The sequence below is a fragment of the Phyllobates terribilis genome, unplaced genomic scaffold (genome assembly GCF_046119375.1).
Source record: "Phyllobates terribilis strain yellow unplaced genomic scaffold, ASM4611937v1 Scaffold_12__6_contigs__length_324123572, whole genome shotgun sequence".
NCBI classification, from domain to species: Eukaryota; Metazoa; Chordata; class Amphibia; order Anura; family Dendrobatidae; genus Phyllobates; species Phyllobates terribilis.
Genome location: NW_027362772.1, coordinates 24,728,289 through 24,800,377, shown reverse-complemented (window position 1 = coordinate 24,800,377; position 72,089 = coordinate 24,728,289). Strand labels below are relative to the sequence as shown.

Below are 72,089 nucleotides of genomic sequence, written 5' to 3'. Positions count from 1 at the left end.
TCCATTACGTCCCCAGGGGACAGTCCAGGTAACAATTTCTTGACCCGCTTTCCTTTCCGCCAGGATGCCCGTGAACTGCAGTAGTTGCGAGACACGACGTGCCGCTTTACGGAGACCCAAGACTGGCCATTCAGTGTGTAAGGAGTGCTTCTTCCATGCTTTCGAAGAGGAGGTCCACCACACTATCGTATCTGCTAAGCTTTTTCAGCCGGGGGAGAAGGTCGGCGTTGGTGCTTCGGGTGGGAAAGACTCCACGGTCCTCGCCCACGTGTTAAAGGTTCTGAACGGACGCTACAATTACGGCTTAGATCTCCTTCTCATCTCCGTGGACGAAGGGATCTCCGGATACAGAGACGACTCCTTGGAGACGGTGAAAAGGAACCAACTTCAGTACGAGCTGCCCTTGAAGATCGTGTCCTACCAGGATCTGTACGGATGGACCATGGACCAGATTGTCAAGCAAGTGGGGCTGAAGAACAACTGCACGTTTTGTGGGGTGTTCAGAAGGCAAGCTCTGGACCGGGGCGCCATGATACTGGGGGTCAACAAGATTTGCACAGGTTAGTAGCGTTTCAAGGTGCCACCTCATAAGCTGCCTTGCACAATGTGAAGTTTCTTATGGCGAAACCGCTGATTAGAGGGTTCACCAGGCTCGGCCCCCACATCGCTGTCATTGGTACTACAGCTCAGTCTTATACAAGTGAGCGAGACTGAGTCGCAGTACCAAGGACGGCCACGACACGATGTGCGGAGTGGCGCCCTGTGAGCCAGTAACGGGTATGAGACGGAACGCCGGTGCCCCTTCAATCAGCTGATCAGTAGAGGATCCGGGGGTCCTAGCCAGAGGGGAGGACATCCGTACAGTAATCCCAGGAAAGCCATCCAAAGGGAATGTGTCGTCAGAACTTCTTTTGCAGTGTTTTTCTCTCTAGTATCAAAGTTTTTATTGAAAATTAGAAATCTTGCAATTCTCACACCGACCACTGGGGCTTTTTTTTTTAGACTCTTAAGTTCCTGTTTCAGGAAATGCACATGAACATTAGCAGCAATGGACTGACATAGCTCATCTCTTACACCAAAGCATCTAATGAGTGTGTGCAAAGGTCATTGTGAGGGGAGGAGGAGGTGAGCTGTGACACCTATTGTGAATGGTGGATCCTGTGTTGTCAGTCATTGTACAGAAGGAGGAGGAGGTGAGCTGTGAAATCACCTATTGTGTGAGTAGAAGTGTTATCAGTCATTGCAGTCCTGACTCTGCTGATAAGGAGACTGCTGTAAATTCTTCCAGGAAGTTTAAAATAGCCCCAGTGGTCGGTGCGGAAACTGCAGATTACTGATTTTTATTAAAAATAAAGTTGATACGGAGAAAAATATTACACGTAACACAGAAATCTGACTTCTGAGTCCAATATGTCCTATTCTGATGACACTATCCCTTTAATGTCCCATGAAACAGAAATCTCTACCTGCTGCACAGTACACTGCCTCCACATGCTACACAGACTTGATTTATGTCCCTTGCCATTCTTTCTGGGAGACCACAAATGAGTATGTGTCTAGTTTGGAGAAGCTTTTTCTGCAGTACAGTGGACTGCCTCTACATGTAACACAGACTTGTTTTCTATACCCAGTGTCACTCAATATTGTTTATGGGTGACCATCATTTGTGTGTATGTATAACATTAACCAGATATATATATATATATATATATATATATATATATATATATATATATATATATATATATATATATATATATATATATATATATATATATATATATATATATATATATATATATATATATTTTACATACAGTGCCTGCAAGTAGTATTCAACCCCCTGCAGATTTAGCTGGTTGACACATGCGGAATTAACTTGGCATTGTGACATTTGTACTGTAGATCAGCCTGAAGTGGGAAATGCACTGCAGCAAATATTTTTATTTTTTTATTTTTTTTTTAAAAACGTTAAAAGTTAATTCAGAGTGTCATTTATTATTCAACCCCTTAAACCACAAGAATTCTGTTTGGTCCCCCTAAAGTATTAAGAAGTAGTTCAGGCACCAAGAATAATGAGCTTCACATGTGTGGATTAAAGATCTCTTTTGCCAACCTTTTCTGACTATTTAAGACCCTCCCCAAACTTGTGAACAGCACTCAGACATGGTCAACATGGGAAAGACAAAGGAGCATTCCAAGGCCATCAGAGACGAGATCGTGGAGGGTCACAAGGCTGGCAAGGGGTACAAAACCCTTTCCAAGGAGTTGGGCCTACCTGTCTCCACTGTTGGGAGCATCATCCGTAAGTGGAAGGCTTATGGAACTACTGTTAGCCTTCCACGGCCAGGACAGCCTTTGAAAGTGTCCTCCCGTGCCGAGGCCAGGCTTGTCCGAAGAGTCAAGGCTAACCCAAGGACAACAAGGAAGGAGCTCCGGGAAGATCTCATGGCAGTGGGGACATTGGTTTCAGACAATACCATAAGTAACGTACTCCACCGCAATGGTCTCCGTTCCAGACGAGCCCGTAAGGTACCTTTACTTTCAAAGCGTCATGTCAAGGCTCGTCTACAGTTTGCTCATGATCACTTGGAGGACTCTGAGACAGACTGGTTCAAGGTTCTATGGTCTGATGAGACCAAGATCGAGATCTTTGGTGCCAACCACACACGTGACGTTTGGAGACTGGATGGCACTGCATACGACCCCAAGAATACCATCCCTACAGTCAAGCATGGTGGTGGCAGCATCATGCTGTGGGGCTGTTTCTCAGCCAAGGGGCCTGGCCATCTGGTCCGCATCCATGGGAAGATGGATAGCACGGCCTACCTGGAGATTTTGGCCAAGAACATCCGCTCCTCCATCAAGGATCTTAAGATGGGTCGTAATTTCATCTTCCAACAAGACAACGACCCAAAGCACACAGCCAAGAAAACCAAGGCCTGGTTCAAGAGGGAAAAAGTCAAGGTGTTGGAGTGGCCTAGTCAGTCTCCTGACCTTAACCCAATTGAAAACTTGTGGAAGGAGCTCAAGAATAAAGTCCACATGAGACACCCAAAGAACCTAGATAACTTGGAGAAGATCTGCATGGAGGAGTGGGCCAAGATAACTCCACAGACCTGTGCCGGCCTGATCAGGTCTTATAAAAGACGATTATTAGCTGTAATTGCAAACAAGGGTTATTCCACAAAATATTAAACATAGGGGTTGAATAATAATTGACCCACACTTTTATGTTTAAAATTTAATAAAATTCAACTGAGCAACATAACTTTTTGGTTTGTAAGATTTATGCTTCTGTTCATAAAACCTACTCTCGTTTGCAGTTTGAAGGCTCTAACTTATTTGCATCTTATCAAACCAGCTAAATCTGCAGGGGGTTGAATACTACTTGTATGTATGTATGTATGTGTGTGTGTGTATATATATATATATATATATATATATATATATATATATATATATATATATATATATATATATATATATATATATATATATATATATATATTATATTATATTTGCTATACAGTGGACTGTCCCTTTTTATATCACAATAACCTTTTGGGTTGACTACTGTTTGAGTATTTGTGCTTGGTGATAGGAAGCTTTATCAGCTGTAAAGTGCACTGCCTCTACATGCTGCACAGACCTGTTTTATGTCCCTTAACATCCTTACTGGATAACTACAGTACAGTAGGCTGCCTCTACATACAACACAGACTTGTTTTATGTCTTTAATATCCTTTTAGGGTGCCTTGGATGTAGGATGCTCTGTCTGCTGTACAATATCATGATACACAGACTTGTTTATATCTTTTCTGAGAAACCATTTTAGTTTATATATCTGGTTACAGGAAGCTCTATCTGCTGTACAGTAGACTGACTCTACATGCCACACAACTTGTTTTATGACCCTTTTATCCTCTCGGGATGACTACTATCTTTAGAGCTATCTATAACCTATAACCTGTTTTATACTCTTATCTGCTGTACAGTAGACTGCCTCTACACAGACTTATTTCATGACCCTTCCATCTGCTCAGGGTGACCTCTGTTGTACAGTAGACTGCCTTTACACACAACACAGACTACTTTTGCGGCCCTTCTATCCACTCAGGGTGACATGTTGTACGGTAGACTGCCTCTACATACTACACAGACTTGCTTTATGACCCTTCTATCCGCTCAGGGTGACGTGCTGTACGGTACTGCCTCTACACACTGAACAGACTTGCATTTATGACCTTTTCTATCCGCTCAGGGTGACAACGACTGTACTATAGACTGCCTCTACATACTACACAGACTTGTTTAAAGGTATTTCTCACCCAAATAACAAAAATTGAGATTGCAAACCAAGTCATAGTGAGAGTAAGGGGGAGGAGATGTACAGGAGACAGGGCTTCCTGTTACCGTGCAGTACAGTGGACTGCCTCTCCAGACTACACAGACTTACAACTCCTGCCATCTTTATCACAGGTCATAATGCAGACGACATAGCAGAAACCGTCCTGATGAATTTCCTTCGAGGGGACATTGCCCGTCTCCGGCGCTGCACGGCGATCACCACGGGCAGCGAAGGCGCCATCCCGCGCTGCAAGCCTCTGAAGTACGCCTACGAGAAGGAGATCGTGCTGTACGCCTACTTCAAGAAGCTGGACTACTTCTCCACCGAATGCATCTACTCCCCCAACGCCTACCGGGGTCACGCCCGCGCCTTCCTGAAGGAGCTGGAGGCTTTACGGCCCAGCGCCATCATGGACATCATCCACTCTGGGGAAAACCTGTCGGTAAGGGAAGACGTGCGGATGCCGGTCCAGGGAACGTGCACGCGCTGCGGCTACATCTCCAGCCAGGGACTCTGCAAGGCGTGCGTCCTCCTGGAGGGGCTGAACCGGGGGCTCCCCAAACTGGGCATCGGGAAACACCACAAACTGCACCATAAACTGCTGGCGCAGGAACCACTGAGCGATGCCGAGACCCGAAAGCTGAAAGTCGTGGACTTCTGAGCACTACAGACCACCCCCCCCCCCCTCCTTATCATATTACTGTGCTGCAGTACCAGACATGACCTAGGGACAGGTGTGGCGCTCTCTTTTTTTTTTTTTTTTTTTTTTTTTTGCTGTTTTTTTTTTCTCTTAGACCGTCCCTTTAAGAAAAATCCTTCCAGCTATCACCAAAGAACTGATCAAAAATTATTACTGGGCGGATCGATCCCCCCGTAAAGATATAAATGTAGAAGTTTTTAGATAAAACTTTAAATTGTTATTTTTCGAGTTATTTTTCATGCGTGCTCCCTTTTTCTTCGAGGAAACTTGGGTGACTAAAAGGAGACCATCAACAAGCAAGTCGTAGCTGATATTAGTTATGAGTGTTCTTTAATTTTTTTTTTAGCCGTGATTTCCCAGAGTAAACTGATTTTTCTTTTCAGGATGAAATTACACCCATGGGCACTCGGAGTACTAAGTTGAGATCTGTCAGCAGCTGCTTGTTGATGGTTTCTGTCGTAAAAACATTTTTTTTTTTCCTGCATTGTATATAGTAAAACATTTATTCTAGTGCTTTAGAGGCCTTATTAAAGGGGATCTGTCCGCTAAATAAGGTGGAGGGAGGCGCTACCATCACAAACGCATCTTTTTTTTTGACTACTAAGAGAAGCGACCCGTCCCCTATAATAAGCTGCTCCTGCCTAGGAAGCGGATTTAGATGAGAGAATAGTCTTAAATGTGTTCTGTTACTTTAAGGGAACATCTTTAATTTGTATATAAAGTTTCATTTTAGATTAATCGAGCTTAAAAGAGAAAAAAAAAATTAATGTGCAGTACATATGTATAGAGACGTGTGATGCATCATTTATATGTCACGTCACAGGAGCCGACCTGCTCTGTTCACTTCTTTTACATTTTGTCAAATTCTTAACTTTTTTTTTTTTTGTTGCAATAAAAAAATAAAAATACTGCCATACCGTACACATCCTATGATAGTGCTGGAAGAAAACCGCCAGGTCTGATCACATGACTTGTCTGGAATGTGGCGGGATATAACCCCAACATGGAGAATGGGAACACCCAGATGTACAGTACATTCATTCATTTGTAGAAAGAATCACTTAGGAGCAGCAATATGAGCAGTATTATAGCAGGTACATTCTTGTACATAGGGGGCAGTATTTTAGTAGTTAGATTCTTGTACATAGGGGGCAGTATTATAATAGTTGTATTCTTGTACATGGGGGCAGTATTATAGTAGATATATTCTTGTACATGGGGGCAGTATTATAGTAGATATATTCTTGTACATGGGGGCAGTATTATAGTAGTTATATTCTTGTACATGGGGGCAGTATTATAGTAGTTATATTCTTGTACATAGGAGCAGTATTATAGCAGTTATATTCTTGTACGTAGGGGGCAGTATTATAGCAGTTATATTCTTGTACATAGGGAGCAGTATTATAGTAGTTATATTCTTGTACATAGCGGCAGTATTATAGTGGTTATATTCTTGTACATAGGGGGCAGTATTATAGTATATTTTTGTATGTACAGTGGCTTGCGAAAGAATTCACCCCTTGGCTTTTTGCCTATTTTGTTACATTACAACCTGTGTGTAAATAATTTTGTAATCCGATTGTGTGTGACTCATCAGCACTACATAGTCTAGATTGGTGAAATGAGAAAAATATAGGCATAGTTTAAATTTATGGGATCTAATAACTAAAAATTGGCATGTGCATATGTATTCACCTCTTTTACTAAGAAGCCCCTAAAAATTTCTGGTGCAAGCAGTTCCCTTCATAAGTCCCCTGCTTAGTGACAAGACGTCCCCCTGTGTGCAATCTAATGCACATGTCTGTCAGTGTATACACTTTAACCTTTTCTGAAAGGAAACATCTAACGTGAAGGAGCTGGAGCAGTTTTGTCCTGAGGAACGGGCAAAAATCCCAGTGGCAAGACGTGGAAACCTTAGGAGACTCCAAAGTGACTGCAGCTGTAATTGCTGCAAAAGGAGGCTCTACAAAGTACTGACTTTAGGGGGATGAATAGTTATGTACACTGAAGGTTTCAGTTATTTTGTCCTATTTGTTGTTTGCTTCACAACAACAACAAGAAAACCAAATCTTCACAGTTGTCAGCATGTTCTTTACCGAAATGGCTGCAAACCCTCAAAAAAAAAATAGAAATTCCACTTTGTGAGGCAGCAAAACACAAGAAATGCCAAGGGGGGTGAATGCTTCCGCAAACCACTGTAGGGGCAGTGTCCTTTTAAATGTCCGCTTAATGGATTATATAACGTGCGTCAGGGTTGGGGTCAGTTTGTTTTTTTGCGCTCTGGAGATGCACCTCTGGAACCAGGACAGCTTTCTTCGTGCTCCATAAAGCATATAACAGGATCTGCTATGCTCCGTGGAGTTTGGATACCGGCGGTGAGGGCAGCCAGAGGACTGAGATGCTTCGTTTATATTCCTCATGGTTCTCCACATCGTAAACCTTCTATTAAAGCACGTGGAGGAACACAAGTGGAGGCAGAGGAGATATTATTCCATTCTCAAGGTGGTAATGCTGCTGCATTTTAGAGTCTGTTCCACCGGCAGAATTAATGAGAACGTGTCACTTGCCATAAACATGGTGTAAAAGCCGCTGTCCTCCTGAATCCGACGACGTTTTTCTCTCATTCCTGCGCCTCTCCGTTCCTGAGATATGGCCCCATCTTCCCTGCATAGAAATATCTTTTTAGGCAACTGGGTGTGGTGCACAAGAAGACACCCAAAGAGATGAATTGACCACACCCACTTGATTAAATTCACGAGATTTATATATAGGAAAGAGCAAACCATATCTCAGGAACGGAGAGTCGCAGGAAGAAAAGAAAAACATTGCCGGATTCAGAAGAACAGCGGCTTTTACACCAGGGGAAATAAAAATACATATTTATGACAAGTGACAGGGCTGGTAGAATTTACAGATTCTAATATGCAGCTGTATCACGGCTTTACGATTGGATACTTGTGAAAAAGAATTAAAAAATGGATTGCTCGCGCTATCCACCGCTGCTCCTATCTCCATTTTGGCTGCATCAACGCAATTCCAGCGTTCGTTTCCGCTGCCGTCAGTCACTGCAACTCATGCTCCCTACATGTTAACCGAGTCACTGACTGGCTGCAGCGGTGATGGGCACTTTTGCCATGATGTCACTGCTGCAGCCAAAACGCAGGTAACGAGGAGCGTCAGTACTATCTTAGTTTAAGCACCAAAGATCTCAGCTTCCTGGATCAAATGGCGAATAGAGAAGAGCAAATTGGTTGCCTGTGGCCGGCAGACCAGGGCCCTTTGAATTGGCTATGTGCCGAAATCCTTGGGGCTTCATCTGATTTGTAGGCCTGGTGCAATGTCATTGCTACGACATGGTGCACACAAGACGTCGTGCCAAACCAGCTAATGAAAAGAAGAGCTTTTGGGTGGCAGGTAGGAGGCGGTCACGAAATGCTTACAGACCCAGGCGCTCCACTGTGGCTCACGTGCAACATGTCAGGTCCAAACGTTTTCTTAGCTCTCCACTGTGGCTCCCATTCAACATGTCAGGTCCAAAAGATGCCTAGTACTATACTGTGGCTCACGTGCACATGTTAAGTCCAAAAGTTTCTCTACCACTCCACTCTGGCTCACTTGCAACATGTCAGGTCCAAAATATGCTCTAGCGCTCCACTGTGGCTCATGTGCAACATGTCAGGTCCAAACGTTTTCTTAGCGCTCCACTGTGGCTCAGGTGCAACATCAGGTCCAAAAGATGCCCTAGCGATCCACTGTGGCTCTCGTGCAACATGTCAGGTCCAAAAGTCGTCCTAGTGCTCCACTGTGGCTCACGTGCAACATGTCAGGTCCAAAAGATGCCCTAGCGCTCCACTGTGTCTGACGTGCAACATGTCATGTCCAAAAGATGCCCTAGCGCTCCACTGTGGGTCATGTGCAACATGTCAGGTCCAAAATTTGCCCTAGCGCTGCACTGTGGCTCTCGTACAACATGTCAGGTCCAAAAGATGCCCTAGCGCTCCACTGTGGCTCACGTGCAACATGTCAGGTCCAAAGATGCCCTAGCGCTCCACTGTGGCTCACGTGCAACATGTCAAGTCCAAAAGATGCCCTAGCGCTCCACTGTGGCTCACGTGCAACATGTCAGGTCCAAAAGATGCCCTAGCGCTCCACTGTGGCTCTCGTGCAACATATCAGGTCCAAAAGTTGCGCTAGCTCTGCACTGTGGCTCACGTGCAACATGTCAGGTCCAAAAGATGCCCTAGTGCTCCACTGTGGCTCACGTGCAACATGTCATGTCCAAAAGATGCCCTAGCGCTCCACTGTGGGTCATGTGCAACATGTCAGGTCCAAAATTTGCCCTAGCGCTGCACTGTGGCTCTCGTACAACATGTCAGGTCCAAAAGATGCCCTAGCGCTCCACTGTGGCTCACGTGCAACATGTCAGGTCCAAAGATGCCCTAGCGCTCCACTGTGGCTCACGTGCAACATGTCAAGTCCAAAAGATGCCCTAGCGCTCCACTGTGGCTCACGTGCAACATGTCAGGTCCAAAAGATGCCCTAGCTCTGCACTGTGGCTCACGTGCAACATGTCAGGTCCAAAAGATGCCCTAGCGCTCCACTGTGACTGACGTGCAACATGTCAGGTCCAAAAGATGCCCTAGCGCTCCACTGTGGCTCACGTGCAAACATGTCCGGTCCAAAAGATGCACTAGCACTTCACTGTGGCTCACATGCAACATGTCAGGTCCAAAAGATGCCCTAGCACTCCACTGTGGCTCACGTGCAACTTGTCAGGTCCAAAAGATGCCCTAGCGCTCCACTGTGGCTCACGTGCAACATGTCAGGTCCAAAAGATGCCCTAGCGCTCCATTGTGGGTCAAGTGCAGCATGTCAGGTCCAAAAGATGCCCTAGCGCTCCACTGTGGCTCGCGTGCAACATGTCAGGTCCAAAGATGCCCTAGCGCTCCACTGTGGCTGACGTGCAACATGTCCGGTCCAAAAGATGCCCTAGTGCTCCACTGTGGCTCTCGTACAACATGTCAGGTCCAAAGATGCCCTAGCGCTCCACTGTGGCTCACGTGCAACATGTCAGATCCAAAAGATGCCCTAGCGCTCCACTGTGGCTCACGTGCAACATGTCAGGTCCAAAAGATGCCCTAGCGCTCCACTGTGGCTCACGTGCAACATGTCAGGTCCAAAAGATGCCCTAGCGCTCCACTGTGGCTCACGTGCAACATGTCAGGTCCAAAAGATGCCCTAGTGCTCCACTGTGGCTCTCGTGCAACATGTCAGGTCCAAAAGTTGCCCTAGCGCTGCACTGTGGGTCACGTGCAAAACGTCAGGTGCAAAAGATGCCCTAGCGCTCCACTGTGGCTCTCGTGCAACATGTCAGGTCCAAAAGTTGCCCTAGCGCTGCACTGTGGGTCACGTGCAAAATGTCAGGTGCAAAAGATGCCCTAGCGCTCCACTGGGGCTCTCGTGCAACATGTCAGGTCCAAAAGTCGTCCTAACACTCCACTGTGGGTCACGTGCAACATGTCAGGTCCAAAAGATGCCCTAGCGCTCCACTGTTGTTCACGTGCAACATGTCAGGTCCAAAAGATGCCCTAGCGCTCCACTGTGGCTCACGTGCAACATGTCAGGTCCAAAAGATGCCTTAGCACTCCACTATGGCTCACGTACAACACATAAGGTCCAAAAGTTGCCCTGGGGCCCACTGTACTTCAGCTGAATCCATCTACATATTCATATACGCCTCTTACATTTCCATAGATTTTTTCTTTCGCCCGTCCTCTGAGTCTATAAAATGCCCCGTTCCTTTGTCCAAGTGAACCCGAATTGGATGTATCACTTTTTATAATGTACTTGCAAAGTTTCTCAACTTTTATCCAAATTCAACCCATGAAGGGGTCATCTCAAAAAGTTGGTTCCTACGCCCGTATGAAGAAGTAAGCAAGTAAGGAAGAGTCATCACATCGAGGTCAATGGTGTCATTCAGTTTAAGCCCCAGTTTTCGGAAGGTACGCATGAGGGACGACCGGTCAAACACATCCGTGACCTGTGGTTGGTCGTAAGCAAAAGCATGAAGCCAGGTAAGATGGAAATGGCCAATGAAGCGGCTCCAGAAGTCACGGGGGAACCATGATAATGGCTCTAACCTTTGTAAATCCCCTGTGCATGCATTTTAGGGATTAGAAGCCACCAATGAACCGAGGCGCCGATGAGTGATCGCTGGTTACATTTGTCGTTTTTCTCCTTCGTCCCGTGTGTCGCTCAGGATCAGTGACATAGGACTCCACATCAGGGATTACCGATGGTTACACTTTCGGGAAAGTTTCCACAACTCTGTTATTTCTTCTTAGCTCTTGTGATAATCCAAAAAGTAAGATTTCAGCACATTCTTGAACTTTAAAGAATGTGGACATTTTTTTTTCTTTATCGCATGTATTTTGGGCAAAAAAAATATATCATTTTTGCAACTGGACTCCATTAAAAATATTGCACCATTTTACCGTCTCTTTTTTTCCCTGCAAATTGCAAGCATCAGAATGAGTTAACTGAGAACTAGTCAGTGAGCTCTTTCTGCAAGGGAGTTTTCTACTATGTTATTTGTCTTTTTTTCTATACTCCTTCATGACCACATCACTGTTCAGTTCAAGTTTGATGTGGACAAAGGAGGTCAGATAAAAGAACCAGCTCAACCCTGCTAAGACCGCTGTAACCTTCGGCACGCGATGTAGCACCATGTAGATCCAAAAGAGAAACTCCTCCAGCCATAATTCAAGGTAGAAAAAAAAATGAATTTACTCCAAAAAAATAAAGAAAGTGACATTCCCAAGTACATCCCTAGGCATTTCAGACGGCGTCTAAGTCCTTAGGAGTCTGAAACGCGTAAGAAAATTGTATCTACTTGAAGAAGTCACCTTTTTAATCTTTTGGAGTAAATTCGTTTTTTTGCCTGGAGGAGTTTCCCTTTCAAATAAAAGAGTTATAAACTCCATCAGAATCAGCTCACTGATAGATTCTCAGTTAACTCATCCCTCAGCATTCAACATGCAGGGAAGCAAAGAGACTGTAGAAGGCAAAATTTTTAGTAAAAAGATATTTTTTAGCTCAAAATGTGTTTAGGTGTTAAAAAAAAGTGTCCATATCCTTTTTAAAGAGTTTCCACACTTTATAAGTGTCCTCAGGGGTGGTCCAATCTACGGGACAACCCTATTGTTGGACTGACAGGTGTAAATCTGCGGCTCTCTGACATCAAGCTTAGGATTGGACGGAGCCATGCAGGCTCGACTGACACATGCCGCCACATACTCCTCCATTCAATCGCCTCCTGGACGTAGCTTGATCATAAGGTGGTCTGTCCTCCATCTTTTTGGCATAGTGCTACTAAACCCGCCTGCAGAATGAGGGCACTTTCCTGGTTGCTGTCACTTTAAGAAGCACAATGCGCTTCATGGTTGTAACACTCAGGAGAGGTAGAGAATCTTGCTGGTTACAATCCACACAAGATAAAACACTGGACTATCGTGTTACATTCTATCTCGGGTCCCTGTTCTCTCCGCAGGGAACGATCCTCAAGGGTCCGAGCTTGGCCATATTCAAGACCCGCACTTTATCCCAACCCTTATCTCACCGGTGCGGCATGATCCTATTTTATGGGCAGAGCACCCCATGGGGGTATTATTTACTCATGGAGTCTTTTTGTGTCTCCTCTTCTTCTCCCCCACCACAAACCTCAGCCCCCCTGCAAGTCTTATATGACACATATGTGAATTAAGGGAATCTGCGCCCCAAAATATAGTTGCTTTTTTTTGGAATAACTTTTTACGCTGAAATTCCCAAATCAGAGTCTTTTTTTCTGAGTTTTTTGGAGCTGAAACTGAGCAGAAAATCAAACTTTTTGAAGAGTTTTAAGATTTGCTGGAGGATTTGGAGAGTTTCCAAAAAATAATCCTATAAAAACTCTAGGCTAAAGAATAAAGTAATCCTATATCCAGCTGCTATAGCATAGTCTGGAATTGCTGAAAAGGCGATAGAAAAAGTGGCTACAAAATGTCCCTTTATTTTTTTCCAAATCTGCATGTAGAGCAGACGCCATCAGCATCATTAATATGTAAAACGATGACATGTTACTCCCCCAAATCCAAAGTTATAAGATGTGTGACATCTACAGGTGCTGCCCTTCACTGTACAGCCGAGAAGCACAGGAGGAGGTAGGAGCAGCGCTGGGGGAGGGGGGAAAGTGCAGCTCTATGGATACATGCAATATACATTGTATGTAATAATTCTATACTGTTCATTGCAATGGTGCCAATGGGAAAAATACCAGTTCCCTTTGTGCACAGATGCAGCAGAGATGAGTTTGTTATTTTGCACTCATGTAGTTTAACCCCTCCACGAAATTGCCATTTTCCATTTTTTTTTGCCTTTTTGTTTTTTTCCTCCCCTTTTCCCAACAGCCAAAACTTTTTTATTTTTTCTTCAGTATGGCTTGTTTTTTTTTTGTGGGACGATTCGTACTTTTGAATGGCACCATTGATTTTGCCATATAGTCTACTGGAAAACGGGAAAAAAAATTCCAAGTGCGGTTAAATTGCAAAAAAAAGTGCAATTCCACAATTGTTTTTCTTATTTTTTTATTTAACATGTTCACTAAATGGTAAAACTGAGCTGCCATTATGATTCTCCAGGTCAGTACGAGTTCACAGATACCAAACATGTATAGTTTCTTTTTTATTTAAGTGGTGAATCGCCTGTGCTACACATAGCAGGGCTTCAGCTCGATCTCCTTTGAACGTCAGCCACAAACCGGCATTCACAGCAGGATCGTCATGACAAGTACGGGGCTCTTCGACAGACCTCCGGCTGTGAAGACAACCCATCGGCGCCCTGCAATCACGTGATTTGTAACATGCTTCCGGCTGGTGTGTGTTAAATCCCGCTGTCAATCACTGACAGCAGGATTTAAAAGGTTAACAGCGGCTGGCGAGCACCAAAGGAGAAATTGGAGAGTTTCCGATCTGTCTCTGCTCCACGAACTCTGTGTTCATGTAGTCCTACTAGGGGTTATTACTAGTAAGGGGAGACTGCTAGAGTTAATGTTAAAATTAAGGAGCCGTAAAGAGTAACTTTATGCTTTCAGCTCTGCTACATCCATAACTTTACAAGCATTTAGCACTGCAGTTTTTTGGCTAAGTTTTTTCATGCTTTTTTTGTCTCCATTAACATCCAGAGCTGCTTCCGAATTGTACAACATTGTATCTGAGCTCATATAATACAAGGCTCTTTGGAAACCAGCAAGTTGTTGTTGCAGCTTTGGATGTGAATGGAGAAGCAAACATCAGTCAAGTCAGTGTCAGCACCAGCTGCATTTCTGATAATGTTATTATGTATCACTCACATTGTTATTTACAAATAGAAGACAAAGGATAGAATGTTACAGTGTTCTCACTTCTACTGAACATTCCGCAATCATTCACTTGTGTTTCTATTCATACAGAGATATTGTCTTATGGAAATATTATCATTTACATCAGTATTGTGCTCCGGACAGACCTGTATAACGTTGTATTACATGATGGGGGCTCGCTCACACAGGAGAGGATTAGATACACGGCTCAGACAGTATCACATAGGAGAGGATTAGATACACGGCTCAGACAGTATCACACAGGAGAGGATTAGATACACGGCTCAGACAGTATCACACAGGAGAGGATTAGATACACAGCTCAGCAGACAGTATCACACAGGATAGGATTAGATACACGGCTCAGACAGTATCACACAGGAGAGGATTAGATACACAGCTCAGCAGACAGTATCATACAGGATAGGATTAGATACACGGCTCAGCAGACAGTATCACACAGGAGAGGATTAGATACACGGCTCAGCAGACGGTATCACACAGGAGAGGATTAGATACATGGCTCAGCAGACAGTATCACACAGGAGAGGATTAGATACACAGTTCAGCAGACAGTATCACACAGGAGAGGATTAGATACACAGCTCAGCAGACGGTATCACACAGGATAAAATTAGATACACGGCTCAGCAGACAGTATCACACAGGATAGGATTAGATACACGGTTCAGCAGACAGTATCACACAGGACAGGATTAGATACAGGGCTCAGCAGACAGTATCACACAGGAGAGGATTAGATACACGGCTCAGCAGACAGTATTACACAGGAGAGGATTAGATACACGGCTCAGCAGACAGTATCACACAGGATAGGATTAGATACACGGCTCAGCAGACAGTATCACACAGGAGAGGATTAGATACAGCTCAGCAGACAGTATCACACAGGAGAGGATTAGATACACAGCTCAGCAGACAGTATCACACAGGAGAGGATTAGATACACGGCTCAGCAGACAGTATCACACAGGACAGGATTAGATACATGGCTCAGCAGACAGTATCACACAGGAGAGGATTAGATACACAGCTCAGCAGACAGTATCACACAGGATAGGATTAGATACACAGCTCAGCAGACAGTATCACAGAGGAGAGGATTAGATACACAGCTCATCAGACAGTATCACACAGTATAGGGTTAGATACACAGCTCAGCAGACGGTATCACACAGGAGAGGATTAGATACTGCTCAGCAGACAGTATCACACAGGATAGGATTAGATACACGGCTCAGCAGACAGTATCACACAGGATCGGAATAGATACACGGCTCAGCAGACAGTATCACACAGGAGATGATTAGATACACAGCTCAGCAGACAGTATCACACAGGAGAGGATTAGATACACAGCTCAGCAGACAGTATCACACATGATAGGATTAGATACACGGCTCAGCAGACAGTATCACACAGGATCGGATTAGATACACAGCTCAGCAGACAGTATCACACAGGAGAGGATTAGATACACAGCTCAGCAGACAGTATCACACATGATAGGATTAGATACACGGCTCAGCAGACAGTATCACACAGGATCGGATTAGATACACAGCTCAGCAGACAGTATCACACAGGAGAGGATTAGATACACGGCTCAGCAGACAGTATCACACAGGATAGGATTAGATACACAGCTCAGCAGACAGTATCACACAGGAGAGGATTAGATACAGGGCTCAGCAGACAGTATCACACAGGATAGGATTAGATACACGGCTCAGCAGACAGGATCACACAGGAGATGATTAGATACACGGCTCAGCAGACAATATCACACAGGATAGAATTAGATACACAGCTCAGCAGACAGTATCACACAGGATAGGATTAGATACATGGCTCAGCAGGCAGTATCACACAGGAGAGGATTAGATACACGGCTCAGAAGACAGTATCACACAGGATAGGATTAGATACACGGCTCAGCAGACAGTATCACACAGGATGGGATTAGATACACAGCTCAGCAGACAGTATCACACAGGAGAGGATTAGATACACAGCTCAGCAGACAATATCACACAGGAGAGGATTAGATACACAGCTCAGCAGACAGTATCACACAGGATGGGATTAGATACACAGCTCAGCAGACAGTATCACACAGGAGAGGATTAGATACACAGCTCAGCAGACAATATCACACAGGAGAGGATTAGATACACAGCTCAGCACACAGTATCACACAGGAGAGGATTAGATACACAGCTCAGCAGACAGTATCACACAGGATAGGATTAGATACACAGCTCAGCAGACAATATCACACAGGAGAGAATTAGATACATGGCTCAGCAGACAGTATCACAGAGGATAGGATTAGATACACAGCTCGGCAGACAGTATCACACAGGATCGGATTAGATACACGGCTCAGCAGACAGTATCACACAGGATAGGATTAGATACACAGCTCAGCAGACAGTATCACACAGGATAGGATTAGATACACGGCTCAACAGACAGTATCACACAGGACAGGATTAGATACACGGCTCAGCAGACAGCATCACACAGGAGAGGATTAGATACACAGCTCAGCAGACAGTATCACACAGGAGATGATTAGATACACAGCTCAGCAGACAGTATCACACAGGATGGGATTAGATACACAGCTCAGCAGACAGTATCACACAGGATAGGATTAGATACACGGCTCAGCAGACAGTATCACACAGGAGAGGATTAGATACATGGCTCAGCAGACAGTATCACACAGGAGAGGGTTAGATACACAGCTCAGCAGACAGTATCACACAGGATAGGATTAGATACACGGCTCAGCAGACAGTATCACACAGGAGAGGATTAGATACATGGCTCAGCAGACAGTATACACAGGATAGGATTAGATACACAGCTCAGCAGACAGTATCACACAGGAGATGATTAGATACACAGCTCAGCAGACAGTATCACACAGGATAGGATTAGATACATGGTTCAGCAGACAGGATCACACAGGAGGTGATTAGATACACAGCTCAGCAGACAGTATCACACAGGATAGGATTAGATACACAGCTCAGCAGACAGTATCACACAGGATAGGATTAGATACACAGCTCAGCAGACAGTATCACACAGGATAGGATTAGATACACAGCTCAGCAGACAGTATCACACAGGACAGGGTTAGATACACGGCTCAGCAGACAGTATCACACCGGAGAGGATTAGATACACAGCTCAGCAGACAGTATCACACAGGATAGGATTAGATACATGGCTCAGCAGACAGTATCACACCGGACAGGGTTAGATACACAGTTCAGCAGACAGTATCACACAGGATAGGATTAGATACACGGCTTAGCAGACAGTATCACACCAAAGAGGATTAGATACACAGCTCAGCAGACAGTATCACACAGTATAGGATTAGATACACAGCTCAGCAGACAGTATCACACAGGATAGGATTAGATACACGGCTCAGCAGACAGTATCACACAGGAGAGGATTAGATACACGGCTCAGCAGACAGTATCACACCGGAGAGGATTAGATACACAGCTCAGCAGACAGTATAACACAGGAGAGGATTAGATTCAAAGCTGAGCAGAAAGTATCACACAGGATAAGATTAGATACACAGCTCAGCAGACAGTATCACACAGGATAGGATTAGATACACGGCTCAGCAGACAGTATCACGCAGGAGAGGATTAGATACACAGCTCAGCAGACAGTATCACACAGGAGAGGATTAGATACACAGCTCAGTAGACAGTATCACACAGGATAGGATTAGATACATGGCTCAGCAGACAGTATCACACAGGATAGGATTAGATACACGGCTCAGCAGACAGTATCCCACAGGAGAGGATTAGATACAAAGCTCAGCAGACAGTATCACACAGGACAGGGTTAGATACACAGGTCAGCAGACAGTATCACACAGGATAGGATTAGATAAACAGCTCAGCAGACAGTATCACACGGGATAGGATTAGATACACTGCTCAGCAGACAGTCACACAGGAGAGGATTAGATACACAGCTCAGCAGACAGTATCACACAGGAGAGGATTAGATACACGGCTCAGCAGACAGTATTACACAGGATATGATTAGATACACAACTCTGCAGACAGTATCACACAGTATAGGATTAGATACACAGCTCAGCAGACAGTATCACATAGGATAGGATTAGATACACGGCTCAGCAGACAGTATCACACAGGATATGATTAGATACACGGCTCAGCAGACAGTATCACACAGGAGAGGATTAGATACACAGCTGAGCAGACAGTATCACACAGGATAGGATTAGATACACAGCTCAGCAGCCAGTATCACACAGGAGAGGATTAGGTACACAGCTCAGCAGACAGTATCACACAGGATAGGATTAGATACACAGCTCAGCAGCCAGTATCACACAAGATAGGATTAGATACACAGCTCAGCAGACAGTATCACACAGGAGAGGATTAGATACACAGCTCAGCAGACAGTATCACACAGGATTGGATTAGATACACGGCTCAGCAGACAGTATCACACAGGAGAGGATTAGATACACAGCTCAACAGACAGTATCACACAGGAGAGGATTAGATACACAGCTCAGCAGACAGTATCACACAGGATAGGATTAGATACACAGCTCAGCAGACAGTATCACACAGGAGAGGATTAGATACGCAGCGCAGTAGACAGTATCACACAGGAGAGGATTAGATACACAGCTCAGCAGACAGTATCACACAGGAGAGGATTATATACACGGCTCAGTAGACAGTATCACACAGGATAGGATTAGATACACGGCTCAGCAGACAGTATCACACAGGATAGGATTAGATACACGGCTCAGCAGACAGTATCACACAGGAGAGGATTAGATACGCAGCTCAGCAGACAGTATCACACAGGAGAGGATTAGATACACAGCTCAGCAGACAATATCACACAGGAGAGGATTAGATACGCAGCTCAGCAGACAGTATCACACAGGAGAGGATTAGATACACGGCTCAGCAGACAGTATCACACAGGAGAGGATTAGATACGCAGCTCAGCAGACAGTATCACACAGGAGAGGATTAGATACACAGCTCAGCAGACAGTATCACACAGGAGAGGATTAGATACACGGCTCAGCAGACAGTATCACACAGGATAGGATTAGATACACGGCTCATCAGACAGTATCACACAGGATAGGGTTAGATACACGGCTCATCAGACAGTATCACACAGGATAGGATTAGATACCGCGGTTCAGCAGACAGTATCACACAGGATGGGATTAGATACAGGGCTCAGCAGACAGTATCACACAGGATAGGATTAGATACACAGCTCAGCAGACAGTATCACACAGGAGAGGATTAGATACACAGCTCAGCAGACAGTATCACACAGGATAGGTTTAGATACAGGGCTCAGCAGACAGTATCACACAGGAGAGGATTAGATACACGGCTCAGCAGACAGTATCACACAGGAGAGGATTAGATACACAGCTCAGCAGATGGTATCATACAGGATAGGATTAGATACACTGCTCAGCAGACAGTATCACACAGGCGAGGTTTAGATACAGGGCTCAGCAGACAGTATCACACAGGAGAGGATTAGATACACAGCTCAGCAGGCAGTATCACACAGAAGAATATTAGATACACAGCTCAGCAGACAGTATCACACAGGAGAGGATTAGATACACAGCTCAGCAGACAGTATCACACAGGATAGGATTAGATACACAGCTCAGCAGACAGTATCACACAGGAGAGGATTAGATACGCAGCTCAGCAGACAGTATCACGCAGGAGAGGATTAGATACACAGCTCAGCAGACAGTATCACACAGGAGAGGATTAGATACACGGCTCAGCAGACAGTATCACACAGGATAGGATTAGATACACGGCTCAGCAGACAGTATCACACAGGAGAGGATTAGATACATAGCTCAGCAGACAGTGTCACACAGGATAGGATTAGATACACAGCTCAGCAGACAGTATCACACAGGAGAGGATTAGATACACGGCTCAGCAGACAGTATCACACAGGAGAGGAATAGATACACGGCTCAGCAGACAGTATCACACAGGATAGGATTAGATACACAGCTCAGCAGACAGTATCACACAGGATAGGATTAGATACACAGCTCAGCAGACAGTATCACACAGCATAGGATTAGATACACAGCTCAGCAGACAGTATCACACAGGAGAGGATTAGATACACAGCTCAGCAGTCGGTATCACACAGGAGAGGATTAGATACACGGCTCAGCAGACAGTATCACACAGGATAGGATTAGATACACTGCTCAGCAGACAGTGTCACACAGGATAGGATTAGATACACAGCTCAGCAGACAGTATCACACAGGAGAGGATTAGATACATGGCTCAGCAGACAGTATCACACAGGATAGGATTAGATACACGGCTCAGCAGACAGTATCACACAGGAGAGGGTTAGATACAGGGCTCAGCAGACAGTATCACACAGGAGAGGATTAGATACATGGCTCAGCAGACAGTATCACACAGGATAGGATTAGATACACGGCTCAGCAGACAGTATCACACAGGAGAGGATTAGATACACAGCTCAGCAGACAGTATCACACAGGAGAGGATTAGATACACAGCTCAGCAGACAGTACCACACAGGAGAGGATTAGATACACGGCTCAGCAGACAGTATCACACAGGAGAGGATTAGATACACGGCTCAGCAGACAGTATCACACAGGAGAGGATTAGATACACGGCTCAGCAGACAGTATCACACAGGATAGGATTAGATACACGGCTCAGCAGACAGTATCACACAGGAGAGGATTAGATACACGGCTCAGCAGACAGTATCACACAGGATAGGATTAGATACACAGCTCAGCAGACAGTATCACACAGGAGAGGATTAGATACACGGCTCAGCTGACAGTATCACACAGGAGAGGATTAGATACACGGCTCAGCAGACAGTATCACACAGGATAGGATTAGATACACAGCTCAGCAGACAGTATCACACAGGATAGGATTAGATACACGGCTCAGCAGACAGTATCACACAGGAGAGGATTAGATACACGGCTCAGCAGACAGTATCACACAGGATAGGATTAGATACATGGCTCAGCAGGCAGTATCACACAGGATGGGATTAGATACACAGCTCAGCAGACAGTATCACACAGGATAGGATTAGATACACGGTTCAGCAGACAGTATCACACAGGATAGGATTAGATACACGGCTCAGCAGACAGTATCACACAGGAGAGGATTAGATACGCAGCTCAGCAGACAGTGTCACACAGGATAGGATTAGATACAGCTCAGCAGAAAATATCACACAGGATGGGATTAGATACACAGCTCAGCAGACAGTATCACACAGGATAGGATTAGATACACGGTTCAGCAGACAGTATCACACAGGATAGGATTAGATACACGGCTCAGCAGACAGTGTCACACAGGATAGGATTAGATACACAGCTCAGCAGACAGTATCACACAGGAGAGGATTAGATACATGGCTCAGCAGACAGTATCACACAGGAGAGGATTAGATTCACGGCTCAGCAGACAGTATCACACAGGAGAGGATTAGATACACGGCTCAGCAGACAGTATCACACAGGAGAGGGTTAGATACAGGGCTCAGCAGACAGTATCACACAGGAGAGGATTAGATACATGGCTCAGCAGACAGTATCACACAGGATAGGATTAGATACACGGCTCAGCATACAGTATCACACAGGAGAGGATTAGATACACAGCTCAGCAGACAGTATCACACAGGAGAGGATTAGATACACAGCTCAGCAGACAGTATCACACAGGATAGGATTAGATACACGGCTCAGCAGACAGTATCACACAGGAGAGGATTAGATACATAGCTCAGCAGACAGTATCACACAGGATAGGATTAGATACACAGCTCAGCAGACAGTATCACACAGGATAGGATTAGATACACGGCTCAGCAGACAGTATCACACAGGAGAAGATTAGATACACGGCTCAGCAGACAGTATCACACAGGAGAGGATTAGATACACGGCTCAGCAGACAGTATCACACAGGAGAAGATTAGATACACGGCTCAGCAGACAGTATCACACAGGATAGGATTAGATACACGGCTCAGCAGACAGTATCACACAGGAGAAGATTAGATACACGGCTCAGCAGACAGTATCACACAGGAGAAGATTAGATACACGGCTCAGCAGACAGTATCACACAGGAGAGGATTAGATACACGGCTCAGCAGACAGTATCACACAGGATAGGATTAGATACACGGCTCAGCAGACAGTATCACACAGGAGAGGATTAGATACACGGCTCAGCAGACAGTATCACACAGGAGAGGATTAGACACGCAGCTCAGCAGACAGTATCTCACAGGAGAGGATTAGATACACGGCTCAGCAGACAGTATCACAAAGGATGGGATTAGATACACGGCTCAGCAGACAATATCACACAGGAGAGGATTAGATACACGGCTCAGCAGACAGTATCACACAGGAGAGGATTAGATACACAGCTCAGCAGACAGTATCACACAGGAGAGGATTAGATACATGGCTCAGCAGACGGTATCACACAAGAGAGGATTAGATACGCAGCTCAGCAGACAATATCACACAGGAGAGGATTAGATACATAGCTCAGCAGACGGTATCACACAGGAGAGGATTAGATACGCAGTTCAGCAGACAGTATCACACAGGAGAGGATTAGATACACTGCTCAGCAGACAGTATCACACAGGAGAGAATTAGATACGCAGCTCAGCAGACAGTATCACACAGGAGAGGATTAGATACACAGCTCAGCAGACTATCACACAGGAGAGGATTAGATACACGGCTCAGCAGACAGTATCACACAGGATAGGATTAGACACACAGCTCAGCAGACAGTATCACACAGGATAGGATTAGATACATGGCTCAGCAGGCAGTATCACACAGGATAGGGTTAGATACAGGGCTCAGCAGACAGTATCACACAGGATGGGATTAGATACAGGGCTCAGCTGACAGTATCACACAAAATAGGATTAGATAAGCAACTCAGCAGACAGTATCACACAGGAGAGGATTAGATACACGGCTCAGCAGACAGTATCACACAGGAGAGGATTAGACACGCAGCTCAGCAGACAGTATCTCACAGGAGAGGATTAGATACACGGCTCAGCAGACAGTATCACAAAGGATGGGATTAGATACACGGCTCAGCAGACAATATCACACAGGAGAGGATTAGATACACGGCTCAGCAGACAGTATCACACAGGAGAGGATTAGATACACAGCTCAGCAGACAGTATCACACAGGAGAGGATTAGATACATGGCTCAGGAGACGGTATCACACAGGAGAGGATTAGATACGCAGCTCAGCAGACAATATCACACAGGAGAGGATTAGATACATAGCTCAGCAGACGGTATCACACAGGAGAGGATTAGATACGCAGTTCAGCAGACAATATCACACAGGAGAGGATTAGATACACTGCTCAGCAGACAGTATCATACAGGAGAGGATTAGATACGCAGCTCAGCAGACAGTATCACACAGGAGAGGATTAGATACACAGCTCAGCAGACTATCACACAGGAGAGGATTAGATACACGGCTCAGCAGACAGTATCACACAGGATAGGATTAGACACACAGCTCAGCAGACAGTATCACACAGGATAGGATTAGATACATGGCTCAGCAGGCAGTATCACACAGGATAGGGTTAGATACAGGGCTCAGCAGACAGTATCACACAGGATGGGATTAGATACAGGGCTCAGCTGACAGTATCACACAAAATAGGATTAGATACGCAACTCAGCAGACAGTATCACACAGGAGAGGATTAGATACACGGCTCAGCAGACAGTATCACCCAGGAGAGGATTAGATACACGGCTCAGCAGACAGTATCACACAGGATAGGATTAGATACACGGCTCAGCAGACAGTATCACACAGGAGAGGATTAGCTACACAGCTCAGCAGTCGGTACCACACAGGAGAGGATTAGATACAAGGCTCAGCAGACAGTATCACACAGGATAGGATTAGATACACGGCTCAGCAGACAGTATCACACAGGAGAGGATTAGATACACGGCTCAGAAGACAGTATCACACAGGATAGGATTAGATACACGGCTCAGCAGACAATATAACACAGGAGAGGATTAGATACGCAGCTCAGCAGACAATATCACACAGGAGAGGATTAGATACACGGCTCAGCAGACAGTATCACACAGGAGAGGATTAGATACGCAGCTCAGCAGACAGTATTACACAGGAGAGGATTAGATACACAGCTCAGCAGACTATCACACAGGAGAGGTTTAGATACACGGCTCAGCAGACAGTATCACACAGGATAGGATTAGACACACAGCTCAGCAGACAGTATCACACAGGATAGGATTAGATACATGGCTCAGCAGGCAGTATCACACAGGATAGGATTAGATACACGGCTCAGCAGACAGTATCACACAGGAGAGGATTAGATACGCAGCTCAGCAGACAGTATCACAAAGGAGAGGATTAGATACGCGGCTCAGCAGACAGTATCACACAGGAGAGGATTAGATACACGGCTCAGCAGACAGTATCACACAGGATAGGATTAGATACACGGCTCAGCAGACAGTATCACACAGGAGAGGATTAGATACACGGCTCAGCAGACAGTATCACACAGGAGAGGATTAGATACGCAGCTCAGCAGACAGTATCACACAGGAGAGGATTAGATACGCAGCTCAGCAGACAATATCACACAGGAGAGGATTAGATACACGGCTCAGCAGACAGTATCACACAGGAGAGGATTAGATACACAGCTCAGCAGACAGTATCACACAGGAGAGGATTAGATACACGGCTCAGCAGACAGTATCACACAGGAGAGGATTAGATACACGGCTCAGCAGACAGTATCACACAGGAGAGGATTAGATGCGCAGCTCAGCAGACAGTATCACACAGGAGAGGATTAGATACACAGCTCAGCAGACTATCACACAGGAGAGGATTAGATACACGGCTCAGCAGACAGTATCACACAGGATAGGATTAGATACACAGCTCAGCAGGCAGTATCATACAGGATAGGATTAGACACAGCTGAGCAGATGGTATCACACAGGATAGGATTAGATACACGGCTCAGCAGACAGTATCACACAGGATAGGATTAGATACATGGCTCAGCAGACAGTATCAGACAGGATAGGGTTAGATACAGGGCTCAGCAGACAGTATCACACAGGATGGGATTAGATACAGGGCTCAGCTGACAGTATCACACAAAATAGGATTAGATACGCAACTCAGCAGACAGTATCACACAGGATAGGTTTAGATATACAGCTCAGCAGACAGTATCACACAGGATAGGATTAGATACACAGCTCAGCAGACAGTATCACACAGGAGAGGATTAGATACAGGGCTCAGCAGACAGTATCACACAGGATAGGATTAGATACACGGCTCAGCAAACAGTATCACACAGGAGAGGATTAGATACACAGCTCAGTAGACAGTATCACACAGGATAGGATTAGATACACAGCTCAGCAGACAGTATCACACAGGAGAGGATTAGATACAGGGCTCAGCAGACAGTATCACACAGGATAGGATTAGATGCACGGCTCAGCAAACAGTATCACACAGGATAGGATTAGATACACAACTAAGCAGACAGTATCTCACAGGATAGGATTAGATACACAGCTCAGCAGACAGTATCACACAGGAGAGGATTAGATACACAGCTCAGCAGACAGTATCACACAGGATAGGATTAGATACACGGCTCAGCAGACAGTATCACACAGGATAGGATTAGATACACGGCTCAGTAGACAGTATCACACAGGAGAGGATTAGATTCAGGGCTCAGCAGGCAGTATCACACAGGATAGGATTAGATACACAGCTCAGCAGACAGTATCACACAGGATAGGATTAGATACACGGCTCAGCAGACAGTATCACACAGGATAGGATTAGATACACGGCTCAGCAGACAGTATCACACAGGAGAGGATTAGATACAGGGCTCAGCAGGCAGTATCACACAGGATAGGATTAGATACACAGCTCAGCAGACAGTATCACACAGGAGAGGATTAGATACACAGCTCAGCAGACAGTATTACACAGGATAGGATTAGATACACGGCTCAGCAGACAGTATCACACAGGATAGGATTAGATACACAGCTCAGCAGACAGTATCACACTGGATAGGATTAGATACACAGCTCAGCAGACAGTATCACACAGGATAGGATTAGATACACGGCTCAGCAGACAGTATCACACAGGATACGATTAGATACACGGCTCAGCAGACAGTATCACACAGGAGAGGATTAGATACACGGCTCAGCAGACAGTATCACACAGGATAGGATTAGATACACAGCTCAGCAGACAGTATCACACTGGATAGGATTAGATACACGGCTCAGCAGACAGTATCACACAGGAGAGGATTAGATACAGGGCTCAGCAGGCAGTATCACACAGGATAGGATTAGATACACGGCTCAGCAGACAGTATCACACAGGATAGGATTAGATACACAGCTCAGCAGACAGTATCACACAGGATAGGATTAGATACACAGCTCAGCAGACAGTATCACACAGGATAGGATTAGATACACGGCTCAGCAGACAGTATCACACAGGATATGATTAGATACATGGCTCAGCAGACAGTATCACACAGGATAGGATTAGATACACAGCTCAGCAGACAGTATCACACATGAGAGGATTAGATGCACAGCTCAGCAGACAGTATCGCACAGGATAGGATTAGATACACAGCTCAGCAGACAGTATCACACATGAGAGGATTAGATACACAGCTCAGCAGACAGTATCACACAGGATAGGATTAGATACACGGCTCAGCAGACAGTATTACACAGGATAGGATTAGATACACAGCTCAGCAGACAGTATCACACAGGATAGGATTAGATACACAGCTCAGCAGACAGTATCACACTGGATACAATTAGATACACGGCTCAGCAGACAGTATCACACAGGAGAGGATTAGATACACGGCTCAGCAGACAGTATCACACTGGATAGGATTAGATACACAGCTCAGCAGACAGTATCACACTGGATAGGATTAGATACACGGCTCAGCAGACAGTATCACACAGGACAGGATTAGATACATGGCTCAGCAGACAGGATCACACAGGAATGGATTAGATACACAGCTCAGCAGACAGTATCACACAGGAGAGGATTAGATACACGGCTCAGCAGACAGTATCACACAGAAGAGGATTAGATACACGGCTCAGCAGACAGTATCACACAGGATAGGATTAGATACACAGCTCAGCAGACAGTATCACACTGGATAGGATTAGATACACGGCTCAGCAGACAGTATCACACAGGACAGGATTAGATACATGGCTCAGCAGACAGGATCACACAGGAATGGATTAGATACACAGCTCAGCAGACAGTATCACACAGGAGAGGATTAGATACACGGCTCAGCAGACAGTATCACACAGGAGAGGATTAGATACAGGGCTCAGCAGGCAGTATCACACAGGATAGGATTAGATACACGGCTCAGCAGACAGTATCACACAGGATAGGATTAGATACACAGCTCAGCAGACAGTATCACACAGGATAGGATTAGATACACGGCTCAGCAGACAGTATCACACAGGATATGATTAGATACACAGCTCAGCAGACAGTATCACACAGGATAGGATTAGATACACGGCTCAGCAGACAGTATCACACAGGATATGATTAGATACACAGCTCAGCAGACAGTATCACACAGGAGAGGATTAGATACACGGCTCAGCAGACAGTATCACACAGGATAGGATTAGATACACGGCTCAGCAGACAGTATCACGCAGGATAGGATTAGATAGAAAGCTCAGCAGACAGTATCACACAGGATAGGATTAGATACATAGCTCAGCAGGCAGTATCACACAGGATAGGATTAGATACACAGCTCAGCAGACAGTATTACACAGGATAGGATTAGATACACCGCTCAGCAGACAGTATCACACAGGATAGGATTAGATACACGGCTCAGCAGGCAGTATCACACAGGGTAGGATTAGATACACAGCTCAGCAGACAGCATCACACAGGAGAAGATTAGATACACAGCTCAGCAGTCAGTATCACACAGGAGAGGATTAGATACACAGCTCAGCAGACAGTATCACACAGGATAGGATTAGATACACTGCTCAGCAGACGGTATCACACAGGATAGGATTAGATACACATCTCAGCAGACAGTATCACACAGGATAGGATTAGATACACGGCTCAGCAGACAGTATCACACAGGATAGGATTAGATACACTAGTGATATTTTGCTGAGCTTTTCCTGCCCCCTCCTTGTTATATACTTGGGGTAGGTCAGATTCCTGGCTGGTTGGGCACATGATGAGGTGAATGTGTTCTGTGTCTTGTTTCTGGCACAGAGCAGTCGATGGTGTAATCAGATATAGATGCCCCTCGTGTATCATCCCGCAGGAGCCGCAGTGGTGGTATGTGTGTGTGTATATATATATATATATATATATATATATATATATATCCTTTCTGGGACTGTCTGTGTGACACCCCAGGGGTCTGGTTGCCACAGTAACGTAATGTTATGTCTGAGAGCAGGTGGGAGGTCCTTTGGTCAGGGATCCTGTGCATGCCACACCTCCTGCCCAGTCTTGGGAGGGGAAGAACTTCCCCTATATAAACCCTGGGCTGAGGCAGGGTGAGTGAGTAGAAGAAGAGAAGAAGTAGAGACAGCATAGGAAGAAACAGCAGTCACAAGGAGTCAGGGGCTGGCAGCTGCAGAGTTCGCCCTGACTAAGAAGACTTTTTACCGGACCCGGAGTCCGAGGCTGTGGGGACTAATTCCTACCCAGCAGCAGAATCCGTCAGGCAGGGGATTTCAGGTCCTCTGGCCCAGAAGCCCGAAGGCACGGTCACACGCGTGGGACCAGCACCGCCATCGTGGAGCGGAAGCCATTAGAAGGCCCCGAGTCACCGGCCATACGGGTGAGCACCACACGGTACACTCAGGGACGTGGGCTACTTACATCAGCTTCTAGCAAGGTAGCCAGAAGAGTACAGTCAGTTTGGGAGGCCTACAACTCCGCCTGGCCAGGGGAGATCCCATCTGCTCAAGGACTGACCAGGCCCCGTTCGCTAGCAAGTACTCCGGGAGGGTCTATCGTTGTTACCAGTAAAGACCCTGAACTACACCGCACCGTCTCTGAGTGGTTCCTGTTACCCCCATCATCCACGTCGGCTGCCCTGAGGCCATACCCCTCCCGTTGGGGGTTATACTATCCCGCTGCACAATCCCGCCATCGGCCTCAGCGGTCTGCCCTGCAGCAGCAGCCCCCTGGCTGCACTCAACGGGTGGCGTAGTCATCAACCATTTACTACTAACAGACTGCCGTCCAGTTTGACTCCCTGGGCACGGACCGGGTCACCGCCACGAGACTACAACCCTCAACAGATCCGGCTCCGGGTAAGCTCCCGTCGGCGCAACGCAGCGCGACACAGGCCCAGGGGCGCGTCAACTTTGGCGTAGTCGGCAGGATTTCGTGCCCGCAACCACCGGGTACTGCGTGCCTGAAAAAGAGACTTTTCAAACTTACCAGTGGTGAAGATTCCCGCCATCCGGCGCCATCTTCAGCCTTCTTCCCGCCATCGGTGAAGATTTCCGCCATCCGGCGCCATCTTCAGCCTTCTTCCCGCCATCCGTGGAGTTTTCCCGCCATTGGACGCCATCTTGAGGACGCCGCGCGGGAAGAAGAGGGGCGTGGACTCCGAAAGCGCGCGAGAACTGAAGCCCCGCCTCACGTCCGGACGTTGCGTAAGGTCCTGGAAGGAGCCCAGCAGACGCCGACGTCACCGGAGCGCGACGGAAGGTCCTCAACCCTGACGATCCACTGCGGAGCCGCGGCCTACGGAACAGGATCATCGCAAGGTAGGCCACGGTCCACTAGGGGGGAGGAAGATGTCGGATACGGAGGAGAGCTTCACTGCCTCAACCCCCGCCAGCGCTACCGCTGCTACAGTTATGCCCTTCACCATGCCATATATCCCGGGAGCAGCTTGGCTACCCCAGTACTCAGGGGAGTCACATACCCTGCATGACTTTAGAGAAAAGCTGGATAGCCTCTTCCAGGTGTACCCCCTCACAGAAGAGCAAAAAGTGAGCATCCTGGTGGCCCAACTAACCGGGGCAGCCAAAAGGGAAGTAAAATCTTGGCCACCTGGGAGGAGGACTGTCGCAGAGATACTAACCCGGCTGAGGGACACCTTTGATACCCGCACCTCAGCCGAGATCAAGCTTAGATTCTACGGGTGCAAGCAGCGAGCGCATGAGAGTATAAGGGAGTATGCACTAAACCTACAAGAGGCCCTGAGGGCCATAAAGCAGACCGACCCTGATGGGGTGGGAAACGAGGACAGGCTGTTGACTGAACAATTTATAGAGGGTTTATATTGCAATGCCCACCGAACCCAGTTGCGGGCAATGGCCTTACAGGATCCCCATCTGGACTTTGCACAGTTCAAGGACAGAGCTATCCGGGTGCTCCGAGAACCGGCACCGGGTGGCGTTGTGACCCACAGGCGCCCAGCTATCACTTACCACCAGGGGGCGGCGCCCTTGTCGGCAGGGCCTGTGGGAGCTGATGCGCAGGCTTTGGACAATGACCCGGCTCCAGACCTACACCATCAGGTCCAAGAGCTAGCTAAGAGCGTTGCTGCGCTAACCCGAACTGTGCAGTCTTTACAGGTTTCCACCCCAGGGAAGATCCAGCTGGCATCCGGACCGGAGGACATCCCGTGGCGTCGACCAAGGAGGACCCCACCGGCCAGAGGAAGACCCAGTGACCGATACAGCGAGGACGGACGACCCATCTGCCGCCGCTGCAATCAACCCGGACATATGGAAAGGTACTGTTCTTTAAACGGGCACAACCTGGGGTAGAGGGCCAACCCCCAGGAAAAAGATCACCAGGCCCATCGAACTGGCGCGACAGATATGTGGGAGGACGTCCGGTCTTGCCTGTGGTACTGGATGGCATTCCCATGAGTGCCCTATTGGACACCGGGTCACAGGTCACCACCATCCCGTACGTGCTCTTCAAGCAGTACTGGAATGACTCGGATATTACCCGCTACCCTGACGACGACCTGAGTATCATCGCCAGCAATGGTCAGCCCGTGCCACAGATCGGATTTAAAGAGGTGACCATCAAAATTGGTAGAGTCGAACTGGCCGCACAGGGACTGATCATTGTAGATATTGATAAACATGAGAGTCACCCAAAAATAACTCTAGGAACTAATGTAATTGAAAATTGTCTTGCAGAGGTGATTTTCCTTTTACAGCAGGTTGCCAAGAATGCCAGCTCCGGCGAGCAGCGGGTGCTCCAGAAAGAGATCCGGGCACTGATGCAACGGCAACAAGTGGAACTCTCCGGCGGTGAGATTGGTAGCGTAAGAATGTGTGACCCTTTTCCTATTGCCATGCCCCCAAAAAGTGAAATGATGATTTGGTGCCGGGCAGCTATTGGTCTGAGAGGTAGAGATTACCAGGCAATGGTAGAACCAGTTTACTCAGACAGTAGGCCCACCATTTTGACAGCACGGGGGGTGGTCAATGTACGCCATGGGAGGGTGCCCGTTCGCATAATAAATATCGGGGAGAGGGAAGTGTATCTGCCCCGGTATGCCACGCTAGCCAAATTATATACCACTAATCAAAATTCTATACAATCTGTGGAACCCTTGCCTCCATCTCACCCGGAGGAAGGTAACGGCTCTAAGAAAGACATGGAGGACTGGTGTCAGCAACTACATCTGGGTACTGACTCCACTCCCTCACACCAGAAACAAGGAGTCTATCGGGTGGTTCAAGAGTATGAGAGAGTGTTTAGTAAACACCCGTTAGACTTCGGGCGAGTCAAGGGGGTAGAACACCGCATCCCCACGGGAGATCATCCTCCCATAAAAGAGAGGTATCGACCCGTACCCCCTGCACATTACCAACACGCCAAGGGGATGCTTAGAGACATGAAGGAGGCTGGGGTAATCCGGGATAGCTGTAGCCCCTGGGCAGCCCCACTAGTTTTAGTCAAAAAGAAAGACAACACCATGAGGATGTGTGTAGATTACCGGAAAATCAACCGTATCACACACAAGGATGCGTACCCCTTGCCAAGGATAGAGGAGTCATTGGCTGCTTTAAGATCTGCTAACTTCTTCTCTACCTTGGATCTCACTAGCGGGTACTGGCAGGTTCCTGTAGCAGAGGCGGACCGGGAGAAGACCGCATTCACCACCCCGATGGGACTTAGCGAGTTCACCTGCATGCCGTTCGGACTCTGCAATGCCCCAGGAACCTTCCAACGATTAATGGAGTGCTGTCTGGGCCACAGAAACTTCGAGACGGTCCTGTTGTACCTGGACGATGTCATCGTATACTCCAAAACTTATGAGGACCACCTGAAACACCTGGCGGAGGTGTTCGAAGCTCTGGCGAGTTACGGCCTAAAGGTGAAACCCTCCAAGTGTCACCTCCTGAAACCAAAGGTGCAATACCTGGGACACGTGGTGATCGCTGACGGAGTGGCTCCCGACCCCGATAAGATCACCGCAATTAAGGGATGGTCAAGCCCCTCCAGCGTAAAAGAAGTGCGGCAGTTCCTAGGGTTGGTAGGCTACTACCGAAGGTTTATTCCCGGTTTCACCAAAAAGGCAGCGCCTATGCAGGACCTCCTGATAGGCCAGTCCCGGAAGGCCAAGAACCAGAAGCCGCCCTTCAAATGGGAAGAGCTAGAAGAAGAGTCCTTCCGCCAGCTGAAGATGGCCCTCACGGGGGATGAAATCTTGGCGTACCCGGACTATAGCCAGCCCTTCATCCTCTACACCGACGCCAGTAACATCGGGCTAGGAGCCGTACTGTCCCAGATTCAGCAGGGGAAAGAACGAGTAATCGCCTATGCCAGCCGAAAACTGCGACCCACCGAAAGGAACCCCGAGAATTACAGCTCATTTAAGCTAGAGTTCCTGGCCGTGGTATGGGCAGTCACCGAGCGCTTTAAGCATTACCTTGCTTCTTCCCGGTTCACCGTATACACGGATAACAACCCGTTGACACACCTGGACACGGCAAGACTCGGTGCCCTGGAGCAGAGGTGGATGGCCCGTCTGTCCAACTACGAGTTCACAATCAAATACCGGGCAGGACGCTCCAATACTAACGCGGACGCCCTGTCCAGGATGCCCAACCTGCCGGACGAAGGAGAAGATCCGGAGGGACTGGAAGAAGTTGAACTCCCTGCGTTCCACCGTCATGGGACTATCCAGTATTCCCACCGGGTAAGGAGTAAGCAGGCTGCTACGTTGAACCCCTTACCCCACTACAACTGGGCGGAAACGCAAGACAGCGACCCTGCCGTCCGACTGGTGAAGGAGATGCTGACTCGGCCGGAGGCTCGCCTTGAACCAGACGCTCCGGAGGAAGCCAAACAACTATGGGCGGAGAAGAGTCGACTATTCCTTTACAAGGGGAAGTTGTGCCGCAGAATGGTCAACTCCCGGACGCATGAGCTACTCTGGCAAGTAGTGGTGCCACGAAGAGACGCAGCCATGATGATGGAGGCATACCACGACGGAGCTGGACACTTCGGGTGGAAAAAGCCGGGGTTCCTGCTGCGCGAGCGGTTCCACTGGGTAGGCATGAGGGGAACCATCGAGAAGTGGTGCAGAGACTGTGGCCCGTGCAATCTGAGAAGGAAGGACCGGGCCAGCCAGAAGACTCCCCTGCAGTCCATCGTCACCCGGCAACCGTTGGAACTGGTAGCCTTGGATCATGTAAAACTGACCCCAAGCAGAAGTGGCTACGTCTACGCGTTAACCATCGTGGATCATTACTCTCGGTTCTTGGTTGTCGTCCCCGTCAAGGACTTAACGGCTCAAACAGCAGCTAGAGCCTTCCAGCAGCACTTCTGCCGTCCACACGGGTACCCGGACCAAGTGTTGACGGACCAGGGACCTGCCTTTGAAGCGGAGGTCTTCCAGGAATTCTGCAATCTGTATGGCTGCCGGAAGATAAGGACGACACCCTACCATCCGCAAACTAATGGACTTTGTGAAAAAATGAACCAGGTGGTAATGGATCTTCTAAAAACATTGCCCCTGGAAGAACGCAGTCTGTGGCCTGAGAAGTTGCCCGATCTGGTGGACCTATACAACCACATCCCGGTAGGTTCCACCAACTGTACCCCGGCTTACCTAATGAGGGCAAGACCTGGTAAGTTACCTGTTGACCTGGAAATGGGAGTCCTGACACCCGAGGACACTTCACCAGAAACAGACTGGGACACAGAGAGGCAGCAGCAGTACCGGAGAGTACAGGAGAGCGTGGAGCGAAGTCTCTGTCAGGCTAGGGAAAGACAAGAGAAGACATACAACCAGTATGCTCCCGCTGTTCCCCTGGTACCCGGAGAGCAGGTCTTGAAGAGGAAGAGACGGCTCCACAAGTTAGACGACCAGTGGGAGAAGGACCCGTACACCGTACTGCCCTCAAGCCACGAGAACCCGAAGGTCTGTACCATCAGTAAAGACGGAGGGGAAACCACAGCCATTGTATCCCGGGACCACCTGAAGAAGTGTCCCGAACAACTGAGGAACCCTGAAGAGGAACAAGAAGACCTTCGACCCGTGGAAGAAAGGGAAGATATGGTTAGTACCGTGCTCGGGGACTTCCCTCAGTCTTGGACTCAAGTCAATGGTGCAGTTGTGGTACCCGTACTCACCTTCCTCCAACCATCATCCCAAGAACCTACGGAGCAACGGGTAGAGCTGGAAGAACAGCCGGACCAGGAGGCAGAAGACTCCACACAAGCAGAACAGGAGAATCAACCCTCTGCTTATAGTGAGCCTGCCGTACCCCTAGTGAGACAAAGAGCCGGTAGACAGCTGCCCAGTTTACCCTTGACAGCTCCTACACCCTGTAGTTCAGGGCCAGACAGTCAGCTCCGTAGGTCCACTAGGGCCACTAGAGGCCAGTTACCCGCACGTTGGAGGATCTAAATGTTTAAGCTATTTTATATGTTTACCTGTCTATAGTTGCTTGTGTGTAATTTTGTGTTTCTAGTTGTTTTTAGGAATCCTTGGTGGATTTACCGGGAATCCTTGTACATAGTTGGAGCGTAACCCAGGATGGACTAAAGACTGTCAAGGACTCGGGGTAGAACAGACCCCTACCTGGTTACGTCTCCCTATGTTGGTGAAATGGACACCTTGCTTTCTCCAGAGACTGCACCCGGTTGCGGACACGCCGTAACCATCTTATTATGTTTTCTTATTATATTATTAATGTTTTTACCTTGTTATGTTTTTCTAAATGTGTTTAGTCCCGGAGTACTAAATTTTACTAGGGGGGAATGTGACACCCCAGGGGTCTGGTTGCCACAGTAACGTAATGTTATGTCTGAGAGCAGGTGGGAGGTCCTTTGGTCAGGGATCCTGTGCATGCCACACCTCCTGCCCAGTCTTGGGAGGGGAAGAACTTCCCCTATATAAACCTGGGGCTGAGGCAGGGTGAGTGAGTAGAAGAAGAGAAGAAGTAGAGACAGCATAGGAAGAAACAGCAGTTACAAGGAGTCAGGGGCTGGCAGCTGCAGAGTTCGCCCTGACTAAGAAGACTTTTTACCGGACCCGGAGTCCGAGGCTGTGGGGACTAATTCCTACCCAGCAGCAGAATCCGTCAGGCAGGGGATTTCAGGTCCTCTGGCCCAGAAGCCCGAAGGCACGGTCACACGCGTGGGACCAGCACCGCCATCGTGGAGCGGAAGCCATTAGAAGGCCCCGAGTCACCGGCCATACGGGTGAGCACCACACGGTACACTCAGGGACGTGGGCTACTTACATCAGCTTCTAGCAAGGTAGCCAGAAGAGTACAGTCAGTTTGGGAGGCCTACAACTACGCCTGGCCAGGGGAGATCCCATCTGCTCAAGGACTGACCAGGCCCCGTTCGCTAGCAAGTACTCCGGGAGGGTCTTTTGTTGTTACCAGTAAAGACCCTGAACTACACCGTACCGTCTCTGAGTGGTTCCTGCTACCCCCATCCTCCACGTCGGCTGCCCTGAGGCCATACCCCTCCCGTTGGGGGTTATACTATTACGCTGCACAATCCCACCATCGGCCTCAGCGGTCTGCCCTGCAGCAGCAGCCCCCTGGCTGCACTTAACGGGTGGCGTAGTCATCAACCATTTACTACTAATAGACTGCCGTCTAGTTTGACTCCCTGGGCACGGACCGGGTCACCGCCACGAGACTACAACCCTCCACAGATCCGGCTCCGGGTAAGCTCCCGCGTGCGCAGCGCAGCGCGACACAGGCCCAGGGGCGCGTCATCTGCTCCTGGTTCACACTGTGCAGTAATGCGGCAGCTTTAGTGACTGCGGCTTACGGTCCTTTATTCTGTATTACTGCCCATTATACGGTTATCGTCCGTCGCTGCAGGGTTAATCACTGGTGTTCATTGTCCACCAACCACTCTCATCATCCTGTGTTTCAGTGGGGAAAGAACAAGTACAATCATGGGATCCTGGAACTGTTTAGTGGTCCTGCTCCTTGGTAAGTGAACGCTTAAAGGGCCAGTGACCCAAAAATGAACTGGCTGACAACAGAGAATAATAAATGACTTTCATATTCCCACGTACTAATAACGCTGTTCACACTTGTTTTCCAGCGCTGCCATCAGCTCTCTCCATGGCATATAAAGAACCAGGTACCGTATTATCAGAGCCTGGGGGCCTATTTATCCGGCGGGCTTCAGATAACACGACGTCAGGTGTAAATTTGGGACCCTTCGCCCATTGGCGCTGTCTCTGTCCCCCCAGGCTCGCTCCTTTATCCCTATGGGCCGGCTCACAACGACCTGTTCACCGATATTGAGGATGACGGCGGCACCGATGAAATCTTCCTGACACATTCATTCACCTTCTTTGAGGAAATCCACAGGCGTCTTTACGTGAGTCCCCCACCACCTGCAGCCCCTCATTTAGATAACTGGGATTTATAGGGGAGCGACAAATAACACCAACACATTACTGCAGTCAGGTACAGAAAGATACTTTCATTAGTTCTTGATACCAGTCTTTATAGAAGCACTTTCTGACAAGTACTGGTTATGGGGAAACTGATAATAGGGACACTGTTTGGATGGCAGAATACATGGGTGCACTCAGTGTTTGGCACTGTTAATAGGGACACTGTTTGGATGGCAGAATACATGGGTGCACTCAGTGTCTGGCACTGATAATAGGGTCACTGATTGGATGGCAGAATACATGGGTGCACTCAGTGTCTGGCACTGATAATAGGGTCACTGATTGGATGGCAGAATACATGGGTGCACTCAGTGTCTGGCACTGATAATAGGGTCACTGATTGGATGGCAGAATACATGGGTGCACTTATTGTCTAGCACTGATAATAGGGTCACTGATTGGATGGCAGAATACATGGGTGCAGTCAGTGTCTGGCACTGATAATAGGGACACTGATTGGATGGCAGAATACATGGGTGCACTCATTGTCTGGCACTGATAATAGGGACACTGATTGGATGGCAGAATACATGGGTGCACTTATTGTCTGGCACTGAAAATAGGGACACTGATTGGATGGCAGAATACATGGGTGCACTCAGTGTCTGGCACTGATAATAGGGACACTGATTGGATGGCAGAATACATGGGTGCACTTATTGTCTGGCACTGATAATAGGGTCACTGATTGGATGGCAGAATACATGGGTGCACTCAGTGTCTGGCACTGATAATAGGGTCACTGATTGGATGGCAGAATACATGGGTGCACTTATTATCTGGCACTGATAATAGGGTCACTGATTGGATGGCAGAATACATGGGTGCACTCAGTGGCTGGCACTGATAATAGGGACACTGATTGGATGGCAGAATACATGGGTGCACTCATTGTCTGGCACTGATAATAGGGACACTGATTGGATGGCAGAATACATGGGTGCACTTATTGTCTGGCACTGAAAATAGGGACACTGATTGGATGGCAGAATACATGGGTGCACTCAGTGTTTGGCACTGTTAATAGGGACACTGATTGCATGGCAGAATACATGGGTGCACTCAGTGTTTGGCACTGTTAATAGGGACACTGATTGCATGGCAGAATACATGGGTGCACTCAGTGTCTAGCACTGATAATAGGGTCACTGATTGGATGGCAGAATACATGGGTGCACTCAGTGTCTGGCACTGATAATAGGGACACTGATTGGATGGCAGAATACATGGGTGCACTTATTGTCTGGCACTGAAAATAGGGACACTGATTGGATGGCAGAATACATGGGTGCACTCAGTGTCTGACACTAATAATAGGGACACTGATTGGATGGCAGAATACATGGGTGCACTCAGTGTCTAGCACTGATAATAGGGTCACTGATTGGATGGCAGAATACATGGGTGCACACAGTGTCTGGCACTGATAATAGGGTCACTGATTGGATGGCAGAATACATGGGTGCACTTATTGTCTGGCACTGATAATAGGGTCACTGATTGGATGGCAGAATACATGGGTGCACTCAGTGTCTGGCACTGATAATAGGGTCACTTCACTGATTGGATGGCAGAATACATGGGTGCACTCATTGTCTGGCACTGATAATAGGGACACTGATTGGATGGCAGAATACATGGGTGCACACAGTGTCTGGCACTGATAATAGGGTCACTGATTGGATGGCAGAATACATGGGTGCACTTATTGTCTGGCACTGATAATAGGGTCACTGATTGGATGGCAGAATACATGGGTGCACTCATTGTTTCGCACTGATAATAGGGACACTGATTGGATGGCAGAATACATGGGTGCACTCATTGTTTGGCACTGATAATAGGGTCACTGATTGGATGGCAGAATACATGGGTGCAGTCAGTGTCTGGCACTGATAATAGGGTCACTGATTGGATGGCAGAATACATGGGTGCACTCATTGTTTGGCACTGATAATAGGGACACTGATTGGATGGCAGAATACATGGGTGCAGTCAGTGTCTGGCACTGATAATAGGGACACTGATTGGATGGCAGAATACATGGGTGCACTCAGTGTCTGGCACTGATAATAGGGTCACTGATTGGATGGCAGAATACATGGGTGCACTCATTGTTTGGCACTGATAATAGGGTCACTGATTGGATGGCAGAATACATGGGTGCACTCATTGTTTGGCACTGATAATAGGGACACTGATTGGATGGCAGAATACATGGGTGCACTCAGTGTTTGGCACTGTTAATAGGGACACTGTTTGGATGGCAGAATACATGGGTGCACTCAGTGTCTGGCACTGATAATAGGGTCACTGATTGGATGGCAGAATACATGGGTGCACTCATTGTTTGGCACTGATAATAGGGACACTGATTGGATGGCAGAATACATGGGTGCAGTCAGTGTCTGGCACTGATAATAGGGACACTGATTGGATGGCAGAATACATGGGTGCACTCAGTGTCTGGCACTGATAATAGGGTCACTGATTGGATGGCAGAATACATGGGTGCACTCATTGTTTGGCACTGATAATAGGGTCACTGATTGGATGGCAGAATACATGGGTGCACTCATTGTTTGGCACTGATAATAGGGACACTGATTGGATGGCAGAATACATGGGTGCACTCAGTGTTTGGCACTGTTAATAGGGACACTGTTTGGATGGCAGAATACATGGGTGCACTCATTGTTTGGCACTGATAATAGGGTCACTGATTGGATGGCAGAATACATGGGTGCACTTATTGTCTGGCACTGATAATAGGGTCACTGATTGGATGGCAGAATACATGGGTGCACTCAGTGTCTGGCACTGTTAATATGGACACTCTATATATGACCCTTTTTACTGTGATCGTTCATCGTCATCTCATTGCTAATTGTCATTTCTTTTGCTGGCAGGTGAACAACAATGGAGCGATCTCATTTAATACTCCGGTGACTGAATACACCCCCGACGCGTTCCCCATTCCTGATCTCTATATGATCTGTCCCTATTGGGGAGACGTTGACAATGAATGCGGAGGTTTGATATATTACAGGCAGACGACGGATGAAGAACTGTTGAGTCGCTTATCCGATGACATAAACAAAATGTCAAAAATGAAGTACTTTCATGCAGAGTGGGCGTTCATCGCTACCTGGGATGCCGTGGCGTATCATGGAACTGAATCCAACAAGGTGAGGGGCCCAAAGATTGAGATTGAGCGAGAGAGCAAATATTTCAGATCAAGAGATATTTCCTCCAAGATCAAAGTCATCTGATGACGCCCAACAATCTAACTGATGCTCTCCTCTAATTCCCCTTACCAGACGAACACCTTCCAGGTCATCCTCGCCGCTGATGGTCTTTATTCCACTGTCATGTTTATTTACCACGATATTCAGTGGACAACCGGCACGGCCAGCGGTGGAGACCCTAAGACCGGTCTTGGAGGCACCCCTGCCCAGGTATGTATAAGAAGTTCTCTAAAGGCAACAAATAGCTGAAAAATTCCAGTAGGACACATGACAAATTGATGGTTTCTCCAAAAAAAAATGCAAATTAAAGAAATGTAAATTTCACTTTCTTGGATTTTCCCAAAATAATTTTGACATTCGTAAAGGGGGAATCACATTTATGGAATCAGACATGTACGGTATTTGGTGGCGCGGAAAAAAGGGGTCATGGAATCAAAGGCCAATAAATGTTACATTATAGAAACCAGACTGTTACCACCATGACTCAATACTTATACAATGGATGCATAATTCATGGGGGCTATTTTGACCCTCTGATTGTAGACCAATAATCATGTAACACCAATTTTTTTTTCTTGTAACAGGCTGGGTTTAACACCGGTAACGAATACTTCAACATTCCCTTTTCCAGAACAGAACATATAATCAATATTAAGTCTTCCAGTAATGTTGGCGTTCCCGGGGTCTGGCTCTTCCGAGTGGACAAGTTCGTAGCACTTGGTGGCTGTCAATATAAACGTACGTGTCCACCTCTAATCATAAATATGGAGTTACTCATCACCAGAGTGGTGGTCTACCATGTGGGCTGCTTCTACTTAAAACTGTTAAAGTGCACACATATTGCTAGGATATTCCACCAATTTTGACCATTGGAGGTCCAGACTTGGTTTTAAGACAACGTCTATGCAGCTCCACACAATATAGAGTGACCCCAATGGCTTTTTCTTCACTTAGCACCACTTATGACCCAATACAGCCCTACTTTTGTGTGACAGCAGAGAGACTGACGGATGTCTTGCTACTTTACTCCTTTGTTCTTTGGGTTGGTTGAGTTTCCAGTCGTTGGACTATCATTGATATTAGAAATAGGTCATTGATGCCTACAATAGAAAAAAAAAACCCTAGCTGATTTATTCTAGGCACTTATTGGGACAAAAAGTCTTCCCTAACGCCCAGTCCAACCTAAATAGTCCACGTTTTTGGTGAATAATGGGTCAACGGCAATACCCAAGCTGACTGTATCGATTTCCGTGGAAGAACGCGAAACAGAAAGTAGAAACTAACTATAATTATAATGTTTATAGAGCTAATGTCTCAGCTCTCTTTTCTTCTTCAATCTCCAGGTAGTTTCCTAAGTCATGGACAAACCGTTTGGATCGATGAAGGTTGTACCACTCATTGTACCTGTAGGCACAGCGGGGAAGTGCTGTGCATAGACAAGAAGTGCAATGAAGGTTTTGTCTGTGTGCCATCAGATCAGTACTACCTGTGCCAAATAGACGAGGAAAACTGCTAGGTCTCCACCTGAAGATCATGTGATGGGTCTCGGAGCCTTGGTCCTGCTTCTCACTCTCGCCGCCTTCTCTAAGTCTTTCAGCTTTATTACACAATATTATTTGGATAGAACAGATAAAACAAATCTATCATATTACTTTCCACCATCGTATTTTGCAAATGTCCAAAGTCCATGATGTATGACCTTGCATGATTGAAGTCCTTGACTTGTCTTCTTTCATAACTTCCATAGTGTCTTCTTCTGGCCTCCAAACCCATTGAAAGTTAGAAGGTTGTCAATGCAGTCTCTCAATTCCTCTCCAATATAACGATTCACAGCAGTTTTTCCCACTTATTCTCCATTTTTTCCTTTTCATCTGACATTAAAATAAATCGCTCAGCTCTTGTCTTCTCTGCGGTTATTGTTTCTTCTCGGTACCCATATTGAACTTATTTGGAATTTACAAGGAGGAGACAAAGGAGATGTTGATCAATTCTACTGTCATCGTACGTCCTGCTCAAGTTTTTGGACAAGAAGTTGGAGATTTCGAGGTGGGACATTGGGAGCATCTTCAACTTACTGAGTTTAAAGAAAGAGCTCCAACAACTTGACCAAAAATTTGAGCAAGAACAAGGATGAGTTCATTCCCAATGGTAAATAATTGAAGACTTAATGATGAGGACGAACAATTTGCCCTATATCGGACGAACTGGGATAAGAATTCTGCAGCACTTTCTATCTGTATATATTCTCCTTGTTTCAATTTTTTTTTCTCATCTATATCTTCCGGGATGGTAGCAGGCTTGATTTTCATTTTAGATTTAGAGAGATTCACTTTAGGTCATTCTGTGTTTTTGGGATGTTTCTTTGATTTTCACTTACAATGTCTAATGTCCTAAACCGAAGAAATCTTTATTTGAATGTACCCCTTAAAAACCCATGAGAGACTCTTATCTACATTTCTTCTGCGGCTCATCTGCACCAATCATATGCCAATGACAATCACCAAAATAGTTGTATTTGTATTGTCAGTCTATTCTATAATCTGTAGCCCTCGCATCATACAAATGTAAATTGACTTTAGCCTGCTTCCAATAGTCTGGCAATTTTCGGCATGCCACCATTGGGATAACCAATTAGGTAATGTTTGTGATTAAAAACAAATTTTATGCTGTAATTGTAACAATTTTCGTTGTTTTTTACGTCATCCAAGAAGGACCTCAACATTTAAAGTGGATCTTTTGGGGCTCTATTTTAGAGGAGCATCAGATAGAGCTAAAAATTCTGAGCTCAGAAATATATGGATTTCTATGATTTCTCTGACTATTTTCATACAAAAATCTGTTCATAGAGAAAGCCTGTGAGTCTTACTCTCCCCGCCCACTTTAGAGAAAGCCTGTGAGCCCTAATAACTCCGCCCACACAGGGTGATGACAGCTCTACATGCACACACACACTAAATAAATATCTTTTTACATAAAAATGCTCAATCAAATCATAGAAAACAATATATCCCTGAGCTCAGCATCTCGTCCTCTTTTCTATGATGTCCCCAGATGAAAACTTGACGGATCTGTTTTAAATGGCAAGTTTCAGCAGAAGAAGTTCTCTTTGGGTTGGAAACTCTTGACCTAAGGAACTAAAGGATACAATAATACCTAAAAAATCTGGGCAAGAAGTAGGTAACTCCATCCTCCAGTCTCTTTCCATTTCATATAGTAGTCAAGCAGTATGATATGTGACGCCTTGATTCTTTATTTTTTTTAAGTAATATTTAGATTTCACTCTATAATTAACATTTATTATGGACGATTCACTAACAACAATTCTCAAAATATACTAAGCTGTAAAGACATATGAAAGTCCGGGTAGTCAACTGGATACAGCAAATGAAATAATGGGGTGATGACCTCACTCACAAATTTGGTGGCCTCCTCAAAAGGTGACAGATAAGCCAAGATGAGCTGCTATTGTCAGACCTCCAGGCAGGGCCAGGACAAGGTATTTTGGTGTCCTAGTGTTACGCATGGTGTGGGAAAGACTAAGTGTAACTCGAAGTGAAGAGGAGCAGGGAGCCCAGACACTAGGGAAAGGGAGAGTGGAGACCTCCTAGGCTGATCTGATATCATCCTGTCTCCCCTTTCGTCCCTATATTGGTTCTTCACTAATCGCCGCACAGAAACCTAAACCCTGTATTTCCCTAGAGCTTGGCCCTGGATAGGGAAGGGGGGGTGAGCACTAGTCAGTCCGCATTAAGAACTGAAGACAACAAGGGAGACAAACACGGGGGAAAGTAAATTAGCTTGAGCTGAGTTCAGAGAGATTACACCATCGTCCTCCTAACACCAAAGAGGACGTAAGCAAACTGCAATAGCTCCGAACCTTCACAAGGGAACATGTGAATATCACCGACAGCTCCCTGTAGCAAACAAAGTATTTAAACCCCCTGGCCTGGGTGTCAATTAGCAGAAGGGAGGTAGCGACTGGGTCCTAGAGTGAGACAGATTCAAGAAGGTGTCTGTAATGCCAAAGAGATCTTCTGCAACCAACTGCAGGGCGACTGTCTGTCACATCTGACTCACCCGTGACAGTACCCACCTCTACGAGTGGCCTCAGAACACTCAGGACCAGGTTTCTCAGGATAAGAGGTGTGTAATGAATGAACCAAGCTGGGAGCGTTCACCTCTAATGCTGAAATCCACATCCTCTCTTCTGGACCATAACCCTTCCAGTGCACCAAGTATTGTAGAGAACGACGTTGGAGACGAGAATCTACAATTAGTGATGAGCGAGCACTAAAATGCTCGGGTGCTCGATGCTTGGGTCGAGCACATTGGAATACTCGGGTGCTTGATTCGAGCAACGAGCCCAATGTAAGTCTATGGGAAACTCGAGCATTTTTCAGGCGGCTCCCCCCGGCGGTCTGCAGATGGCCTAAAAATTGCTCAAATCGATGGGAACAGTGCTCAAATGACTTGCAACAATCACCGTCCACGTCCTTGTCCCACTGCAGCGTTCAGTTGTCCCTACCCCATTCCTTGGAATGCAAGCGCAAGTATGCAGCCAGCCACCCACCCACCCACAGGCTGCAATACTATACTGCCAAATTTTTGACAGCTGCTTGCACTTGAAATGTGGCCTTTTAGGCTCGTGGAGGCGAAGCTTTTCATAACCTCATGCCGGCGGCGGCCGGGTGTCCATACTCGGTCCCCAGCCGCCACTGTTTCTCCCGGTGTCGTCTCCGCCTTCCACAAGCACGGGTCCCACAACATTACCCGTGCCCTCCCCAGTGCACTTACTGGGAAGGACCGCCTAACCACAAACACAGGGACAGGTGAATGTGGCCAGGGACGGTACGGAGCCAGTCCACAACTTTTTTTGCTGTCAGTTGCATTTAGCTCGGTGAAAGGACTGGTATAGAGGGAAACCGTATCTACCCTGGGTGTCATTTCTCCCAGGAAGTCCTGTAATTGAGCTTGTTGCAGAAGCAATGGCAGCCCGTCCAACATCAACTCGCCCTTGTCGGTGGTGCTTTGACACACACACACATCTTTCTTTGCGCATTTAATTTCTTGAATACAGAGTTGGACAATGGCCTGATCTGTAATGCCGTTTGAGAAATAACATGCATAAGCATGGCCGATCCACATTAAAAAAGCAGCCATAGAGTGTCCGGGAACCTTCCCCCACACTTTTCTTAGCCAGGGCTGCTTTTCGGCAGGGTTGGACGGGCCCACCAGAGAACCGGAGACTCCTCCGGCGGGCCCTGGCTTCTCCTTCAGGAGAGTTCATAGTGCCGAGGTGAGGCCATGATGATTATAGAGGCCACCATCTGCTTAGTTTTCTGTTACTTGGAATGCAAGCGCAAGTATGCAGCCAGCCACCCACCCACCCACAGGCAGCAACACTAAACTGCCAGATTTCTGGGCAGTTGCTTGCACTTGAAATATGGCCTTTTAAGCTAATGGAGGCGAAAGCTTTTCACAGCCTCATGCCAGCAAAGGTCGGGTGTCCATACTCGGTCCCCAGCCGCCACTATATTTCCCGGTATCGCCTCCGCCTTCCACAACACGGGTTCCACAACATTACCGTGCCCTCCCCAGTGCACTTACTGGGAAGGACCACCTAACCACAAACACGTGGACAGGTGAATGTGGCCAGGGACGGTACGGAGCCAGTCCACAATTTTTTTTGCTGACAGTTGTATTTAGCTCGGTGAAAGGACTGGCATAGAGGGAAACCCTATCTACTCTGCGTGTCATTTCTCCCAGGAAGTCCTGTAAAGCTGCTTGCACTTGAAATGTGGCCTTTTAGGCTCGTGGAGGCGGAAGCTTTTCATAACTAGTGTTGAGCCACCCCCGTAGTGTTCGAGTTCGGTTCGGTTTGTCGAACACCCGTGTGTTCGCCGAACTGTTCGTCGAACTGTTCGTCGAACACCTTCGAACACCGTTAAAACCAATGGCAGGCAAACAAAAACACATAGAAACACATAGAAAACACCTTCAAAGGTGTCCAAAAGCTGACAAACTGCTCAGAAGACATAACTAACACATGGAAAAGTGACAAGTACATATAGTCATGCGAAAATAAAAGAGGTGGAGGAGTAAAAGGAGGGGGAGACACAGATATAGGCATGTCATACCCTTCTAAAATCCAAAAAGTGAGAAGCCGACACGGCCAGTCCGCTCCTGCCCGTGCCACCTCTGTGTCGCCAGGTTTGTGCCAGAGCCGCGGTGAACCCTGACGGCCAGCCCCCCTCTCCCAATACTGGTGCCTGTCCGCTGGTGGGTCGAGCGAGCCCCCCTGTGGTGGAGGCAGCTCTAAGCTTTTTAATTTAAATTGTCTCTCTAATTTGAATGAATACACTTTAAATCCATTTACAAGGATCTATTGGAGGGCAAGTCTCATGCCAGCAGCCGCGGTAATTCCAGCTCCAGTAGCGTCCACTAAAGCTGCTGCAGTTAAAAAGCTTTTATAAGGATCGAGCTCAGCTGTCCACCGCAAGGCATCCTACTGCCAGTCCCAGCCCCTATGCCTTGGGGTGCCTCCTGATGCTCTTCACTAAGTATCCCATGGTCCCGAAGCATTTCCTTTGAAAAAATTAAGTGTCTAAACTACAGGTGGTGTAGCTTGCTTAACAGCCGGGATAATCCGCTGACTAGCAGACACTGCTACTAGGCACAAAGTATTTCCTGGGCTAGATGCAGTTAAAAATTTGTAATTAGATACTCTCGTTGGATGCTGAGAAAGCATTCCATAGAGTCTCCTGGCACGCCATATATGATTCTCTTAAAAAGCTTGGGGTAGGGGTCTAGGGGACCCTTTTATAGCCAAAATCACGGCCCTGTATCGCAATACGTCACCTAGGCTGAAGATAAATGGAACTGTAGCACCCTGAGGGCTCGGTTGCTACAGACGTATTGCACCTCACCCAGAGGTGTGATATCTCACTCTCAGGTAAGGATGGAGTGTGGATCAGGACCCGACACCTGCATGCATTACACCACATTGCCGTGGGGCAGGGCGACCAATATGCCCCTGAGATGGGCACGACAGTCCCTGTCCCTGGCTGGAGTGGGGGGAGGGAACACTGAGGAAGGGGAACCCTGTAGTGCAGGAGCAGGGAGAAAGCAGTTCCTGGGTGCATTGAGAAGGGAGTATAAAAGGTGGGCACCATCTTAGTTCAGTGCAGAGAAGTCTGAGCAGAAGTGGCAGGGAGCAGGGGCTCTGCATCAGCTCTGCTCCGGAGGCGGGCCTAGTAACAGAGGCCCAGGCCTGGAAGAGGGAGAAGGAAGGAAGAGGAGCGGAGAAGGCTCCAGGAACGAGGAATGAAGGGATCCCAGGGGTGCGGACGGGCGAGTCGCCACCGCACGCCCGAATCCACCTGCGTGGAGGGGTCAGGCCAAAGGGGGAGACCGGTCCCCGAACTAGTGGAGGCAGGAAACGACCCTCAGCTAGAAACCGGAGGCTCTGACATTTTATGTGGCGCAGCCCCTCGCTACACCCGCTAGGAAGGCACCACATAGGGTCAGGGAAACTGGCGCCAAGTTTACCAAGAGGAGGCCCGAGGCAGCCGGACAGAAGTGTTGGTAAGAAAGGCCAGACAAAGGACACACAAAGGGGGTCCTGTGAAGTGCTCCAAAGTTATCTGGGAGTTGTCTGAGCCCCTCACCTGGTGAGCACAGTACGACGTGGGCAGCCGTTACCTGCAGACGTGGTCTGGATAATAAGAACTGTGAGTAAAGGCCCTGGACTGCATCACTGACTCCGTGTCGTTACTGCTGCTGCCCTGCACCATCACCCCCATCCTCCGCATACACTGCCCTGAGGCTATACTCCTCCCGTGGGGAGTTATGCTACGCTCTGCTGCACCCACAACACCAGCCTCAGCGGTCTGCCCTGTAGCGGCGGTTCACTCTGACCGCAATCCACGGGTGGCGTAGTCGGACATTTAAACATCAAAACCACATAAATAGTTCCGCCACTGGTTTGACCGCCCTGAGCCACGGAACCGGGTCGCCGCCACGAAGACTACAACCACCAGCATCCACCAAAAAGGGTCCGGCTCCGGGTGTCCCAAGGCCCAGGGGGTGCGTCAGAACATTTTCATCACCTTTCACAATCACCAATGGGACAAGGCAGGGATGTCCTCTGTCCCCTCTCTTATACATCCTAGTGACGGAGCACCTGCTCTCATCAATTCGCCATAACCCCAATATTAGGTGGATTGAGGTGGGAGGCACCGAGTACAAGTGCTCTCTATTTGCTGATGATGTCCTAGTATATATCACTCAATCACATATATCCATCCCTGCTGTTATGGCTGAAATAGATCACTTTGTTACATGGTCAAATTTTAAAATCAATGCAGCGAAGTCTGAGGCCCTCGATGTCTCCCTCCCCAAATCCATATAGGATTCCATCCAGTCCAACTTTCCCTTTGCCTGGCCCTCACAGGGTATCAAATACTTAGGAATTCCTATTCATAGAGACCTCTCCCATCTATGTTATCTTAATTTTGGGCCCTTTATTGAACAATTCCATACAGACCACGGTTGGCAAGTTAGAACTGTAAGATTCACTACGTGAACCACTGGTGTTTTGTGGAAAAGCACATGTACACTGCGTTCCAAATTATTATGCAAAAAGTGTTTAGGAGTGATAAGGGAAGAATTTGTTTGTTTGTCAGTTACACTCATTGATGGTGATGTGTGTCAGGGCTCTTTATATCACTGTAAGCAATTGCAGACACCTGTGCTAATTAGTTTGTCAGGTGTGTCCAATGAAAAGCAAGACTACTTAAGAAGGCTCTCTCACATTATTAAGCAGCCTACATTTTCTGCCAAAATGGGAAAGAAAAAGGATGTGTCGGCTGCTGAGAAGCAACAAATTGTGGAGTGTTTAGGTCAAGGCATGACTACAATCAACATTGTGCGATGATCAGGATGAAGTGTCTTGGCAATCAAGAAGTATGTAGCTGATTCACAGTACACACGTGTGCGTGCTGATAAGGGCAAATTGAGGACTCTTTCCTACAGGCAATTACGTCAGGTTGAAAGAGCAGCGGCAAAAAAGCCTTGTCATAGCAGCAGACAAGTTTTTGAAGCTGCTTGTGCCTCCAACGTCCCCCGAACAACAAGATGCAGGGTCCTTCAGAGGTTTGCAGCTGTGCATACGCCATCCTGTCGACCTCCTCTATCCACTTCACACAAGCAGAAACGGCTCCAGTGGGCCAAACATTACATGAAGACTGATTTCAAAACTGTTTTGTTCACGGATGAGTGCCGTGCAGCGCTCGATGGTCCAGATGGATGGAGTGGAGGATGGCTGGTTGATGGACACCCCACGCAAACACGGCTACAGCGCCAACAAGGAGGAGGTGGAGTAATGTTTTGGGCTGGAATCATGGGGAGAGAGATTGTCCGCCCCTTTAGGATCCCTGAAGGCGCTAAAGATGAACTCCATAATGTATGTGGATTTTCTCAAACAGCACTTCCTGCCATGGTTCAAGAAGAAGAACCGTGTATTTCACAGCAAGATCATTTTTCTGCATGATAATGCACCATCTCATGCTGCACATAAAACATCTGCATCTCTGGCTGATATGGGCATAAAAGGGGACAAACTTATGGTGTGACCCCCATGCTCCCCTGACCTCTACCCCATTCAGAACCTTTGGAGCATCATTAAAAGGAGTGTCTATGATGGCGGGATGCAGTTCACATCTAAGCAACAGCTCTGGGAGGGTATTCTGTCCTCATGCAAAACAATTGAAGCAGAAACCATCCAAAACCTGACAAATTCAATGGACGAGAGAGTTCAGAAGCTCCTTTCGAACAAGGGGTCCTATGTGAAAATGTAACATCACCTAGAATAAAGTTTTGAGTTGAAAACTGTTTGATTTCAGTTTCTAACAACCTGCTAATGCTTATAATTTCAAAAATGACCATTTTTTTGGTCTTTATTAAAATGAAAAGGTTGATCGAAAAGTTTGGGGGATCTAAGAGTGTGGCAACCCAGTAGTCATGATTACTTCGAATTCTGACAATATGAGGGTCATGCTGCAGGTAGTGCAGCAAGAAGGCACTTATGTGTCTTGCGCATCTCGGAGCCCCAAAATTATTTTCCGGGCTAGATGCAGCTAAAAATTATTTTTAATTTTAAATCTGGTGTAGCTTATTATAGATGGCCTAATAGGATCAGTGCTGCACACTGCTACAAAGCCCAAATTATTTTCCAGTCAAGATACAGATAAACATGATTAGTAATTTGAAAGCTTAAAACGGTTGGTAGGGTGATTTTAACCAATCATCAAGCTTTTACTCTCCCCAGGATGACACAGGGGTAGAAAAGTCGTTTCGGATCCATGATTTGTTCATCTTTATGAACGTGAGTCTGTCTACATTATCAGTGGAGAGCCGCGTGCGCTTATCTGTCAGCACACCACCAGCAGCGCTGAACACACGTTCAGACAGAACGCTGGCTGCGGGGCATGACAAGATCTCCAAGGCGTAAGTGGCTAGCTCCGGCCATTTATCCAGATTGGAAGCCCAAAAAGAGCAAGGGTCCAGTGACACAGTCGTGGCTTCAATGTTTACTTGGAGATACTCCTGTACCATCGTCTCTAGGCGTTGACTATGTGTCAGACTTCTTGTCTCCTGTGGCCTTGCAAAGGATGGGCTAAAAAAGTGGTGAAATGATTCCCCAAAATTGATGTTACCAGCAGATACTGTGGTTCTGTTACGGTTTGAGTGCTGAACACTTGACGGTCCCACGGTTGGCAAGTTGGAACTGTGAGATTCACTACGTGCACCACTGGTGTTTTGTGGAAAAGCACATGTAAGATTCTGCAACAGTCTCTGCTGATACTCCTGCATGTGTGCATCCCTTTCTATGGCAGGAATAATTTCGGCAAATTTACTTTTGTACCGGGGATCTAACAGTGTGGCAACCCAGTAGTCAGGATTATTTCTAATTCTCACAATTCGAGGGTCATGTTGCAGGTAGTGCAGCAAGAAGGCACTCATGTGTGTTGCGCATCCAGGAGCACCAAGTCCCTGTTGTGTTGGTGGCGAGGTAACAATCATGCTTCCTTCCTCTGTCCTCTCCCCCCAACCTCGCACAACAGAAATGTGATCAAGGTCTCCCTCATCTGATGAGTCTTCCATCAGTTCGTCCTCCACTTCTTCCTGGGCTCCTGCACCTTCCTCACTAGTTTGGCTGCTACCATGCGCCCTGGTAAAACCATCTCCCCCACCCTCACATGCCTGCCGCCTTGGTGCTGCCGACCGTCTGGACCTTGCAGATGTTAGCCCTTCCGCATACAACTCCTCCTCCTCTACTTCCTCCACCTCCTCTTGTGCCACCACCTGACTCCGAATTCTGTTTAACATGTGCTCCAGCATGTAAATCACCGGAATAGTCATGCTGATAATGGCATCGTCAGCACTAAACATCTTCGTCGCCATTTCAAAACTGTGCAGAAGGGTGCATAGGTCCCTGATCTGAGACCACTCCTCCAGCGTGATTTGCCCCACCTCTGGATCTCGTTGGCCCAGGCTATACGTCAGAACGTATTGCACCAGGGCTTGTCGGTGCTGCCACAGTCGCTGCAACATGTGCAGAGTTGAATTCCACCGGGTAGGCACATCGCATTTTAGCCGGTGAAGTGGCAGGCCCAACGACTTCTGTAGAGATGTAAGTCGCTGAGCTGCGGGATGCGAACGGCGGAAGTGAGCACACAGCGACCGTGCCCTCTGCAGAAGGCCATCTAGTCTGGGATAGTGGGCTAAAAATTGCTGGACAACCAGGTTCAACACGTGAGCCATACAAGGCACGTGTGTGACATTGCCCCGGCGAAGGGCCGCACCCAGGTTTGCAGCATTGTCGCACACGGCCTTCCCTGGTTTCAGGTCCAGTGGAGACAGCCATTCATGAAATTGGTTCTCCAGAGCTGACCACAACTCCTCAGCTGTGTGACTCACATTTCCCAGACATTTCAAAGTAAAAACCGCCTGATGACGTTGAGCCCTACTGCCAGCATAGTAAGGAGGTGTGCAGGATCCCTTCTGCGCAGTTAGAAAGCTTGTGGCATGACCAGACAGGCTTTGGGTGCAGGTGGAAGACCGAGAGGAGGTTGAGGAGGCAGAAGCAGTGGAGGAACTTTGACATAAAGAGGATTGACGCACAACTCGTGGGTACGGCAAGACTTGGACAGCAGCCCCTTGTCCTGCTGTCACCATAGTTACCCAGTGCCCAGTCAGCGACATGTAACGCCCCTGTCCATGCCTACTCGTCCAAGTGTCTGTGGTGAAATGCACCCTGTCACACACAGAGTTTCTCAAAGAAGCGGTGATGTTGTGTGCGACATGCTGGTGGAGCGCAGGCACACCTTTCTTTGAGAAGTAGTGCCGACTGGGCATCTGGTACTGGGGCACTGCGACGGACATAAGGTCTCGAAAATCCTCTGTGTCCACCAGGCGGAAAGGCAGCATTTCTGTAGCCAAGAGCTTGCAGATGGTGAAATTCAACCTCTTAGCTTTCTCATGGCTAGGAGGAAATGGTCTTTTACTTGTCCACATCTGAGGGACCGAGGGCTGGCTATTGTGCTTAGACGGGGTTGATAAGGGTGTCCCCGGCAAACTGCCGGTCTGTGAGGAAGATGCAGGCGGACATGTTAGGTTGCCTTGATCCAAAGGTGGTGCTATCGATGTCGGACAGCGCTCAACACCAGCTGGTGTTACCACCTCCAAAGAAAATGATGACCTGCCAATCACGCTGGCTGTTGCGGGTAAAGAGGTGGCAGGTCTGCGCCCCAAAACAGGTGTGACTGCTGTCCCCCCAGTCACAGAGGATGAAGAGGCCGCGGATGCACAAGATATGGCAGACGGTGGTTGGCCCGGCCGGCTAGGCCGCATTGTAGCACACTGAGCTTCCCACTGCAACTTATGCTTCATGTCCATGTGCCGGTTCATGCATGAAGTACTCAAACTATGTATTTTTTGGCCTCTACTTAGCTTTTGCTGACAAATGTTACAGATAACACGAGTTGGGTCATCTTTATCGATCTGAAAAAATGCCCAGGCTATGCAAGGCTTAGCACCCATGCGACCTGAAGAGCCACCACGACTTGTGGTGAGAGGCAGAGTTGTGTTTGAGGATGCAGTTGTTGACGTGCTTCCAGTACTACGTCTCTGTCCAGGAAGGCGCAACCTGACCTCGTCTTCACTAGCATCTTCCTCCACCTCCTCTGCTGACCTCATCTCTTGGCTGACTGTGGGTTGACAGTAAGTGGGATCTCCAACCTCATCATCATGACCCTGTGTGTTATCACACCCGTCGTCCTCAGAGCCAACCTGTTCCTGCCCTGACAAAAAACTAAAGTTGTCGCTCCAATCAGGTATTTGAGTCTTATCATCGTCTTCCTCATTGTCTCCACCAACAGGAGTTACAGTTTGGGAATGAGGGTCTACATTATGGTCAGAACCTTCTGCGTCTGGTCCTGGATCCGACTCATAAAGATTCTGGGCATCAGTGCAGATCATTTCCTCGTCTGGATTCACAGAAGCGCTGGAGTCGACCTCTGATTCCCAGGCTATAGTATGAGTAAACAGCTCTGCAGACTCAACCATCTGTTCTACCTCATACTCAGACGGGCAGCTGGAGATTTGGGAGCTGTGAGGAAGCAAGTGCGATTTGGGTGACACCTTTGAGGACTGGAGTATTTGTGATGTTGAAGTTGATGTGGAGGAGAGCCCACTTAAAGGAGCACTTGATATCCGTTGAAGCACCTGCTGTTTTTGTGCCTCATCTGGAATTTGTAGCGATTGGCGTGGCCGTAAGAAAGGGATCTTATCACATTGTCCGCTAAAAGAAGTAGACATTTTAGTTTGGCTGGAAGATGGTCTTTCTTCTGCAGATGTTACTGTTGCTTTAACACCTACCCCACGGACACAACCTTTTTTCCCCTTCCCAACACGCCTATTCCCCTTTCCACCAGCAGCAGGCCTTTTTCCACTCATTTTGGTGGTTAACTAATTCACAACTCTGGAGTTGTTTGCACAAAAAAACAATGGATGGTAACCGAGCAGAGCTGAGTGGCCAAACTGTGGTATTAGGCCAAAACTATTGGCTGGGTTAGATGCAGAAAAAAATTATATTCAATTTGCAACCTGATGGAGGTCAGTATAGATGGACTAATACAACAAGTCCCACACACAGCTAGAAGCCCAATATTTTTTCAGAGGTAGATGCAGAAAAAAATATATTCAATTTGCAACCTGATGGAGGTCAGTATAGATGGACTAATACAACAAGTCCCACACACAGCTAGAAGCCCAATATTTTTTCAGAGGTAGATGCAGAAAAAAATATATTCAGTTTGCAACCTGATGGAGGTCTGTATAGATGGATTAATAGAACAAGTCCCACACACAGCTAGAAGCCCAATATTTTTTCAGAGGTAGATGCAGAAAAAAATATATTCAGTTTGCAACCTGATGGAGGTCTGTATAGATGGATTAATAGAACAAGTCCCACACACAGCTAGAAGCCCAATATTTTTTCAGAGGTAGATGCAGAAAAAAATATATTCAGTTTGCAACCTGATGGAGGTCAGTATAGATGGACTAATACAACATGTCCCACACACAGCTAGAAGCCCAATATTTTTTCAGAGGTAGATGCAGAAAAAAATTATATTCAGTTTGCAACCTGATGGAGGTCTGTATAGATGGATTAATAGAACAAGACCCACACACAGCTAGAAGCCCAATATTTTTTCAGAGGTAGATGCAGAAAAAAATATATTCAGTTTGCAACCTGATGGAGGTCTGTATAGATGGATTAATAGAACAAGTCCCACACACAGCTAGAAGCCCAATATTTTTTCAGAGGTAGATGCAGAAAAAAATATATTCAGTTTGCAACCTGATGGAGGTCAGTATAGATGGACTAATACAACAAGTCCCACACACAGCTAGAAGCCCAAATATTTTTTCAGAGGTACTGTAGATGCAGATAAAAATTATTTTTAATTTGCAACCTGATGGAGGTCAGTATAGATGGACTAATAGAGAAAGTCCGACACACTACTAGAAGGCCAAATATTTTTTCAGAGCTAGATGCAGAAAAAAATTATATTCAGTTTGCAACCTGATGGAGGTCAGTATAGATGGATTAATAGAACAAGACCCACACACAGCTAGAAGCCCAATATTTTTTCAGAGGTAGATGCAGAAAAAAATATATTCAGTTTGCAACCTGATGGAGGTCAGTATAGATGGACTAACAGAGAAAGTCCCACACACTACTAGAAGGCCAAATATTTTTTCAGAGCTAGATGCAGAAAAAAATTATATTCAGTTTGCAACCTGATGGAGGTCTGTATAGATGGATTAATAGAACAAGACCCACACACAGCTAGAAGCCCAATATTTTTTCAGAGGTAGATGCAGAAAAAAATATATTCAGTTTGCAACCTGATGGAGGTGAGTATAGGTGGACTAATAGAACAAGTCCCACACACTGCTAGAAGGCCAAATATTTTTTCAGAGCTAGATGCAGAAAAAAAATAGATTCAGTTTGCAACCTGATGGAGGTCAGTATAGATGGACTAATAGAATGATGCTATGCCCAAAAGATTTTACTTCACTAGGTGCAGTAAAAAAATTGGTATTCTATACACAGGTGGTATATCTTGCAACACAGATAGGCTACTCCACTGACTAACACACTCTGCAATAGGCCAAAAAGGATTAGCTTTGCTAGATTCAGCCAAATGCTGTGAAAAAAGCTTGCACAGCACTGGCACAGACCTGCCTGGCAAAAACTGATAGGAACTGATGTAACCTAGTCCTGAAAAGGACTCCAATTACAATTAGTCTTTACTCCCACAACCTATCTATTTAAGAGCACAGACCTGCCTGATAAAAGTCGTAGGAAATGCTGTAACCTAGTCCTTAAAAGGACTGCAATCACAACTATTCCCTACTCCCAAGCTATCTGTATATTTGTGCGAAAATTGGCTTGAAATTAACAAGGTATAGCGCACACAGCAACAGCGGTGCCGTCTAACACGCAGCTGCAGCAGTGAGAAAATGGTGGCGACGGGGAAAATGGCTTGGTCTTATAGGGCAAGGACATGTGACATACACTGCCAATGACACATGCCCTTGCTTGTGTGAAAAAAAGCACTTCGCTCCGTGTGTGCGCTGCTGATAGGCTGACAGATTGCACCTCCCCACTGTAAATGCGGGAAAGAGAAAAAAAAATGGAGATCTTCATTGTTCCTGCAGAGATCCATCCCCTGCCCCTCCCCCCGCCCCGCTGTACACTCAAACTGCGTATTAACATTAATTTTCATCATTACTGAGAAAAAATCCAGTTATGATTTTGGTGCACGAACAGTTATCGAACATAACCTCGAACAGCCGAATTTTTCTCAAATTGTTCGTGTTCGCCGAACGGCTCGAACACCGCCCAAAACAGCTCGAATTTGAGATTGGCGAACAGTTCGAGTAGAACAACGCTCATCTCTATTCATAACCACATGCCTCATGCCTCGTGTCCATACTCGGTCCCCAGCCGTCACTATTTCTCCCGGTGTTGTCTCCGTCTTCTACAAGCGCGGGTTCCTGAACATTACTGCTGGTACTTTTCTGTGGGAATTTGCTTGCCTCCTTCCAGCCTGGAATGTTTCCAGCAAACTATGGTACGACGCCATGGTACTAGCACTGCCCCCAGTACCAGTAATGAAGCCATCCCCAATTTCCTTCTCAGGAATTTTATTTGGTAGACTGAGTGGCTGCCCAAATACATTTTCTCACAAAGGAGCTGAAGATAGAGTGGCAGCAGGTGCAATTTTCTCCAGCCTGTTAGATATTAGAGGGTGAACGGCAGCACATTAGATCAGTGGTTAGCCTTGAAGACTTGCAGCACTGGGATCCTGGGTTCAAATCCCTGCAAGGACAACATCTGCAAGGACTTTGTATGTTCTCCCCGTGTTTGCGTGTGTTTCCTCCTCAGTAAAACAGCAGCCATAGAGTGTCCGGGAACCTTCCCACACACTTTTCTTAGCCAGGACTGCTTCTCGGCAGGGTTGGACAGTCCCACCAGAGAATCCTTTGGTGTGCCTTGGCTTCTACCTCAGGAGAGTTCATGATAGCGCTAACTTTGCAGCTGCTATGGTGCTCTTGAGCGGGGGAGAAAGGTTATCCCTCAGAATCAAATCCTCTGGTGGGCACAATGTTTTTCAATCTGAAACAGCTTCTCAGTGGGAGTTGTATTTCACCACAGCCATATTCTTTAGCTCGGTGAAAGGACTGGCATAGAGGGAAACCGTATCTACCCCGGCTGTCATTTCTCCGTCACCAGGTTCCGCCCATTGTCACACACCACCATGCCTGGCTGTATGTTCAGCGGTGAGAGCCACAGATCAGGCTGCTATGTTACAGCTTTCAACAACTCTGCAGCGCTGGGTGGTTTGTCAATTAAGCATTAAGCATGTTATCTTCTGCACAGCCTGTTGCCACTTGGCCAAGGCAGTGCTGCAGTGCTGTCAGCTTGTGACTGATGTGGTCATTTTGGAGATGGAGGAGGAGGTGCAGGAGCTGAACAATGTGATTACATTGTTGTTAAACTGGTGACGCTGTTTTTTATACTAAAGAAACATCCTATTGTTTTGTTTTTTTTATGCTTATTTTTAAGACAAATGCATTCACCCGGAAATGTCATTTTAACATTTTACAACCTTAGCTGGCAATGTGGTATGTGACACATCATCAGACACATCCTGTTTTATTTATGATGGAGGGACTCTGAAAGTCATAAAGCCTATTTTTATAGGGACATCAGACGGCCCTTACTATTCTTAAAAGGCCAGCAGTCGGCCTTGTTAGAGAGCCATCAGCTGGCTATGCTTTGTTGTTCCCATTATTAACAAGTGGGTCTTCTATACTGTTATTGCGTATCTAGTGACTGCAAGGGCTGCCAAAAATTTGGACGCAACCTAATACCCCTTTGATGAGACATAGAGGAGGGTCTCAGTAAAAAAAATGTTCCCATTATAAAGGAGCGGGTCTCCTATACTGGTAATGCCCATGCTGTGACTGCAAGGGCTGCCAAAATTTGGGAAAAACCCCACTAAGAATTTAAAGACACATAGAGTAGGGCCTCAGTAACAAGGTACAACATGTTCCCATTAGAAAGGAGAGGGTCTGCTATACAGTTATAGGGTATGCAGTGAGTCCAACGGCTGACAATTTTAGGAAAAACCCCACTAAGAATTTAAAGACACACAGAGCAGGGCCACAGTAACGACAAATTCCCATTAGAAAGGAGAAAGTCTCCCATAGTGTTGGCCTATGCCGTGAATGCTAGGGCTGCCAAAAATTTGGAGGCACTTCAATGCCCCTTGGAAGAGATGTGGAGGCGGGCCTCATAAAAAAAATGTTCCCATTAGAAAGGTGCGGGCCTCCTATACTTGTAATGCCCATGCACTAAGTGTATGGGCTGACAAACATTTACCCCTGGGGGGTATACATGAACATACTGTATAAAATAATTTTTTTTACGGGCATCATAAAAACCCTTTACAAAAATTAGGTGGGTGTTGCATCACGGACCACGGTCACCCTGGTGATATGGTGGTGGAGGATGAGGAGAAGGAGGAGGACAAGAGCAAATAACCAAAATCAGGAAGCGTATACCCATGTGTGGGTGTGAAAAGGTGCATGGGAATACACCTCCCAAGAAAAGACACTGGATTTGAGTTTATGTTACGCTGCTATCATTCGGTGGTGTTGAGAAGTCTGGCCCAATCCAGCCCTTGTTCATTTTCAGTTGACAGGCGGATGCGCTAATCAGTTATAATTCCACCAGCGGCACTAATAACCCGCTCTGATAAAACGCTGGCGGCAGGGCAGGCTAGGACCTCCAAGGCATAGAGAGCCAGTTCATTCCACGTATCCAGCTTGAATACCCAATAATTATAAGGCACAGCGTAATCAAGGAAGACGTTGGTACGGTCGGCAAGGTACTCCCTCAGCATCCTCCCAAACTTTGCACTCCTTGTGAGAGTACCCCGCGTCTCAGGGCCTGTCCGATGGGAGGGTCTGAGAAAACTCTCCCAGAACTTTGACAGTGTTCCCCTGCCTCTGCTGGATTGAAGTTGTGTCTCTTTCGCCTGTACTCCTTGGTTGTCCAACGAAGTGTGCCCTCTGCCGCCAGCGTTTTTCAGATGGGAATTTTTTAATAGTTCCGCAACAAGGGCCTTCTTGTACAGCCCCATTTTTGTAGACCTGTTCGCCTCAGGAATAAGAGATATAAAGTTCTCCTTGTAGCGTGGGTCTAGCAGTGTCACCAACCAGTAATGACTGTCACCCAAAATTTTGAGGGCCATGGGAAAGGCAGCATAGCATAAACTCAGCCATGCGTGTCAGACTACTAACAGGCAAGACTTCCGTGTCCTCACCAAGAGGATGACTGACCATGCTCTCCTCCTCCTATCTGTCCTCTGGCCATCCACGCTGAGCAGACGGTATGACAGCTGTGCAGGTAGTACCGTCTATAGCGATGAAACTAGCTCCTGTCCTCCTCTTCCTCCTTGTCCCCCAATCCACGTTGGGATGAGATGAGGCTGGGCTGTATGTAATCACCCTGTATGGTTCCTATCTCCATCTCATTGTGCTCTGCCTTCAATGCATCCTTTTTGATTGTTAGCAGAGAGTATTTCAGAAGACAGAGAAGCGGGATGGTGACGCTAATTATGGCGTCATCGCCGCTCACCATCTTGGTGGAGTCCTCAAAGTTTTGGAGGATGGTACATATGTCTGACATCCATGTCCACTCCTGAGGTCTTATGTGTGGAGTCTGAACTGAATACAGACGGCCTTGTTGATGCTGGTACTCAAGAACTGCCCTCTTCTGCTCACAAATCCTTGCCAACATCTGCAGTGTAGAGTTCCAACGCGTGGGGACATCACACACCAGTCTGTGAGCCGGAAGCTGCAAACGCTGCTGAAACACGGCAAGGGCGGCGGAAGCTGTAGGTGACTTTCTAAAATGGGCACACAGGTGGTGTACTTTAACAAGCAGATCCAGCAGCTCCGGGTAGGATTTGAGAAACCGCTGAACCATGAGGTTAAGCACATGGGCCAGGCATGGTACGTGTGTGAGTTCGCCTCGCCTCAGAGCTGCCACCAGGTTCCGGCCATTGTCACACACGACCATGCCTGGCTGTAGGTTGAGCGGTGTGAGCCACAGATCTGCCTGCTCTTTCAGAGCTGTCCACAACTCTTCAGCATTGTGTGGTTTGTCACCTAAGCATATTAGCTTCAGCACAGCCTATTGCCGCTTGGCCGAGGCAGTGCTGCAGTGCTTCCAGCTTGTGACTGATGTGGTCATTTTGGAGATGGAGGCTGAAGAGGAGGAGGAGGCTGAGGAGGATGAGGTGCAGGAGCTCAGGAGCTGTAGACCGTGGGGGCAACCCTGATTGACCTAGGGCCCGCAATCCTTGGCGTCGGGAGGATGTGTTCTGTCCCAAGGTCCGACTGGGTCCCGGCTTCCACTATGTTAACCCAGTATGCCGTCAGCGAGATGTACCGTCCCTGCTCACAAGCACTTGTCCACGTGTCCGTGGTTAGGTGGACTTTCCCGGTAACTGCGTTGTTGAGGGCACGGCTAATGTTTTGGAACATGTGCTTGTGTAATGCGGGGACCGCACACCAGGAGAAATAGTGGCGGTTGGGGACCAAGTACCGAGGGACGGCCGCCACTATCAGGTTGCGGAATGCTTCGGTCTCCACGAGCGTAACAGTCAACATTTCGAGCGCAAGCAGTCGTGAAATGTGAGAATCTTGTAGTGGTGTCCTGTGGTGTTGGCTGCGTATTTGCGCTTGCGTTCCATGGACTGGGGTATGGACAACTGAACACTGCGCTGGGACAAGGACGTGCTTCCTGATGCTGCTACTTTAGAGTGTGCAACGACAGGAGCAGGGCAGGAGGCATCTTTGCATGCACCATGGACAGGGGATTGGCTTGCATGCACAACAGCGGAAGAAGCAATGGTTCCACCTGCAGACACTGTTCCTGGACCCTGGTGTTCGGCCCACAAAATCGGGTGGTTTGCTGCCATGTGCCTGATCATGCTGGTGGTGATCAGGCTAGTCGTTTTGCCACCCCTGCTGATGCTAGCCTGGCAGGTGTTGCAAATGGCCTTTTTGGGGTTATCGGCAGAGTCTTTAAAAAACAACCAGACTCGGGAAGACCTAACAGTTGTACTGGCAACTTCCTTCGTGTTGGTGTTACGGGGAACGCTTGCCTGCCTTCTGTCTGTGGCCACCACACTGCTTCTTCCTGCCTGTTGGGGTGCTCTGCCTCCCTCCCCCTGTGTGCTGCTCTCCTCGCTCTGCATGTCCTCCTGCCAGGTTGGGTCAGTTACTATATCATCCACCACCTCGTCTTCCACTTCCGCACCCTGGTCCTCCTTCTGACTTTCTGGCAATTGTGTCTCATCATCGTCCACCTCTTGTGACACTTTCCCACCGTCGCCTTCGTATGACCGTGGCTGCTTAAATATTTGGGCATCGCTACATGCAATCTCCTCTTGCCTTGCTTCAAGTGGACCGGGCGAGAAGCCCAAATCTATAAATGGAAAAGTGAACAGCTCTTGAGAGTGTCCAAGTGTGGGATCATTTGTCTCCAGGCACTCGGCATGGTGGGAGGAAGGAGGATCAGGGTGAGGAATATGCAATCTAAACTCACGGCTACTGAGACTTGACAGTGTGGAAGACAGGGTGGTGGTGGTGGTGGCTAAGTGACTGGAAGCATTATCCGCTATCCAACCAACAACCTTTTGACACTGCTCTGGGTTCAATAGTGCTGTGCTGGGGTCCCCTAGGAACTGGGACAGGAAGGTCGGGCGAGAAGATGTGGGTGTTTGTTGTAACACAATTTCAGCTTGCCCACGGCCTTGGCCTAGGTCTCTGCATGCACCATCACCATCACGTCCAGTTCCCCGTCCCTTGCCCATTTTAAATGGAGGACAATATCATCCACGCTCACTACAAATGACTGAATTTGGAGCGAACTTATATCTGATCCTTGTGATGGACAAACCACAGTTTTAAATACCTGGCCTGTAGGTGACTATTTTGAGCAGCAAACCAGTGTCAAAAACTTCGCTGACACAGTGAAAAAAAAATTGAATGGAGGCCAAAAATGGCAGTATTTTCAGAAAACGTATATCTGATCTGATGCGCCCCCTGGGCCATGGGGTACTCGGCGGCCAGGCCTCTGGTTGCTGGGGGATATCACGGTAAACGGGGGATAGTTTATAGGGGATTTGGGAAAATGTTCGTGACGCCACCTGTGGAATGCGGCTAGAGAGAGCTGCTGCTGCGGAGCAGTCCTCTGGAGCTGGTGCTACGGCAGCAGGGATGGTGTGGCTCTCCACAGGTAGAGCTAGCTCCAGGGCAGCGTGGGGTGTAATGGATGGTGGTGCAGGGGAGAGATGGCAGGACGGTCCCGGAGGAAAGACGGACACTCACACAGGGGGTAAGCTTCAGTACCTTTACTGGTGATGTTGCAGGCTCGGTCCAGGGTACTCCAGGCGAAGGGCACACTTTTGGACTCTCCCCAGTGAGCGGGTATAGGGCCTCCTGATCCGTTGCTTTATTCTCTAAGCTTCTGACCTGCCTGGAGCTAGGCCTAGCTTGGTTACTGTCTCTCTTTGTGTGGCGCCCCTGAGGGTTCAGTCGCCACAGGGGTACTGCACCTCAGAACAAGGTGTGGTATCTCCTCTCCCAGGTAAGGATGGAGTACTACACAGAACCCCAACCACACACTCAACACTACACCACTCCAGTTCTGTAGGGGGCCTAAAGCATCATAGTGCTGCCCCGGGCCTGAATGCAGGAGTTGGGGGGAACCAAAGTTAGTGGGAACCACGTAGTGAGTGAGGGTGAGGAAGCATTTACCTAAACACTTTATTAGAATTCTATATAACTGGAGGCCATCTTAATAACAAGGTCTTTGGTCGTGGGTCTGTGGCGCCCCTGAGGGTTCGGTCACCACAGAGGTACTGCATCTCACCCAGAGGTGTGGTATCTCACTCTCAGGTAAGGAAGGAGTACAGCTCAGGACCCTAACACCTGCATTCATTTCACCACACTTCAGAGGGCAGGGCGAGATTGCTCCTACGGGAGAGCACAGTCCCTGGTCCCTGGCTGGAGTAGGGGGAACCTTGTAAAGAGGAACCATGTAGTGGGTGTGGGTGGAGGACATAGTTAAGGGGAGCACATAGAAGAAAGATATAAAAAGAGAAACCATTTTAAAGAGTTCAGTCCAGTCAGAGAGTTCAGTCTGAGGAGGAAAGTGACAGGAGCAGAGGCTCTGTAGGAGCTCTGCTCCAGAGGTGGGCCTAGACAGTGAGGCCCAAGTCTGAGAGGAGGAGGAGAGAAGAGAGGAGAGGGAGCAGAGAGGCTCCAGGAACAGAAGAAGGGACCCCAGGGGTACGGGCCGTGCAGAAGGCCACCCGTACGCCCGCATCTACCGGGAGGTGGAGGGGTCAGGCTGCATACAGGGAACCGGATCCCTCAACTAGCAAAAAATGGTACGCCTTAACTAGAAACCGTAGGCTGCCATATTTCATGTCCTGTAGCCAACATTCCATACCAGTCTCACCAGGAAGGTAGCTATATAGGACCCAGGGGACGGAACAGACGTCGCCCGCCAAGCCCTGCAGATACTGGACTGGGACACTTGGTATGAGGTTCAGGGAGACAGCCAGAGAGAGGACACAGAAGGGAGTCCTGCTATGTACTCCGGAGTTACCTGGGGGTGGACTGAGCCCCTCACTGAGTAAACGCAGCACGGCACGGGAAGTTACTTTGACGTCTGTAACTTGGACTGCAATTGTGACGCCCAGCTACGCTTGGTATCACAGATCCTGGAAGAGTGCATTGATGGATTCCTCCACAAGAGGCCCCCATAACCATTCACACATCTCCACCTTCCACCTCAGACCAGCAGAGGGAGCCCGTTAGGGATAGATAAATAGGGAAGGTGGAGCCAGGCAGCAGTTAGTCTATTCTGGTTTAGCAGTGAGTCCAGTACAGTCTGAGAAGAGTTACCTCAGAGGACAAAAGTCTGTTCCAGCTCCTGCAATTGCTATCCTGCAGTGGAGCTTATCCAGACCAAGACTCAGTGTAGCTAAGATAAGTGAGCTTTAGGTGTGCCGGCGCCATAAGATCAGTGAAGCGCGGCAAGCTGCCTTTAGTGTGAGTAGCCTAGTGAGGGCCCGAGTAGGCCGAAGGCGAGTGGAGAGTTAGTACATAGGGGGCAGAGGAGCTTAACTAGCTCACCCCGAAGATTTTACCGGACACCGGGTCCGAAGCTTACCGGGATCTCTATGACTCAGTAAGGCATAACCGGAATCCCTGGAGAACTACAAGTCCCAGGATCGCTAAAGTGCTGATACGTAACAGAGCCAGGAGACACATAGGCCCCGCAAGCTGAGGAGCGTGTATTCCAAGAGAAGGCCCTACCACAAGGTCAGCCAGCGCAGGACAGAGACAAAGTTAGGCCTAGCTCCAGGCAGGTCAGAAACGTACTACGCAGAGGCAAGGAACAGGAGGCCCTAAACCCGCTCATTCGGGAGGATCCTGACATGCAGCCTTCACCCTACAGTGCTCCGGGACGTGCCTGAATTTCCATCAGTAAAAGGTACTGAATTGGCTATCGTGTCTGTCCCTGTTCTTGCTCGCCTGTCCTGCATCCCCTCCGTACGTTGCCCTGAGACCTAGCTCCACCTGTGGGGAGCTATACCATCGAGCTGCCTTATCATCGGCCTCAGTGGACTGCGCAGCGCTGGTGATACTCACCAGAAGCCACAGGTGGTGTCACGAACTTTTATAAAATAAACAAATTATCCACCCTTTTTAAAGAGAGACCCCAGGGTACGGGCCCGGGAGCTGACCACCGTGACATCCCTAAGGCCAGGCAAAGGCCCGGGTACCGAGTCATCCCCATCCCCTGGGCTTGTCATCTCCAACTGGTGTCACGAACAGGACAGCGTGCCCGGTGCAACGCTGCAGTGATATGCCCGTTGCAACCGGGTACTGTGCGCCTTTATTCTGAACTGTGTACGTTAAGTTGTGAAGATAGCCGCCATTGTTGGGCCGGCGAGCGTGAAGAAGGGCGTAACCGCGGGAAAATTAGGGGCATACCTGCAAAAGAGCGCAAAACCCCGGACACGCCCCACGCCTCAACGTCAAATCAGGAAGCGCCAGGTCCTGTAAGGAGCGTCGCTGAACGTTCTGACGTAGGACGCAAGCGACGCAAGGTCCTGAAGACGACCGTCACCTGCGGAGCTGCGGCCTACCGGAAAAAAAAACTAGAAGGTAGGCCACGGTTAACTAGGGGGGCGCCAGAATGTCCGACGAACAGCAGAACGCCGACATGCCGGTCAACATCCCTGAGGTTCAACTCGCGCCCGATGATGAGCAGGCCAAAGCCGCCACTCCACCAGCAGCGCCTGTAACCCCTGTCATTCCCATGACTCTGCCGTATATCCCTGGAGCAAAGTGGCTCCCCCAGTACAACGGCAAACCAGATACCCTGTCTGGATTCAAACGGAAGATATGTGGTATCTTGGATATGTACTCCATGACAGGCAAACAAAGAGCCGCTGTTGTATTAGGACAACTGACCGGTGCTGCGGAACGGGAAGTGGAAACATGGTCGGCCGCAGACCAGGAGTCAGTGTCCACAATATTCCAAAAATTACAGACTGTCTTTGAGGATCTTACTGAGGCGGACCTCCGGATGAGGTTCTATAGCTGTTCCCAACAGCCGGAGGATAATGTTCGGGACTACACCTGGCGTCTATAGAGGGCTCTGCGGGCTCTTAAACAGGTCAGTCCAACTAGCATTGAAAATGAGAACAAAATGCTGAAAGACCAGTTTGTCCGGGGACTGAGGTCTCCAGAGGAGAGCATGACTGTGCGTTGGTGGTCCCTGGATCATTCAGATGCCACCTTTGACAATCTTAAGGACATGGCTATAAAAGGACTGCAGCCCCTGGAAACAAATGCCATCCAACGTTACCAGGGTGGGGCTACCCCAGTGCCTGCTACACCCACCTTTTCCCCAGTGGCTGCTGAAGCCAAGGTTCCAGCAACGTCCCCTAGAGAGCTGGACAGTCTGCGCTCTGAGGTGCGTCAGTTGAGAAAAACCCTGACCACTGTGCTGAGTGCTCTACAGCTGCCGACAGAGCCCGAGGAAGGAGGGAAGATCCTGTTAGCTGACAGCCCTGAGGATGTCCCCTGGATGCGAAGGAGGAGGAGGCCAACATCACCCTCTTCGAGGACCAGTGACCAGCGCCATCCGCCGAAGGACCCTACCTGCTACCGCTGCCGTAAGACCGGACACATCGCCCAGAATTGTCCTTTAAACGAGAAAACCCTGGGTCCGAGGGCCGACACTCAGGAGTAAACTCACCAGGCCCATCAGACTGGTACAACAGGTTCGTCGGAGGAAGACCTTTCCTGTCCATTGTGTTGGACGGGATCCCGACGCATGCTCTGCTGGACACAGGATCTCAGGTAACCATCATGCCTGACGTCCTCTACAAGAGGTTCTGGTCCATGGACGACCTACGTCTGCCAGCTCCAAATCTTTCTGTATATGCCTCAAACGGACTCCCCCTTAACCTACTCGGGGTTAAGAATGTGACTGTAAAGGTGGGGAGAGTGGAACTGAAGGACCAGGGGCTAATTGTAGTAGAGACTAATCCTGATGACACCAACCCGTATATGGTACTTGGCACTAACATTGTTGGTAACTGTTTGGGAGAAGTTGTGTTCTTGCTCCAACAGCTCGCCGACACTGCCAGGCCGAGACAGAGGAGGGCACTGCAGAGGGAGATCCGAGTCCTGATGTATCAACAGCAAGTAAGGTTAACAGACGGTGAAATCGGTAACGTGCGGGTAACAGACCCCATACCCATTGTCATCCCCCCAATGAGTGAAATGCTCATCTGGTGTAGAGCTGCTATAGGTCTTAGAGGACAGAGCTACCAGGCGGTAGTAGAACCCCTTTGCTCCGAGCATAGACCCACGCTCTTAACTGCCAGGGGAGTGGTAGATGTACGCAATGGGAGGGTGCCCGTCCGTCTTCTCAATTTAGGGGAAGATGAGGTCAGACTGCCACGTTATGCCACTGTTGCCAAATTACATGCTGTAAATAACAACTGCATTCATGAGGCGGAGTCCTTAACCTCACCAGATGAAGTGGAGGATAATGACCCTGCAACCCAGGTGGAGGATTGGTGTCAACAGCTCCATGTTGGGACAGACACCTCTCCTGCCCATCAAAAACAGGATGTACACCGGGTGGTTCAAGAAAACTCGCAGGTGTTCAGTAAACATCCACTTGACTTCGGGAGGATTAAGGGGGTTCAACATCATATCCCCACAGGCGACCATTCCCCAGTCAAAGAACGTTACAGGCCTATACCACCAGCTCATTACCAGAAGGCAAAGGAAATGCTACATGACATGAGGAAGGCGGGAGTAATAAGGGATAGTTGTAGGCCCTGGGCAGCTCCCCTAGTGCTAGTTAGGAAAAAGGACGGGAGCATGAGAATGTGTGTAGATTACCGTCAATTAAATCGCATTACACATAAGGATGCACACCCTTTACCACGCATAGAGGAGTCCCTAGCTGCCTTAAAGTCTGCAAATTACTTTTCCACCCTTGACCTCACTAGTGGATACTGGCAAGTACCTGTGGCTGAGGTGGATCGGGAGAAGACGGCCTTCACCACCCCGATGGGACTCTGCAAGTTCAACAGTATGCCGTTTGGACTCTGCAATGCCCCCGGAACATTCCAGAGATGGATGGAGTGCTGCCTGGGACACCGCAACTTCGAGACTGTGTTACTTTACCTGGACGATGTAATAGTGTACTCCAGAACGTACGAGGACCACTTGAAACACCTGGCAGAGGTATTTGAGTCACTGTCCCGGTACGGGATGAAGTTGAAGCCCTCAAAGTGCCACCTGCTCAAGAAAAAGGTACAGTACCTGGGGCACATTGTCAGTCCGGAAGGGGTAGCACCAGACCCGGAGAAAGTCACAGCCATCCAGAAGTGGCCGGAGCCGAAGAACCTCAAGGAGTTGCACCAGTTCTTGGGACTAGTAGGATACTACCCGAGGTTTGTAAAAGATTACACCAAGCTAGCAGTTCCTCTGCAAGACCTCCTGGTAGGGCAGTCCCCCAAAGGCAAAAACCCCCCATTCCACTGGGGTAAGGAGCAAGCAGAGTCGTTTCAGGAGATGAAGGAGATCCTGACAGGTGATGAGATCCTAGCCTACCCTGACTACAGCCAACCGTTCCTGTTGTATACAGATGCCAGCAACGAAGGGCTGGGTGCTGTCCTAAGTCAGAAGCAGAATGGCCAAGAGAAGGTGATCGCATACGCAAGCAGGAAGCTCCGCCCGACTGAGAGGAACCCAGAGAACTATAGCAGCTTTAAGTTGGAGTTCCTGGCCTTGGTCTGGGCCATCACTGAAAGGTTTAAGCACTACCTGGCCTCCAGCAAGTTCACTGCCTTCACTGATAACAACCCCTTGACCCATCTTGAAACAGCTAAGTTGGGGGCACTGGAACAACGATGGATGGCTCGGCAGTCAAACTACCAATTTACAATTAAATACCGGGCTGGTCCGTAAGAACGCCAACGCCCTGTCTATTATGCCTCACCAGTCAGACACAGAGGAAGAAGTGGATGACCTGGAAGAGATAGAGCTACCTGCCTTTCACTGGAGTGGGATGATCCACGAGCAACGAGCCTCCAGGAAGCAGCGTGAAAAGACGTTAAACCCCCTGCCTCACCACAGCTGGAAAGAGACCCAAGACAGCGACCCGGTTGTCTGCAGCATCAAGGAGCTGATAACCCAAGAAGGTGCCTCCCTGGAGAAAGATGCGTCTCTGCAAGCAAAGCAGCTGTGGAACGAGAGAAGCCGACTGTTTATCTACCGTGAGAAGCTGTGCCGGAGGTGCGTTAATCCAAGAACCCATGAGATGGAATGGCAGATAGTGGTCCCGAAGACAGACATCCAGATGGTATTAGAAGCTTACCACGATCAGGCGGGGCACTTTGGCTGGAAAAAGCTAGAGACCCTATTTCTGTAGACCCCATGGATACCCTGAGCAGGTGCTGACGGATCAAGGCCCGGCCTTTGAGGCTGAGTTGCTCAAGGAGTTCTGCCATTTGTACGAGTGTAAAAAGATCAGAACTACACCGTACCACCCACAAACAAACGGTCTCTGCGAAAAGATGAACAACATCATCATCGACCTGCTAAAGACCATACCATTTGAGGAGAGAAATCAGTGGCCAGACCTACTACCCGACTTAGTGGATTTGTATAATCATATACCAGTAAGTTCCACCAATTGCACTCCGGCATATCTCATGCGGGCAAGGCCAGGAAAGCTGCCCATGGACCTGGAGCTTGGTGTTGTTGAGCCTGAAGCTGATATGACCACTGAGGACTGGGACACCACCAGACAGGAGCAGTACAGAAGAGTACAAGCCTGTGTCGAGGACAATCTCACTCGGGTGAGAGAAAAGAAGGAGGCGCATTACAAAAAAAACGCACCCGCAGAACCCTTCACACCTGGTGAAACAGTATTGAAAAGGAAAAGACACAACCACAAACTTGATGACCAGTGGGAGAAAGAACCCTACACTGTGTTACCGTCAAGATTTGACAACAAGAAGACCTGCATAATCAGTCGAGATGGAGAAAAAACGTGTACAACAGTGTCCAGGGACCACCTAAAGTTGTGTCCAGACTTATTGAAACCTCAGGAAGAAGTGCCTCTCACAATCCCGGAAGAACCTAAAGAAACAGTGATCCACACTGACCTAGGAGATTTCCCGGCAGATTGGCCTCAGATAGGAGGAGCAGTAATCATCCCAGTACTCCAATTCTACGAACAGCCAGAAAACCCTCCTCAGCAAGTTGAACCTGTAAGTGCTGCAGAAGCGCCAGCTCAAGAAGTATCCCCGGATGAAGGATCCCCGGTAGGAGCGGAGCAAGAGGGCCCAGCCAATGCTGAACTTGCCAGTCCAAGACAGAGGTTAAGGCAGTTTTACAACATGGTCACACGTAGAACTGGTAGGGTAACTTACAATGCAGACTCTGATACCCCACAGACCACCGCACTACGCAAATCAACGCGTAGCACGAGAGGTAAACCCCCTGTTAGGTACACTCAGTAAATAGTCAAATTTCTGAAAATGTACAGTGGTGGCCTAAAGTATTGGTACGCATGCAATTCTGTCAGATAATACTCAGTTTCTTCCTGAAAATGATTGCAATCACAAATTCTTTGGTATTATTATCTTCATTTAATTTGCTTGCAAGGAAGAAACACAAAAGAGAATGAAGGAAAAATCAAATCATTGATCATTTCACACAAAACTCCAAAAATGGGCCAGACAAAAGTATTGGCACCCTCAGCCTAATACTTGGTTGCACAACCTTTAGCCAAAATAACTGCGAACAACCGCTTCCGGTAGCCATCAATGAGTTTCTTACAATGCTCTGCTGGAATTGTAGACCATTCTTCTTTGGCAAACTGCTCCAGGTCCCTGATATTTGAAGGGTGCCTTCTCCAAACTGCCATTTTGAGATCTCTCCGCAGGTGTTCTATGGGATTCAGGTCTGGACTCATTGCTGGCCACCTTAGAAGTCTCCAGTGCTTTCTCTCAAACCATTTTATAGTGCTTTTGGAAGTGTGTTGTGGGTCATTGTCCTGCTGGAAGACCCATGACCTCTGAGGGAGACCCAGCTTTCTCACACTGGGCCATACATTATGCTGCAAAATTTGTTGGTAGTCTTCAGACTTCATAATGCCATGCACACGGTCAAGCAGTCCAGTGCCAGAGGCAGCAAAGCAACCCCAAAACATCAGGGAACCTCCGCCATGTTTGACCGTAGGGACCGTGTTCTTTTCTTTGAATGCCTCTTTTTTTTTCCTGTACACTCTATGTTGATTCTTTTTCCCAATAAGCTCTACTTTTGTCTCATCTGACCAGAGAACATTCTTCCAAAA

General features: G+C 47.8%; 2 protein-coding genes across 4 annotated transcripts in view; both read left to right on the top strand.

The window, feature by feature from the left end:
• CTU1 (cytosolic thiouridylase subunit 1) overlaps positions 1 to 5,972 on the top strand; it is a 9,857-nt gene extending 3,885 nt beyond the window's left edge. For all 3 annotated transcript variants that reach the window (XM_073655701.1, XM_073655703.1, XM_073655702.1), the window contains 2 exons: positions 64 to 560; positions 4,483 to 5,972. In XM_073655701.1, coding sequence (XP_073511802.1) covers positions 64 to 560; positions 4,483 to 5,012 — 1,027 coding nt within the window. In that variant the 3' untranslated portion in view covers positions 5,013 to 5,972. The remainder of the gene's footprint in view (positions 1 to 63; positions 561 to 4,482) is intronic.
• Positions 5,973 to 13,145: 7,173 nt separating this feature from the next.
• LOC141171965 (alpha-tectorin-like) lies at positions 13,146 to 42,866 on the top strand. Its single transcript, XM_073655700.1, has 8 exons — positions 13,146 to 13,252; positions 37,184 to 37,242; positions 37,358 to 37,396; positions 37,509 to 37,639; positions 40,628 to 40,906; positions 41,039 to 41,176; positions 41,551 to 41,704; positions 42,310 to 42,866. Exons 1-8 carry the CDS (start codon positions 13,161 to 13,163, stop codon positions 42,480 to 42,482), a joined length of 1,065 nt encoding a protein of 354 aa, XP_073511801.1. The 5' UTR covers positions 13,146 to 13,160; the 3' UTR covers positions 42,483 to 42,866.
• Positions 42,867 to 72,089: the final 29,223 nt, after the last annotated feature.

What these genes read in the sequence shown, in the direction of transcription:
- LOC141171965 (XM_073655700.1), top strand. Translation starts at nt 13,161, where the DNA reads ATGACATGTTACTCCCCCAAATCCAAAGTTATAAGATGTGTGACATCT. An exon ending in AAATCCACAGGCGTCTTTAC is followed by an intron (nt 37,640 to 40,627) that starts GTGAGTCCCCCA and finishes TTTTGCTGGCAG; the next exon opens with GTGAACAACAATGGAGCGAT. An exon ending in ATGGAACTGAATCCAACAAG is followed by an intron (nt 40,907 to 41,038) that starts GTGAGGGGCCCA and finishes TCCCCTTACCAG; the next exon opens with ACGAACACCTTCCAGGTCAT.